This window comes from Muntiacus reevesi, chromosome 5 (assembly GCF_963930625.1).
Source record: "Muntiacus reevesi chromosome 5, mMunRee1.1, whole genome shotgun sequence".
Classification (NCBI taxonomy): Eukaryota; Metazoa; Chordata; class Mammalia; order Artiodactyla; family Cervidae; genus Muntiacus; species Muntiacus reevesi.
In genome coordinates, this window is record NC_089253.1 from 24794928 (window position 1) to 24847251 (window position 52324).

Genomic DNA, 52324 nt, shown 5'->3' on the forward strand with positions numbered 1-52324 from the left:
TCCAACTCTTTCATTCCTTCCAATGAATATTCAGCCGTGACACCTTGACTACAGCCTTATAAGAAAACCCATCTCAGCCATTTGCAGACTCTTGGCCCACAGAAACTTAAGAGAGAATAAATTCACACTGTTTGAAGACACTAAGTTTGCAGTGATATTGTCATGCAGCAGTAGATAACCAACACAGCTACATAATCCACTGATCTTCATAGATGTCTTTTTCCAGTTTATCTTATTATTGTTCACTGGTTTTATAGGCATTCATAGAAACAAACATCAGTGGGACACAGAAGCCCCAAAGGGTTTCATGGGAGAATCCCTCTCCATTTTTAAAGCTGGAAGCAACTTTAAAGATGCCAGATAGTAGAGTGGACAAAGTTACCTACCCAGCACGAAATTTCTTCCTCAAACTGCCTCCTGAATTTCCTCTTAAGGAATTACTAGGTGGAGCCCAGCGGACTGTAACTGGGGTTCCCAACCCATACCAAGTAAGAGGGGGCTTGTCATCCAGTCTAAACCAACCTCCCTAGGATTTGATATTCATTTCATCCTTGCAGTAGCATTCTTACTACTCTGTCCCCACCACAAGACTGTTGCTGGGGTTCCTGCTTCCCAGCCTCTGGAAAAGCCATGACACCTGCTGGAGTTCAAGCGTGATTTTCAGTCATCTGCTGATGGTGCACATCTTAGCTATCCTTCCAAGAAATGTCCTTTGCTGCAAGCTGCTGATCACACCTGTGACTGGCAAACAAAGGACCCTTACCAGATCACAGAGTGAAACTCAGAGCCAAGGTTTCCCAGCTCCCGGACCCTGTTCCCTGGGCCTGGTGAAATCCAGCCAAAGGCTGAATAGAAGAGACCTTAAGAAATGCTTGGCGACAAAAGGCCTGTAAAGTCAAAGATATGGTTTTTCCAGTAGTTGTGTACAGATGTGAGAATCAGGCTAGAAGTCTGAGCACTGAAGAATTTATGCTTTCGAATTGTGATGACTGGAGAAGACTGTTGAGAGTCCCTTGGACTGCAAGGAGATCAAACCAGTAAATGTTAAAGGAAATCAACCCTGAAGGTTCATCGGAAGGACTGATGCTGAAGCTCTAAAACTCTGGCCCATCTGATGCAAAGAGCTGACTTTGATCAGAAAAGACTCTGAGGCTGGGAAGGACTAAAGGCTAAAGGAGAAGGGGGCAACAGGATGAGATGGTTAGATAGCATCACTGACTCAGTGAACATGAATCTGAGCAAACTGGGAGATTGTGGAGGACAAAGGAGCCTGGCTTGCTACAGTCCCAGGGGTTGCAAAGAGTGAGACACAACTCAGTGACTAAACAACAGCAGTAGCTGATTCATGTTGTTGTACAACAGAAACTAGCATGATATTGTAAAGCAATTATCCTCCAATTAAAAATAAAAAAAAAATTAAAATTAAAAAAAAGAAAGAAAGAAAGAAATGCTTGGGCTTCCCTGGTGGCTCAGACGGTAAAGAATCTGCCTGCAATGCGTGAAACCCAGGTTCAATCTCTAGGTTGGGAAGATCCCCTGGAGAAGGTAATGACAACCCACTTCAGGATTCTTGCCTGGAGAATTCCATGGACAGAGGAGCCTGGCAGGCAACAGTCCATAGGGGCGCAAAGAGTGGACACAGCTGAGCAACTACACTTTCACTTTAAGAAATGCTTATCTCACCAGAAAACCTAAGCAGCTCACATATGCTCAAATGAATGCAACATGCTGTTCAAAATACCTAGAAGGGTAGTGATAGTATGAAGAAGAGATGCAAGTAACCCAGGGAACTAGAGCAACAGAATTTGCTGCAGAAAAAACAAAAATTGTTTAAACCCAGCTTTAAAACAAGTTTTCCTCAGCCTTGTCCTTTTCAAGCGATTAGTGTTTCTGCAGATAAAGGATAAAGAGATTTTCAGAATTTAAGCAGATAAGCCGCCTGAGCAATCCTATTAATTATACAGAAGAGTGTGGGTTGACTGCAGATTCTTTACTGTATTTACCACTGACTGGTAGTTTTTAAATCTTGAGAACCTAAAATAAGAGATAAGCTGGAAAGAAAATTATCATTATTCTAGGTTGAAAAAAAAGTATCAACCTTTTAATCAACTTATAGAGAGTGATTTTATATCTCAAAGTTCTGTTGAGGGCATTCAGGTCAATTACTTGCTCAGTGGGATCAGTAACTAAATTAGATTTATTGTGATTGTCAACAATTTGTAGAAAAGTAGGTAGGGAATATATTATCAGTGTCCTTCAACAGTCAGGTAATTGACTACATTTCTGAGAGATTTCAAGAGAATCTTCCATATTCCATGAGTTAAGTTCAGAGTCCAATCTGCCCTGCATAATCTGATTTCTATTTTAAAAGCATTATTCTAGTTCAACCTCAGGTTTCATTCCCCCCCCAAAAAAAGCATTTATTCAATTTTTACCATATGCTCAGTATTGTTATGCCAATTATCTTACTTTTAATAATAAAATATTATTATTTAATATTTTAATATTAATTAAAATATTATTAAATAATATTAATAATTAATTAAATAATATTAATTAATATTATATTTAATAATAAAATATCCTCTGTGACTCTTCTAAAATTTTATCCTGCATAAATTTTTCATTTTAGTTACTACTAATTAAAGTCTTTCTAAAATGATAATATAGCTTTCCAGATTCCTAAACAGAGTACTGTGAATATAACTAAAACTTTTCTTCATGTTTCAGAGGTTCATGAGCATTATTTTATTAAATTCAAATTCAACAAACAATTTTGGGCATCTATAATACAGTAATGTCCCCAAGGGCTATCAAGTATATAGGTCTGTATCCTCCTAAAATTAATGGCTACAGAATAATTATGCTTTTCAAGTTCTGTTCTTCTGCTTCTCTTTCTCCAACTTTGATATCAGCTTCAACTTGCCCCTTTCTTCTAACTTCATGATTAATGAATCTCTCTCCTAACCTAGGAAAATGGAAGGATTCCAGGAGAGCTGATGTCACCCCACTCACCTTTATAAACCAAGTCAATACAGAGGGATGGATAAAGATGTGGCACATATATACAGTGGAATATTACTCAGCCATCAAAAAGAATGAAATAATGCCATTGGTAGCAACATGGATGAACTGAGTGCCATACTGAGTGATGTAAGTCAGACAGAGATGGAGAAATATCATATGACATCCCTTGTATGTGGAATCTAAAAAGAAATAATACAAACAAACAAATTTACAAAACAGAAAGAGATTCACGGACTTAGAAAATGAACTTATGGTTGCCAGTGGGAAGGGATAGTTAGGGAGTTTGGAATGGTCATGTACACACTACTATATTTAAAACAGATAACCAACAAGCACCTATTATATAGCACATGGAACTCAGCTCAATGTTATGAGGCAGCCTGGATGGGAGAGGAGTTTGGGGCAGAATGGACACATGTATATGTATGGCTGAGTCCCTTTGTTGGTCACCTGAAACTATCACAACATTGTTAATTGGCTATACCCCAATACAAAATAAAAAGTTCAAAAATAAATAAGCCAAGTCAATAGATTCCTAACTACTGACAGAGCACTCTATTTCTCTCCTGTGGGGTCAAGTCCATGAGCTTCATCAGATGTTTCTCTTGCCAAATAGTGGTCCTTTCACTGTCGATACAAATCCAAAATTGTTGATACTAGGAATCTGGGACATGATGGAGTGCCAGGATTGCTGAATATAAATTATATATACCTAGATTCATGATCAAAATCCAATACTTAGACAATAAGAGCATTCCTACACGGAGATATTCTGAGAAATAGTACATGTCTTAGATGTACTAGGAGAAAGGGTGGAACTAGATAAATAAAAGGAATCATTTTTATTAGAGCAAAAAGTATACCTACTCCAAATCAGTATTATGGTCTGATTACAACTGGCCCCATTTACAAATGAGAAAGCAAATATGTAGCTTTTCAGAAAGAATAGCTCCAATTCCACAGTAAGTGTGCAAAGCCAGCATGCACGTGCAGATCAGCCTGGCGACAAAGCTATTCTGATGCCAGAATATCCCACGTCCCAGAGCTCCGTCACACTAAAGCTGTCACACGTTTTCAGAGTGTGGTGAAACAGGCTGATTCCAGATTGTTCATGACAAATGAGAACAGAGCCAGGAACATTACTCTCAAAGCATGACAGCTATTTCTATTTTAGGCTCCCTACCTATAGTGATTAATGTGGTATCAAGTTGCTTAAGCCAAAACACCATTTCACAAAAACCCCTTCGTGTAATGGCTGTGCTTCTGAGTTCACCAAAAGAGGAGTGCTTGGCTCCTTGGACTGACAGGTTGGTGCCAGCCCTGATTCTCCATTTCACCCTTTCAAGCCTTCACTCTCCCAGCTCCTCCTAAAATGGTGCAAGGTCTAATTCCTGTAAAAAAATATATATATATACATATATATATATATATATATATATATATATATATATATATAATATATCCCTTATCGAGGTTCTGCTTCTCTGATTTAACCCTGACTATTCGGGATGGGGAATACGTGTAACTCTATGGCTGATTCATGTCAATGTATGACAAAACCCACTGAAATGTTGTGAAGTGATTGGCCTCCAACTAATAAAATAATATTTAAAAAAAAAAAAAAAAAAACACTATGCAGCACATTTAAAAGGAAATGGGGTCAGGGGAGCTCCAGAGGTGACCAAGGGCTGTCTAGTGCCCCGTGTGCAGAGAATAGGATGTGCCAATATGTTGGCACTTTATAAGTTGTGGGTCATTTTGGTTGCCAAGATTTTCATAACTGCAAATCCAGGAGCTAAAGCATTTTTAGGTCAACGTGTCCTTTACAAATGCGCTGCATGTAACTTAGTCACTGCGCACCCACTGCAGCATCTGACCCGACTCAGTTACGACGCCAGGAGACTTTGCATCCGAAATCTCACCTGCCTCAGCTCAGTCAGACAGAAAATATGTGGCTTGGGAGCCAATGGCTGGCTTCTGGCCCCAGCTCTGACCCCCTAATTAAGACACATAACTGTGCAGGCCTGGTTTCCTCTTGTATCATTAGAGGTGTAAGCCCAAGGAAATGATTTCTGAGGTCCCTTAGAAATAAATTCTGAAAGCATGTTATGAAAAGCAAATTTAAAATCCATAATGATTCCTAGCACATAGCAGAAACTGCACTCAACCAAAAGAAGTTTGTCAAATATATGGGAAAGGGATAATCCTAGAGAGAAAAAGAGCCACTTAATGAAACCACTAATCCTCAGACCTGAAAATACATAGTCTCCCCTCCTGGCTAACACCACATAAAGCAGATTGAAAATTTGTCACTGCTGGTATTACAAGAAGTTCTCATTTCCAATGAAACTCATCTTATAGGTTGAAACTCTGTTCGTTTCCCTGTTGGTATTACTATTCGATTTTGCCTATCAGTTCTACGTATTTTTGGTCTGCTCTGTGGCATTATTTGAGACGACCTATGTGATCCAGAGCAACACTTACATATTTGAAGGAAATGGATAGACAGGCACCTCCCTTAACAAGCAGCTTTCTGAATGGAATAGTCTCAACATAGAGCCTGAGGATCTCATGGTTGAAAAGGACCTTAGAAATCATCTCATCCAGGGCTTCTCACACTTCCAGCTCGGATCTTAAGTCTGAATGCCCCGCCCCCAAAACTGGTGCCAGGTTGGCTATATCAGAAACCGAGAAACATCTTCTACAAATTCTTAGATTCCCATCTTCAAGAGATGAGTCTGAGATTTTTTTTTTTTCACTTTTATTGGAGTTAGTTTCTACTATACAGCAAAGTGAATCAGCTATACGTTTGCATATAGTCCCTCCTTTTTGGATTTCCTTTCCATTTAGGCCACCACAGAGCACAGTAGAGTTCCCTGTGCGGAACAGCAGGTTCTCATAAGTTATCAGTTTTATACATAGTAGCAATAGTATCAATCCCAATCTTCCGTTTCCCCCTTGGTATCCATACATTTGTTCTCTATGTCTGTGTCTCTGAAATTTTCTTTTTCTTAAGCTTGCCAGCTAATCAAATTTGTTGCTAGGTTTGAGAATAGCTCTCTGCAAGAACCATCATTCGGCATTTAAATTGTCATTACAGAACTTCTGGTGCTGATCAAGACAGAGCGAGCCCATTATAGCCTCTCTCTCCCATTGATTATAACTAAAGCCTCTGGAGAGAACACAATAGCAACTAGCTGAGGACTCTGAAAAAGGAACAGTAGCAAGTAGATTGAGAAAGGAAGTCAAAATCTGAAGAGCAACTGGTGTGGCAGTGAGATGACTTGGTTTTTCTTTCCTGTATCTCTTGGCTTTGATCCAAGGATGGGCTAAGGCCTGCAACTGTTCACCAAGTATAGACTGCAACAACAAATCAAAAAGAAACCCCCTTTTCTAACCGGAGGATCAGGAAAGTGGGCTTGCCAAGCAAAGAAGATGGGAGAGGATCCCTTTTTCTTTTTCTTTCCCTCCCAGACCTCAAGGCCAGCCAAAGTCCTAAAGCTTCACTGTCATGATGGTGGCCACAGAGGTGTGGGTACCTAAAGCTCAAACAACCATCTCTCAGTTTACACAAAATTGGGAAAGGAAGTCCCAATGGTCTGAAGAGTGTGGGAGGATTCCTGTTATCTTTCTCTCTTCTTTCTCTTCATGTTGCCTAGGAAGCACCACAGGTGATCAGAAAGTGCATGGGCTAAAATTCTGGGAGAAACAGTGGGTTTCTAGCCAGAAGACTGCCAAAAAGGACCCTTGAGAGCCAGAGAGAGTCAGGGAAAGTCCGAGGATGAGAAAGCTGGAGAAGGAAATCCATTAGTTCCGAATGCGAACTATTACCAGTCTCAGACTCACTCCTGGGTTACACACTGCACAACACAGATCCGGAGAATAATGGAGAAGGTTTTGGAAACTCAGTTATGATGTAAGTCACTGCCCAAGGAACAGATAAACACCTGAATGGTGCATGTGCTGGGCAGACACACAAGCACAGCAGAAGCTTTGAGAACTGAACTGACGTTGGAACCACCCCTCTCAGAAGCCAAGACACAGCTTGGGGTACGAGCCTAACCAGATACATTGCCTACTAAAATAAACAAACAAAAATTAATGATCTCCAGAAGATTTTAATACAACCCAGAGTCTCACAACCTAATATTCAAAATTCCAGAATACAATTCACAATTACTCGACTCGCAAAAAATGCAACAAAGAAAAGAGAAAATCTGCACAATTCTCAAAGGAAAAGAACATCATCAGATGCCAAACCCAAGACAATCCAGGTACTGGAATTATAAAAATTTTAAAGCGATGACTATAACCATGATCCATGAAGTTGGACACTCTTGAAATGAATGGAAATACAGCTGTTTTCACCAGAAAAAAAAAAGAAAAGAAATTGTAGAGAAGAACAAAGTGGAAATTTTAGACCCTTAAAATAGAACTTCTGAAACAGAAAATTCACTGGGTGGCTCAATAACACAAATAAAAGCTAACATTCTCCAGAGATTTTAGAGGTACCCAGAATCAACAGAGATCAGAAATAGACCCATACAAATATGATCAAATAACTCAATATAATTTTTTTTAAAGTGCAAAAAGTTTTAATGGAGAAAGAATAGTCATTTCAGCAAGTAGTGATGGAACAGTTAGACATCCATACCCACAAGAGTCAACCTCAACATACACTCTATGCCATATACAAAAATAAACTCATTATGGATAATATGCCCAAATATAAAGTATAAACCTATCAAACATCTTGAAGGAACCATTGGAGAAAATCTTTGTTATTTTGAGTCAGGAAAAGTTCTTAAATACAACCTCCAAAACATCCATAAGTAACAAAAGACATTATTATTAACCTGGACTCCATCGAAATGAAAAATACGGAGTCATAAAAGGCTTTCGAGACAAAAAAAAAGAAAAAAGTCTTTCCCCATGGCTCAGCAGTAAAGAATTCACCTGCAATGCAGGAGACGAGGGTTTGATCCATGGGTTAGGAAGATCCCCTGGAGGAGGAAATGGCAACCCACTCTAGTATTCTTGCCTGGACAGTCCCATGAACAGAGAAGCTACAGTCTATGGTGTCACAAAGAGCTGGACACGATTGAGTGAATGAGCACACACACACACATTCATAAAAGGCTTTAAAAATATTTTTAAAATGAAAAGAACATCACAGACTGGGCAAAAATATTTGAAACTCACATAACTGATAAAGAACTTGTATCCAGAATATATAAAGAACTCTCAAAACTCAACAACAAGAAAATAATCCAATTTTTTAAATAGGCAAAAGATTTGAACAGTTTACCAAAGAAAATATATGGATGGCACATGAAAAGATTTTCAACATCATTATTCACTGAGGAAATGCAAATTAAAGCCACTTATTAGAATAACTGATTAAAATACCATTATTAGAATGACTAAAATTTTAAAATCAAGAAACTGATCATACCAAATACTGGTAAGGGTATAGAATATGGAGTTCTCACTTACTGCTGATGGGAATGCAAAATCATACAGATTTTGGGAAACAATTGGGCAGTTTCTTATAAAATTAAATATGGACTTACTTTATGACCAGAAATTTTCCTTGGTTTATTTACTTCAAAAAATGAAGAGTTACGTTCACACAAAAACCCATATGCTGCTAATGTTTGTAGTATTAGTAGTTTATTCATTCTAAACTGGAAACAACCCAAATATTCTTGAAATTTATCCTAATTGGTGTTCTCTGAGATTCCTAGATCCATGGTTTGGTGTCTGGCATTAATTTTGGGAAATTCTCAGTTATTATCGCTTCAAATATATTTTTTCTGTTCCTTCCTCTCTTCTGGTACATTATACCTTTTGTAGTTATCCCACAGTTCTTGGGTATTCTGTTCCAGCTTTTTTCCATCTTTTTTCTCTTTGCTTTAGTTTTGGAAATTTCTGTTAGCATGTTCTCATGCTCACTGATTCGTTCCTCAGTTGTGTCCAGTCTAGTAATGAGCCCATTAAAGGCATTCTTCATTTCTATTTTGGCATTTTTGATTTCTAGCATTTCTTCTTGATTCTTTCTTGGGATTTCCATCTCTGGATTTCCACCTATCTGTTCTTGCATGTTGTCTACTTTTATCATTAAAACTTTTAGCATATTAATCATGTGTGCTCAGTCACTTTAGTCACACCCTAATATTTGCATCCCTATGGACTGTAACCCCACCAGGCTTCTCTGTCCATGGAGTTCTCCAGGCAGTAATACTGGAGTGGGTTGTCATGCTCTCCTCCACAGGGGATCTTCCCAACCCAGGGGTTGAACCTGCATCTCCTGTATTGCAGGCAGATTCTTTCTTGCTGAGCCACTGAGCCATAGTTGTCTTAAATTCCTGGACTGACAGTTCTAACATTCTTGCCATATCTAAGTTTGGCTCTGTCTCCTCAAACTCTGTTTGTTGCCTGTTGACATACCTTGTAATTTTTGTTGAAAGTGGGATATGTCGTACTGCGTAAAAGAAACCCAGTAATCATTCTCATGAAGGTCACTACTTGTAGGTTTCTGTTCCAATAAACTGTGCTTCTCTGTATCCCCCTATCTCTCTCTTCAATTTCAGAGGCAGTAGTCTTTCCTGTGATCTCAATTCTCTGATGAATATAAGAAAAGTTGTTGATTTTCAATTTGTTCAGCTTTTAAATTGTTGTTAGGATGGAGACATGACTTCCAAGCTCCTTACATGCCATACTAGAAACCAGAAGTCACTTAGATTTTCTTCAACTGGTGAATGGAGGGACAAAGTGGTATATCTGTACAATGGAGTACTACTCAGCAATAAAAAGGAACAAACCCTGGATGAGTCAACAATATGGATGAATCTCAAACATACTATGCTGAGTGAAAGAAACATGTTCCAAAAGGCTGGATAGTATATACATTCATTTACATGGCATTCTAGGAAAGTCCCAGGCTTCCCTGACAGCTCAGTTGGTAAAGAATCCAGCTGTAATACAGGAGACCCTGGTTCAATCCTTGCGTTGGGAAGATCCCTTGGAGAAGAGAAAGGCTACCCACTCCAGTATTCTGGCCTGCAGAATTCCATGGACTGTCTTGTCCATGGGGTCTCAAAGAGTTGGACACAATTGAGCAGCTTCCACTTTCACTTTCTCTCCACTTTCACCGGGAAAGTAAAAACTTGACGGTAGAGAACAGGTCAGTGGTTGCCAGTGCTAAGGGATGGGTGTTGATTTGACTACAATGGGGAAGTACAAAATAATTTGGGAGGATGGTGATGATTCTGTATCTTGATTGCTGTGGTAGTTGTAGGAGTCCATGCATTTGTCAGAATTCATAAAACAATACAATGAAAAGTTCACACATTTTAAAGAATTTTTTTAATTGCCATTACAGTGGCCCATCTAGATTGTTTCCAAACTCTGCCTGAAGGTTGCCTATGATAAGGAATTTACTTTTTTCAGAGACCACTGATCATATTATTAAAGAATTTCCCCATAAATGTGCTGTCAAGATATTAAACATGTCAAGGTTGTCAAGATATTAAACATCTCAGCCCTCAGGCAGGCAGGAGTCATTGAACCACTCTTTTCTACAATGAGCTGTACAAATTCTTTCTTTTTCTATAATTGCCATAAAGTTAAAAAGGATGCACTGTTAAAAGGATTTTTTATACATTGAAACAATATCAGCCTATCTATAATGTTTATTCTTATTGGTCCTAATTTTTCCTTGAAACAAATGTATTGTTTCCTTATATATATTGAAGCTCATCAGGTATTTGAAGATTTGCTATAGGTTTTCCATCACCAGTTCTTCTCTGGTTCCTTGGGCTGTTCCTCACATGGCATATTCTAAGATTCTTTATTACCTCCTGGAACATGATTTTTATTTTCAGTATTCCTTCCCAATCTCCAGAATATGGTATTCAATTTTCAGCTAGCATAGGATCTATAAGGAAAACATTTTTTACTGAAGTTGGTCCCCTGCTATCTACCTTCCCATATCCATCAGAAAATGAAAACTGCAATCTTTCTTTGCAGACTGAAAATACTACAGTGTCTCATGATGTTCGAGTTTTGTGGTTTAACTGTACTGGCTCTGTGGCCTCTACGAGTTCTTGGAGCACTTTCAAATTCTAGCATTTGGAGACAACTCACTAGAAAGAATTCATAGACTCAAAATATCACTAAGCAAGTCAACAATAACTACAGCACAACCACCAGCAGCATATCTCAGCATCTATAAAAGTACCCACATCTATAAAAAGATCCACAGTTGTCACACCATATACTTGGCCACCCTCCACCACCGTGGCATTCTGTAACTAGAGCTCCTTATTGCTCTGACCCCTTTCTTTCAAATACTCATGGGGCAAAGCTCTCCTCTCATCCAGGAAACAGACCTTTCTTGGGTTCCAGCTAATCCTCTTAGGAAACTGTTCCTCAGTCACATCAACTCACCATCTACTTAACCCACATTCCAGCTGACAGACATTGCCATAATATTATATATACGTAGTCAGAAATAAGTTTTATCTACTGTGGGTTTTTGGGACATTAGTTTAAATCCCTTTGTCTATGACCTCAGATATAGCAAAAATGAATTTAAGAAATTAACACACACCTATGGATACCAGATTATTTTTGACAAAGGGGGCAAGAATATACAATGGGAAAAAGACAGTCTCTTCAATAAGTGCTGCTGGGAGAACTGGACAACTAAGCATAAAAGAATGAAATTAGAACACTTCCTAACACCATACACAAAGATAAGCTCAAAATGGATTACAGACCTAAATGTAAGACCAGAAACTTTAAAATTCTTAGAAGAAAACACAAGCAGAACACTGTATGACATAAATCATAGCAAGATCCTTTATGACCCACCTCCTAGAATAATGGAAATAAAAACAAAAATAAACAAGTGGAACCTAATTAAACTTAAAAGCTTTTGCATAGCAAAGGAAACTATAAACAAGGTGAAAAGACAACTCTCAGAATGGGAGAAAATAATACCAAAGAAAACAACTGACAAAGGATTAATTTCCAAAATACACAAGCAGCTCATACAACTCATTACCAGAAAAATAAACAACCCAATCAAAAAGTGGGCAAGAGACCTAAACAGACATTTCTCCAAAGAAGACATACAGATGGCTAACAAATACATGAAAAGATGCTTAACATCACTCATTATTAGAGAAATGCAAGTCAAAACTACAATGAGATACCACCTCACACTGATCAGAATGGCCATCATCAAAAAATCCACAAACAACTAGTGCTGGAGAAGGTATGGAAAAAAGGGAACCCTCTTGCACTGCTGGTGAAAATGTAAATTGCTATAGCCACTATGGAAGACAGTATGGATATTCCTTTAAAAAATAGGAATAAAACCAACATATGACCCAGCAATACCACTTCTAGGCATATATTCTGAGGAAGCCAAAACTGAAAACGACACATGTACTCCAATGTTCATTGCAGCATTATTTACAATAGCCGGGACATGGAAGCAATCTAGCTGTCCATCGACAGATGAGTGGATAAAGAAGCTGTGGTACATATATACAATGGAATATTGCTCAGTCATAAAAAGGAACACATTTGAATAGGTTCTAATGAGGTGAATGAACCTAGAGCCTATTATACAGAGTGGAGTAAGTCAGAAAGAGAAAAACAAATATCACATATTAACACACATATATGGAATCTAGAAAGATGGCACTGATAAACCTATTCTCAGGGCAGCAGTGGAGATGCAGACATAGAGAACAGACTTATGGACAAGGGCGGGAGAGAGGAAGGAGAGGGTGAGATGAATGGAGGGAGTAGGGTGGAAGCATACACACTAACATGTGTAAAAGAGATAGTCAATGGAAATTTGCTATATGATTCAGGGAACTCAAACCAGGGCTCTGATGTTGAAGCTGAAACTCCAATACTTTGGCTTGACCACCTGATGCGAAGAGCTGACTCATTTGAAAAGACCCTGATGCTGGGAAAGATTGAGGGCAGGCAGAAAAGGGGACGACAGAGGATGAGATGGTTGGATGGCATCACTGACTCAATTGACATGAGTTTGGGTGGACCCCGGGAGTTGGTGATGGACAGGGAGGCCTGGTGCGCTGCAGTCCATGGAGTCGCAAAGAGTCAGACACGACTGAGCGACTAAACTGAACTGAACTGAAACCAGGACTCTGTAATAACCTAGAGATGCGAGAAAGTGTAGTAGGTGGGAGAGAGGGGATATAAATACATTTATTGCTAATTCATGTTAATGTCTGACAGAAATAAAACCAATATTACCTAGCAATCATCAATTAAAAATAAATAAATACAATCTTCTAGAAAAAGAAATTGGCTTGAAGTCTCCCAACCCCAAGTCATCCCCTCAATGGATCTTTGAAATACATCCTCCAAGTTATAACTCAAATTTGATGACAGATGATTTCCCCAACTTCTATTTATAACTCTTAAATCAAGGAAATACAAATGAAAATAGTCTATTTCTATAGGTTAGAAAGAAATTTCTGGATAAAAAGGATTTCTGCTCAACAATTTAAAAGTAGAATTTTGCTTGAAAGGATCTATTAAACATGAGACCTGATCCACAGAAATGGGTTTCTAGTCTTACCTCTGCCATGAACTGAGCTGTGTGCCCTTTGGCAAGTCAGTCCCCCTTTTGGATTTCTTTATTTACAAAATGTTCATGCTGGAAATTCATGCAGTGAAAACAGAATAAGGATGCAAGTCACAGATGGAAGAAAACATTTGCAAAAGACATATCTGATAAAGGACTGTTATCCAAAACATACAAAGAACTCTTAAAACTTAACAGTAAGAAAATGAACAACCTAAATAAAAGATGGGCAAAAGCCCTGAACAGACACCTCACCATAAAGACATGCAGATGGCAAATAAATAGATGAACAGATGCTCAATATCATATATCATTAGGGAACTGAAAATCAATACCTTTTAGAATGGCCAAAATCCAGAAAACTGACAACAGCAAATGCTGACAAGGATATAGAACAACAAGAACTCTCATTAATTGCTGGTGGGAATGTAAAATAATACAGCCATTTTGGAAGATGGTTTGGCAGTTTCTTATAAAATTAAACATATTTTTACCATATGCTTCAGCAATTGCACTCCTTAGTATGTACCCAAAAGAACTGAAGACATTAAAAACCTGCACATGGATGTTTATAGCGGTTTTATTCATAAGTGTCAAAACTTAGAAGCACTCAAGATGTCCTTCAGTGGAAGAATGGCTAATAAACTGTGGTACATCCAGACAATGGAATAATACTAAACACTAAAAAAAAAAAAAAAAAGCTATCAAGCCATGAAAAGACATGAAGGAAGCTTAAATGCATATTATGAAGTAAAAGAATCCAATCAGAAAAGGCTAAATACTATGTGATTTCAACCACATAACATTCCAGAAAAGGCAAAACCATGGAGGCAATAAAAAGTTCCAGAGGTTAGTGAGTGAAAGAGATTGAATAGACACAGCAGACAGAATTTATAGGACATCGAAACTATTCTGTATGAAAATATGACTGTGGGAACATGTCCTTACACATTTGTCAAAATGCATAGACTATAAAACACCAAGAGTGAACCCTAATGTAGAACTATGGAATTAGGATGATAATGATATGCATTGCAGGTCCATTGATTCAGTCAAATGTACCACTTCTGTGGAGGACATGTATCAGAAGAGGCTGTGCATGTATATGAAAATTCTCTGTACCTTCCACACGACATTACCATGAACCTAAAATTCCTCTAAGAAATAAAGCCTAGTTTTAAAAAATAGCATTTCAGAGTACTAGAAGACTTTCAAGTTTCCTGTACACAAAAGGAAATTGTTAGGTGCTGTGACATCACTTCACTCAACACCTTGAGGATTTCCAATTCTCTTTGCCCCTGTGACATACTGTAGACTGCCTTCCCCAAAGACTTGAGTTTAAAACCCCACCTCTAAGCATCTCATCCTTCTCCTCCAAACCATCTTCGTGTATCACCTGACCCTTTATTCTCTCCTCCATCTTTTTGAACCCATCAGATCAACTAATCTTTCTGAGGTCTTTTTCTTGGCCTTATGCATGATCTTTCAACTTTAAAGGACCAAAGCCCTAACATTTTGTCAGTAAGGAGCTTTCTTGTTAGTTAATTTTGCTTTTTTTTTTTTTTTTACCCTATATCAAGAACTATTGCCTCATAAAATATTTGGTACTATCTCTAATACATTTTATGTAATAGGGCCACAGTAGGAGAACGGTGTTTCTATGACAATATAGAATGCCTGCTCTTTTTGCTAAGGGATCATCACACACAAAAGAAAATAGAGACTTACTTTCCCTAACTAGAAAATAAGAATATTCACATTTTAGAACTAGAAGACACCTTAAAGTCATTTCGTCCAGCATGAACTTTAGGCTGTGCTGTGCAACTTTCAGGATCCTAGCGTCCCGACCAGGGATTGAACACTCGCCCTCGATAGTGAAAGCATGGAGACCCAACCACTGAATTGCCAGGGAATTCCCAGCATGAACATTTTGTAAATAAGGAAATTAGAAAGGGAGACTGACTTGCCAAAGGGCACACAGCTCAGTTCATGGCAGAGGTAAGACTAGAAACCCATTTCTGTCCATTCCAACCTGGTGCTATTTCAGGCTGTATGGAGTGGTTACATGCTTAAATAAGGAACTTCTTCTGGCTGATTTTGTGCTGTCTCCTTTGCTGTTTATCTAAGATCTGGAAGGAATTTACCCCTTTCAAGACTTCTCAAAACCACTCAGTTAGATGAATAAATTCAACCAAAACTTTTCAAATGCCTGCAGGTGCCAACACAGAGGACACAAAGATAAATATGATGCCCTCTGTTCCCCTAAGGAGTTCACTATCTCATGAGCAAAAATGACATATGACAAACCAGCCAAAATTCCTTGAAGGAGGCATGTGAAAGGAGTGTTTGGGGGCCAGCACACAGAGTGGCATATCCCACCTGGAAAGGGGCAGGTGTGGAGGCCCGCACTGAAGAGGTGGCATTTGAACTGCTCATGGCAGGCCAAGGAAGATTCCACCCGAGGGGGGTAGGTAAGGAGGGGAGGACATTCCAGGCAGAGGATGGAGTGTGAGCAGAGCAGAGAGGCATGATAGAGGGCTGGCTATTTTTAGAGAATAGTGATTAGCTTGGAGAGGCTGGAAGATAGGATAAAGGAAAGTAGGGTGGTGGGAGAAAAGGTTGGAATGTTAATCTGCAGCGAGAAGAAGAAACGAAAAGGTATGTCAAAGTTTTTAATATGACTGCATACTAATGGGGTGTTAATGGGGGCAGGGGTCTTTAAGTTGGAAGCTGCCATCCTCAGATCTGTGTTTCCAAAGGCAGACATTCTTGTAGCAGCGTGAGAGATGGAAGAGAGGTGGGGAAAACTGAGCAGGAAGCTTCTCCAAAAAATCTAGGCAAGACTTCTGAGCTAAGGTAGTAAGAGAAGCAGGGATAAAAAGAAAGACTGGATTCAAAAGCATTTCTATAGTTGATATGAGGGCTTCGCTGCTGGCTCAGTGGTAAAGAATCTGCCTACAGTGCTAGAGATAGATGCAGGTTTGATCCCTGGGTCGGGAAGATCCCCTGGAGAAGGAAATGGTAACCCACTCCAGTATTCTTGCCTGGAGAATTCCATGGACAGAGGAGCCTGGGTGGGTTACAGTCCATAGGGTCGCAAAAGTGTCAGACACGACTTAGCGACACAACAGCAACAACAAATTGTTGATATATGTGAGCAGTGATAGATGCCACTCAAGCCATAGCAATCACTCCTAAAATGATCCCACTGATCCTCTTTGGAACCTCCTTGTGTTAATCTGCATCTGTCAATTTGCTGGTCCTGTGAGACCCACCTAAGGGTTTGCACTGCTTCGGGCTCCTCCTAGAGGCTTTACCCTGGCTGAACAGTGAATACAAATCAGCCTCTCCTGAACCCCGGGGACCACTGATGCAAATTAGACCCTGCTAACCTCTCAGGGCTAGATGCAGCTGAGTTGCTGCTCTGACGGCAGGGTTGCTCTGACCTGCAGGGTCCTGCCCCTGCACTGTCCTCTCTCCCAACTACACAGAGCGATCAGATCAGCTGCAACTTCCCTCAGGGCATAGGCTCTGAGGCAGAGAACCTGGAGCAGGTTCTCACTTTACCATTTACTGGCTATACGACCTCACCGCTCAAATCAAGTTCTTCACCTGTTTAAAAAAAAAAAAAAAAAAAAAGGGAATAATACGGACTTCTCTGGTAATCCAGTGGTTAAGAGTCTTCACTCCCAATGCAGGGGCCCAGGTTCAATCCCTGGTCACGGAATTAGATTCCACATGAAGCAACTAAGACTTTGCATGCCGCCACAAAAATAAAAAATCCCGCATGCCGCAACTAAGACACAGCACAAATAATAAATAAAAATAAATATTTTTAAAAAGAGAAAGGGGAATAATAACACCTGTCTATACCCTCCCATTGCTTGAGAAACAGAGAGAAACAGACAGAGAGAGGAGAATCACATCTGAGAGAGAATCAAACACTCGATGATGCCTTTAAAATAAAGGCATTATATAAGGAACCCTATCATCACTACAATCAGCACGGGTATATGGTCCCATAAGAACAAGGAGGCCAGTAAAAAAAAAAAAATCTGAATGATGCAAGTACATCAATTATTTGTTTCTCCAAGTCTCATTTCATTGCAGTGAGGATGACTATATATATATACATCTTGGGAAAAAGGAACCATTTTGGTGCTCTTGTTGCTTTGCCCATTTCTCTGCCTTTCATGAAAGAACCACATGGCCAGGGGCAACCTTTGAATGGTAGTTTTAAATTAACTCTCTCTTGGAAATAAGAGCCAATGACAAATGTCAGACCACTGGTGCAGGAGAAATAGTGAAAAGCCCTATTTACTCTAAGAATGCAGCTGACGTTGAATACATTATAGTCCAATTATGTTTCTTTTCAGAGTGGTTTGGAGGAGCGGATGGAAGCTAAGATTCCAGGGCTTGTAAGTTGCACATTTTCCCACTGCACATTTTCTCTGTGTGTGATATGGTTTAGAACAGTGGTTTCCAAAGTGGAAGGGAGGCCAGCATCCTAGAGAGCATGTGAAAGACTAGAGCATGAGAAAAAGAATTAAAACATTTATTTTTATGTTTTTTAGTGCATGGTATGGAGTGTGTTTTATAGTATATATGACAGTAATATGTTGGGGCTTCCCCCGTGGCTCAGAAGGTAAAGAATCTGCCTGCAAGGTAAGAGACTTGGGTTTGATCCCTGGATCAGGAAGACCAGGAATGGCCACCCACTCCAGCATTCTTGCCTGATGAATTCCATGAACAGAAGAGCCTGGTGGGCCAAAGTTCATGGGGTCTCAAAGAGTAGGATGTTACTGCCTGATTAACACTTTTTCATGGAGTGTGCTTTATATTGTATATTATAGTAATACATCTATAATTTACATATATATGTGTGTGTAAGGATATAAACAAAAATGTTTACTGAGGGGTCAATGATTCAATGAATCTGGGAACCAATGTTGTAGAAGGGATTTGAAATTCTATCTGGGTTTGAATTTCCTGTCTCCTTAAGAGATCTGTGTTTCCCAATGACTTCTCAATTTTTGGTTATCCTAGGTGAACGGAAGGGAGGAAACAGTGATTCTAGTCCTGATATTGCTACTGACTCACTGTTGACTCTGCTGTATGGCCTTGAGGGAGTTACCTAGCTTTCAAGAGCTGTATTTATTTCATTCCTCACTCATGGGTATAGTAATGGGTACAGAAATATCTTCTTTACAAAGTCCTTGAGAGAATTAAATAAAACACAGCTTATTCTGATCTGGGTATAAAGACTCTTTTCAGGCATGTATTTAAAATCATCATCCCATCTCACCCTCTTGCCTGATCTTATTTGTGTACTATGTTTCACAAGTGACTCATTTGTGACTATTCTGGGGGAACAATGGGGCGGGAACAGTAGGTTCTGATCCTAGTATTACTATTTACTCACTGTTGAGTCAACACTCAGCTAGCATTGATTAGACACCCTGCCATGTGTCCAACGCATGCTTAATATTATCTAGTCCTTGTAGAATCCAAAAGGCATTTGCTTCATTTTTCAGAAGAAGAAACTCTAGAGCAGTGTTAGTTAGTAGAACTTCTGCACTGATGAAAACACGCTACAGCTGCACTGTCCAAGGTGTTGGCAGGAGCCACACGTGGGCAGTAAGCACTTGGACTATGGCTACTCTGACTGCGGAACTGAATTTTTCATTTTGTTTAATTTTAAATAATTTCAATTCAGCTGCAGGTGACTATTGGCTACTGTATTGGACAGTACAACTCTGGAGACTGCTGAGCTAGCATTCAGGTACAGGCAAAATTGACCCTGTTATGGGCTGAATTGTTCCTCCCAAATTTCTGTCGAAGACCTAACCCCTGGAACCTCAGAATGAGACTGTATTTGAAGATAAGGCCTTTAAAAGTAAAATGAGGTCCAATGACTGGGCCCTAAATCCAACATGACTGGTATCCTTTTAAAAAGAGAAGATTAGAACATAGACACACAAGGGGAAAGGCCATCTGCAAACATGTGAGAAAGATGGCCATCAACAAGCCAAGCAGAAAGGCCTCAGAAGAAACCAACCCTACTGACACCTTGATCTTGGACTTCTAGCTCCAGAATTGTGAGAAAATTAATTTCTGTTGTTTAAGCCACCCAGTGTATGTCTGTTACAGCAGTTCTAGCAAAGTAATACAGAGACCTTTTCAATTATGTGTAAAACCCAAAATACTGTCATGGGTTAACTCTGGGAAAGAGAGTAGGATTGTGGGAGGGCACATTCTTGGCTTTTGTCCCACAAATACAGTTTGAGGGATCTTAGTTCCTGGACCAGAGATAGAATCTGTGCCCCCTGCAGTGGAAGCACAGGGTTTGAATCACTGGAGCACCAGAGAAGTTCTGGGAGAGCACTTTTATGATTTATCCCAAGTACATCTTTACCATTTAGTCTTTCACAATAAAAATATATTCTTGTGTTACTTGTGTCATTAGAAGACACTTTTATTTTAAGATCAGAAACATTAGAGTCAAACCTAGATTTTCTGGCTCCAGAAATTACTCTGCTGTACACATTGCATTTCCCCTTGAGCAAATTAAATCTCTTCTTTAGGCCTTAATATTTGGACTGATAAAATGAAAGTTGTGGGCTACATTTGTGACTTTCAAATTTTGTCTCAAAGAGATATTTTAGAAGCTACTTTAGAGGTTCAGAGAAAGGCTATATAAGTAGATCACCTATGTTTTTCAAGCAGTGAAGTTCCTATTTTATTTGATTTATATATTTATGTCCCAATGAGGCTTCTCTGATAGCTTAGTTGGTAAAAAAAAAATCTGCCTGCAGTACAGGAGACCCTGGTTCGATCCCTGGGTTGGGAAGATCTCCTGGAGAAGGAATAGGCTACCCACTCCAGTATTCTTGGGCTTCGCTTGTGGCTCAGCTGGTAAAGAATCTGCCTGCAATGTGGGAGACCTGGGTTCAATCCTGGGTTAGGAAGATCCCCTGGAGAAGGGAAAGGCTACCCAGTCCAGTATTCTGGCCTAGAGAATTCCATGATCTATACGGTCTATGGAGTTGCAAAGAGTCAGATACAACTGAGCAACTTTCACTCACTCACTCACTATATTTTTGTCCCATTTAACACTATTTATAGAAAATAGTATTATAATTCTAAAAAAGACACTCCAAAGTCTGGAAGCTGCTTTCCCTAGATGACTTCTAAGTTCCTTCTAACTTGAACATCCTAGAGTACTTACCATTTCAATAACAAACACATTTTTGTATGAAAACACAGACCAGGGAAATCTCATATTGGGTTTTGCTGTATTCATATTTGTGAAACTATTGCAAGCTTCTTTACAGTGAAGTATTCCATCAGTTAATCAACAGCTTTGGGTCATGTGATTAACAGGCTAATGCGACTGATTTGGAGGGCTGGATTTCATACAACTCTTGGTTGGGTATTACCCACACCTAATCTCAACATCCAGATCAACACTAGTGGAAAGTACCTTTCCCTAAGAAACAAATAACTTGAATTTTGATCTAGGACCTGCCAAGTCCTAGATACACAGAAGAACTGTACAAAAAAAATCTTCACGACCCAGATAATCACGATGGTGTGATCACTCACCTAGAGCCAGACATCCTGGCATGTGAAGTCAAGTGGGCTTTACAAACCATCACTACGAACAAAGCTAATGGAGGTGATGGAATTCCAGTTGAGCTACTTCAAGTCCTAAAAGATGATGCATGAAAGTGCTGCACTCAATATGCCAGCAAATTTGGAAAACTCAGCAGTGGCCACAGGACTGGAAAAGGTCAGTTTTCATTCCAATCCCAAAGAATGCCAAAGAATGCCAAAACTACCACACAACTGTACTCATCTCACATGCTAATAAAGTAATGCTCAAAATTCTCCAAGCCAGGCTTCAACAATATGTGAACTGTGAACTTCCAGACGTTCAAGCTGGTTTTAGAAAAGGCAGAGGAACCAGAGATCTAATTGCCAACATCCACTGGATCATTGAAAAAACAAGAGAGTTCCAGAAAAACATCTCCCTCTGCTTTATTGACCATGCCAAAGCCTTTAACAACACAGTCACAGTAAACTGTGGAAAATTCTGAAAGAGATGGGAATACCAGACCTGCCTCTTGAGAAATCTGTATGCGGGTCAGGAAGCAACAGTTAGAACTGGACATGAAACAACAGACTGGTTCCAGATTGAGAAAGAAGCATGTCAAGGTTGTATATTGTCACCCTGCTTATTTAACTTATAAGCAGAGTACATCAGAAGAAATGCTGGGCTGGAAGAAGCACAGCTGGAATCAAGACTGCCGGGAGAAATATCAATAACCTCAGATATGCAGATGGCACCACTCTTATGGCAGAAAGTGAAGAAGAACTAAAGAGCCTTTTGATGAAAGTGAAAAAGTTGGCTTAAAGTTTACCATTCAGAAAACTAAGATCATGGCATCCGGTCCCATCACTTTATGGCAAATAGATGAGGAAACAGTGGAAACAGTGGCAGACTTTATTTTGGGGGGCTCTAAAATCACTGCAAATGGTGACTGCAGCCATGAAATTAAAAGACGCTTATTCCTTGGAAGGAAAGTTATGACCAACCTAGACAGCATAATAAAGAAGCAGAGACATTACTTTGCCAACAAAGGTTCGTCTAGTCAAGGCTATGGTTTTTCCACTAGTCATGTATGGATGTGAGAGTTGGACTATAAAGAAAGCTGAGCACCGAAGAATTGATGCTTTTGAATTGTGGTGTTGGAGAAGACTCTTGAGAGATCCTTGGACTGAAAGGAGATCCAACCAGTCCATCCTAAAGGAAATCAGTCCTGAATATTCATTGAAAGGACTGATGCTGAAGTTGAAACTCCAATACTTTCGCCATTTGGGGAAGAGCTGACTCATTTGAAAAGACCCTGATGCTGGGAAAGATTGAAGGCAGGAGGAGAAGGGGACGATAGAGGATGAGATGGTTGGATGGCATCAACAACTCAATGGGCATGAGTTTGAGTAAACTCTGGGAGTTGGTGATTGACAGGGAGGCCTGGCGTGCTGTAGTCCACGGGGTCTCAAAGAGTCGGACACAACTGAGCTGAACTCAAGTCCTAGATCTGGCCTTGACCTCATGGTCTGGCCTTGAACAAGTTAGGCACCTGTTTCTTTAGCCATAACATAAAGACTTGGTCTATTGGGACTTCCTTGGTGGTCAAATTGGCTAACACTCTGTGCTCCCAATGCAGGGGACCCAGATTCAATCCCTGGACAAGGAACAAGATACCATATGCTGCAACTAAGAAAGACCTGGTACAGCCAAATAAATAAAAGTATATTATATATATATATATATATATATATATATATATATATATATATAATTTGTAAAAAAGAAAGCAATTTGTCTATTAAACCTCTGAACTTCTTGTCAGCTATCAAATTCTATAATTCAATAAGTCTTTGATGCTTGATCAAAACACATTTGCACTTCAGGCAGCGAGAAATTAGACCTCAAAAAAAAAATGTGGGTTTACAGAGATTTGTCAAGACTTACTTTAATAGGATGCACAGCCATGTTAAATTCTTAAATCGAAAAAGATAACAAAGTAACTGAAAACTTTGGAGAGAAAACTTTTCCTCATAGGATAGCGAGCCATGAAGTGACAGGACTTTAATGATTAGCTGACCTTATTTTCCCAAGCTGCTTTGAAGAGATTATCTAAGTATCATTCCAGACACCCATCACTCTTATTTTTAGCTCTGAGTTTCCTTCACAAGAACAGTGACCTGTGTCTTAGAGTTCCAGAGGGCGCCCAGATATGGTTCATGATTAATGTGCAGGTACTTTGCATTGATTTCCAGGAAGGTCAGGGGAGTGGGAGCCTGGAAAAATGATTTTAGGTGTACTATCCTTCCTTGGTTTTATTCCTGTTCCCCCCGCTTGATCAGAAATGCAACTCCACAAATTGATCCCTGCATGCCAAAGGCGATTGGCAAATACAACAAAACACAGGCGATACGGTTCTCCAAGGGCCTCGCAGCTGGTGTGGGGGGAACAACACTCAGGGCTTTGGTCACAAGCTATTTTCAGCCTCTGATAGCAGTTGTGTTACTCATGCCTCATTCACCCCCTCCCCTCAGCCTCCCTCCCCTTCCCTGAACCTCAGGCCAAGGCTGGTGACACCCCCCCGTATTTAAAGAGGACGTGAGCCCCCTTATGCAGCTGAGCCGACAGAGATCACAGACAGGTGAGTGGAGCGAAGGGCATCAGGCCTGGAGGTGGGCTGGCCTGGGGGCCCGTTGGGACTAGGAGGGGTCCTGTAGAGTAAGGGTGTGTTTCACAGAGTAAGCGTGTATTTCTTTCAAGTGCTACCAGCCACTCTGGTTCTGTGTGAGGAGGCTCAAGTTATGCTCGACTCTGGGGTGGACCCAGTTGTCTAGAACACTCCTAAAAGGGTGATTAGCATTTGAGGGTGCAAGGAAAGTTCACAGAGAATGAGTCTGGGATCATTTTTGGTCTAAAACTATTTTGATGGAATAATGTTTCTTATTGTCTCAGTCAAAAGACGTGCATTCTAGTCCTAGGATCACATAAAGAGTGACGTGTGACTTTGAGAAAGTTCCTGCCCTCAGGGTCTTGGTCCCCCCTGCCAGGATCAATATAGATGTGCTGACATTTTCCTAAACTGTGAAGCACTGCACAAGGTGGTTACAATTGACACGATACAGCAGAAACCACCTTTCCAATGCTTAAAATACAAGGATTTGTTCTTTTTCAAAAGGTGTGAGTGAGTGACTCGGATTTCTACAGTTCACCTTATCCTGTTTTGTACTTCAGTAAAACTCAAGAGCCATTGATTTTAAAACTGATTTTATATCCCAAGGATGTTCAGCAACAGACTTGCTCTTAGTCATTTGAAACTAATCGAAACAACCCCCCAAAAAAGACATGGCTCTGTTGAAAATCCATTAAAATTTCTGTTTCCCGAGAAGATAATTCCCAACTGGGGCTTGAGGGGTGATTCCCATTGTTTCCTCTAGATTTCAGTACAGGATTTTGCTATTGCTGTTGTTGCTACATCCCAGTGAATGACAGGCATGAGTGTGGCTGAGAATGAGAAATGAGTGAAAATGCTGCCAAAGGATCAGAGCCTCTAATTCCTTCTCCCTTCACTAAGCCAAGGTGATGGTGAACAGGTCTGAGGACCCCTGTCTCTGCAGTACAATTTACAATTCATTGCCATCGATGAGCTTGTACTGACTGTCTCCTGAATGCAAGGAAGGGTGGGCATCAATACAAAAAGGGCAAGAAAATGGGGAAAACCTCTGTCCTCAGTTTATAATATTTTGGGGACTGAACTGCAGCGCTGGGTACATTCAATTCATCACAATGTATGTAAAACTTCTTTATGACCCAGAAAATATCAGAGATTCTTCTGGCTTGACTTCGGTTCCATTCTGAACAACTCAGTCCTTAAAACAAGCCTTGCCTGTTGGTAGGGGCACAGGGGACCCCCAGGCTCAGCACCCTCTCAAATGGGCAGACAGCAGCTCCGCAGCCCCCCACACAAGTCATCCACTGGAGGTGGAGGAGGTAGGGGGTTGGGGGACAGAGAAAGAGAAGGAAAGAGTGAGCAGGATCTTTCAACAGACAAATTGCTACCGCCCTCTTGCAAGAAGTGGAGACAGACTCTTGGGAGAATACAAATTCAGAAATCCTGGGGGGCTTCCTTGGTGGTCCAGTAGTTAAGAATCCACTTTCCAATGCAGGGAATGTGGGTTTGAGCCCTGGTTGGGCTTCCCTGATCTCTCAGTTGGTAAAGAACCTGCCTGCAATGCTGAAGACCCTGCTTTAATTCCTGGGTCGGCAAGAGCCCCTGGAGAAGGGATAGGCTACCCACTCCAGTATTCTTGGGCTTCCCTTGTGGCTTAGCTGGTAAAGAACCTGCCTGCCATGCGGGAGACCTGGGTTTGATCCCTGGGTGGGCAAGATCCCCTGGAGAAGGGATAGGCTACCCACTCCAGTATTCTGGCCTGGAGAATTCCATGGACTGTAGAGTCTATGGGGTTGCAGAGAGTCAGACACGACTGAGCAACTTTCACTTTCTTTCACTGGGGATCTAAGATCCCACATGCCATAGGGCAACTAGGACTTTGTGCCAGCCTGCACACTGCAAAGAAGACCCAGTGCAGCTAAAAAAAAAAAAAAAAAGTTCACGCTTAATAAAAAAAGAAAGATTCTGGGAAGGAAATAGAAACAAATGAAGAGCCTCAGCCATAGAGGCAGTTCAAATTCTAGCTTTGAATGTCACTTCTCTGAGTTTCCATTTCTGAACAGTAAAAATTAAAGCTAGGACACCTATCCCAAGGGCATTTGTTAGAAACAAATGGAATAAAGTATGAGAAACTAGTCTGTAAGCTTAGTAAAACTGGACAAATAGTCAAGGCCTCAGAGAAAAGGCAAAATTGAACCCGGGTCTCCTGCATGTGCAGGCAGATTCTTTACCATCTGAGCCACTACAAGTGTGATGATAGAAGTCGAAGCAAATAACAAGCTGACCAAGAGTTAGATGATTAACCTGTTTTACAAGAGGAAGGACATAGACAAGGAATATAATACACAGGAAACAGAACTCCTGAGGCAGGCAGACTTCCAATTAGAAGTGTGCCGCTCAGATTTTTGGGAGTACTATATCCAAGAGCAGGACTTCACAGCCAAAGAGAAATGAGATGCCTTCAACTGTGAAGAATCACAGTTATTCATCGCAATGAAGGAAAGCAGGAGAAGAGACAATCATTGTCTTATTATTGGGGCCAAAAAAGACAGAAGCTTCCCTGAGCCTGACCAGGGACCTGACCATGGGAAAGGGGGGGATCATGAACTGTTGGTTGTTTACTGCCCTGTGAACAAAGTGAGCCTATTTAAGTGTCACCAAAAGTTCTGCAAGACATCATTCTTCAGAGGAAGTAACGAAAGTTCAAAGAAGCAAAGTAATCACTCAGGGACACACGGCTAGGAAGTGGCTGAATCAGCATGCAAACTAGAGTGCAACATGGTCTTTAAAAACAAATTATAAAGGCCAAGAGAGAACCAAGTGAGTTTCTGTGAGTAACAGTCGGCCACATCTCAGAGACGATTTCAGAAAAGATAGAATATGACCCGTGTGCTACAGCCTTGGTTTGAGGGGCAGGTGTGTCTACTCTGTCTGAATTTTAAAAGAGCTGGGTTTATTTTTGTACTGGGATTAAGTGACCTATGCTCCCCGGGCTTTGAGAAAGGGCCTCTGGAAGGGGGACTTCATGTATTTCTTCAGAAGCTTAGCAGGAAGCTGCTGACCTTGAATGTCCTACCCAGGGGGAGCCCCGGTCTCCCTGGGCCACAGGGACGCTGTTTGGGTTCACTGCTTCCCTTCCAAGTCCAGAGCACCAGCAAGGTCAGCGGGTATTAGGCACCAGAACTGCCAAAGTGAGGAAGTGGGTGACCCGGGGCACAGACTCAGGACCCGCCAATGTGCTGTCCCTGGTGCCAGGCATCCTGACCCCCATCCCCCTGCCCCCCAAGGAGGCTTCATCTGTTCTTGGGTACAGCACACTCTGAAGACTGAAAAACAGAGTGGGTTCACAGTCTGAACAGAAGAGCCATGGAGAAGGAGTGGGAAAGATTTATTTAAGAAAATGGATTTTAGGGACTTTCCTGGTGGCTCAGTGGCTAAGACTCTGTGCTCCCAACGCAGGGGGCCCAGGTTCAACCCCTGATTGAGGAACTAGATCCCACATGCCATAACTAAAGATTTTGCATGCTGCAACAAAGATCGAAGATCTGGCTCAGCCTAGTAAATACATTTTTAAAAAAGAAAATAAAATGGATTTTAAAACTGGAGATTAAAAACACTAACAGTAATAATGAAAGCAACTAAAATTATTAAACACCTGCTATGTGTAAGCATTTATATATAGTATCTTCGCTATTACTGCTGTCTTATTTAACCAAAAACAACCTTCTAAGAAAAGCCTTCTCATCCTCTCTTTATGTACATGATGACACTGAGCTCAAAGATTTTGAGTAATTTGCCCACAGTTGAGTAGATAGTGTTTCTTGAACCCTGGTTTGTTTCTTTCCAAAGCCCTTGCTTTCCCACATTATCTGTTTTACCTGGATGAAGAAACTAAAGAGGCAGTATTTAAGAACAAACACCTCTGGGCAGCTTCTCTGCCAGGTGAGGCTCCAGTCACCAGTCAGACCCCTAAGTCTGTATCAGGGCTTGAAGTACCCTTGAAAGGGCTTCACTACATTGCAGCCACTTGGCCATCCATCCCAAGCTAAGTCAAGAGGGAGAAAGAACTCTCCAGTCCTAAAGGAGCTCTTTCCATGTGTGAGGAGCACTGACTCTTAAGAAAGCCCTTTATTTTACTGAATTGAATTCTGCTGCTCCATTACTCCCACCAGTGAGTACTCTCTCTGCCCCATGGAGAGATGACAGGTCAGTAAGACCCCAGTTCCTGCCACCTGTGAAGGTTGGTTAAAGGAGTTGCCGACCCTGGACCCCTCTCCAGGGACGTGGGACACAGAACCAGCTTAACTGGGGTTTGCATTATGTTTCTGCTGCTTACTGGCTACGGGACCTCAGACTTTAACTTTAGCTTTCTGTGCCTCGGTTTTCTCATCTACAAAATGGGAATCACAACATTTGCTCTACAGGGCTGTTGTATTAAAAGTAGCAATATATAAAGCAACTGACACTCAGTAAACAATAAATAGTAGCTAAGCTTAACAGAAGAACACAGCTTTGGACTTAGAGCCACCTAAGTCCCACCCTAGCCATGGGACACAAACTAGCCAAGTATGGCAGAACCACTAGCCACCTGAGCAGTGTAATTTCCCTCAGATTCCTTGCTTCTGTCTCTAAAGTGAATGTTGTAAGCACCTATCTTGAAACGTGGCTGTGAAGATTAAATGAGATTTGCCACAGGGCCTGGTCCAAGGGCCAGGCTCCAGACAATTTGACTCAATAACATGACTATATTAGTACTGATTATCACTTAGATTCCAGATATGTGTTTCTATGACCCAAAGTCTTTGCTTCAGTCAGTGTAGACAATTTAACTCACTATGTGGAATCAGGCCTGTAACAGAACAACCAACACTGAGATGAAAAGAGCATTGTCACTGGCAGTGTCTGCTCAAAGCCCATGGCCTAAGGATTCCCTCCCTGGTTCTTTAATGGACCCCTAATAAAGAAAAAGCAGAATCACTGAGCACCCATGTTATCTACCTCACCCACTTTTGCCCTAAGGTATCACCTTTCAGCTCTATAGTTGGTAGTTTAAAAAAGAAAAAGCAAGTATTGAATTAGGAAGAATGTGTACAAAATACACAGTACAAGTAATATTTTTTGAAATTAAGACAGATGTGTGACAACTTAGAGTTATTGCAGGACTCATCAGCTTTTACATTTTATAATACCCTGCAATTTCACTCACTCAAACAACTACCATCCTCCCCAAAATACTGAAATAGATGAGATTCTTATGCCTATTTTAGAGAGAGAGACTGAAGTTCAGAGAGCCTGCATGGTTTTCCCAGATCACACAGCTTCGAAAAGGCCAGGCAGAACTAGAACTCTGGCCTCCTACATCTCGTTTACTGTCTTCTCCAGTCCCCACAATAGCGCATTCCCAGTATAATCTCTTCCACAGCATTATTCATTAAGAAATCCACCCAGGTAGCTCTCACTGGGAACTGGGTATTCAGCAGTCTGGAGTCCACCCTCTCCCTAGTTGACACGGCAGGGTCTGGCATTCTCTTTCATCCTCCTAAATCCCAGACTGTCCCCTGTTTTAATCCTGACTCACAGACAAGACCATCTCTGGGCCTGGCCCAGGGAGTAGCGCCAGGTGATGTGATGGAGACTCTGATCCAGGTGACAAATGGGGCTGAGTGACGGGCAAGGCTATATTTGGTGTTCCACCTTTAATGACCCTTGCCTGTGCCAGGCAACGCTGATAAACAAGTGGGCCATCCCTTGGACCTTGCCAGAGTAAAGTTGCACACCAGGCCTGGCTCGGGGAATGTTGAGACACAGGGATTCCAAAGCCACACGAGAGGCTGAGAAGGTTAGGTATGCAAGCCAAGACCTAAAGGTTCTTTCAAATCATAGGGACTTAATTAGCAGATGGGTTCTATTTGAATAACCTGAAATAAAGTGAGATAACAATGACTTACCATTGAACAGCTTCTCAATGCTGCTTTAAATTCCATCATCTTTCCACGACCTTCACAAGGATCCTGTGAGGAAAGTGCAGGACACAACCTTGTCATTTTTCAACCACTTTCAAGGCCGCAAGGTCAAGATAAGATTAAAACCTGTGTCTTCCCATTCAGGGTGCTTTACAACACACTCTGCCTTTTGGCCGTTGAGCATCCAAAGAAGAAATCAGAGACGTCTCTTGCATTGAGCCCCCATAGCTATGCTTCCATCTTTAGAAGTGGAACAGAGCACCTGTTTAATTGAATGCTTATGGATTTCTATTTTGTGTCCTGATGTCTTGATAAATGTATGTCAGATATTTATGATCACTTAAAAACAACCTGTGCAGGCTCCATTACCTTGTGAATAGCTATTATCTGTAATCTTATACTCACTTTGAAAAGTACCACGTGTAGACAACTGCTGAACACACACGCACAATCCCCCTCAGAGGCATCTCTGTCTCCCATTAAATTGCAAGACATGCCAATGAAATCGCCATTGAAGATGTGAAATGAGAAATTTGACCTGGGGTTGTTTTCATTGAAAATTTTCATGTCATTAATTTCACAAGTCACATTTCTAGATATGTGTTACATTTCTTCTCTATTTTATATTATGTTGAAACTCAGGATCAAAATGAGCACGAGCAAAATTACATGATTCTACCCTTTTCCAAAAATGTATCATCTTTAGTCAGAGAAGGATGGATCTTCGAAAAAAAAAGTTGGCTAAAATATTACCCCCAAATGTCTACTTTTTATGCCTCATCTTGTGTGTACATGAGGTCACAATATTAAAAATCTATTCTGCTCCTGAAAGTAAATATAAACAATTTGAGCTCTCTTCGGGTGTTTTAAGATCACCAAGCCTTTCTATGTGCTCTTCTCTGTGCCTGAAATGTCCTTTTTCCTTTTCTCTGTCTGGTAAACTCTTATTCACCTTCCAATCCCCATTTAGATGTGATGTTTTCTGTGATCCTCTAACAACTCACTGCTTTCTTCCCCAATCTAAATGTAGGTAAGTGGGTAAGTCATTTCCTCCTCTAAATTTGCATAGCACATCCCCAAAGACTCTTCTCTGGTACAGAGTATTCTGGTTCTTGCCTATCTTCCTAGATATCTTCCTAAAATGTAGGCTTCTCAAGGCTAGGGGATGGGACACAAAGTATCCATCTTTATAAGCTTTCTCCTCCTCGATTCTCTCACCAAGAAATTAGAGTAGTGTCTGACACATGACAGAACGTGAAAGGTAAAAGTGAAGTCGCTCATTCGTGTCTGACTCTTTGTGACCCCATGGTCTGACTCTTTTCGACCCCATGGACTATACAGCCCTTGGAATTCTCCAGGCCAGAGTAATGGAGTGGGTAGCCTTTCCCTTCTCCAACGGATCATCCCAACCCAGGGATTAAACCCGGGTCTCCTGCATTGCGGGCAGATTCTTTAGCAGCTGAGCCACAAGGGAAGCCCAAGAATACTGGAGAGGGTAGCCTATCCCTTTCTCCAGAGGATCTTCCCGACCCAGGAATTGAACCAGGTCTCCTGCATTGCAGGTGGATTCTTTACCAACTGAGTTATTAGGGAAGCCCAATACATGACACATGATAGGTGACCCTAAATGCATGGTGATTAAATGAATGAATGAATGAATGCAGACTTGACCCCAAGCCTTTCAATTAAAAATCCATTACTCTTGCCACTCTATTAAACAACCTGAACTATAGAAATAGCACTAAAGCTTTCCTTTTTAAAAAAACATTTTGGGGAATTTCCTGGAAGAGTGGTTAGGGGGCTTCCCAGGTGGCTCAGTGGGTCAAGAATCCACCTGCAATGCAGGAGACAAAGGAGACGTGGGTTCAGTCCCCAGGTTGGGAAGATCCCTTAGAGGAGGGCAAGGCAACCCACTCCAGTATTCTTGCCTGGAGGATCCCACAGAGAGAGGAGCCTGGCAGGGCTACCAGTCCGTGGGGTCACAAAGAGTCAGGCACGACTAAAGCAACTGAACACGCATGCATGCCAGTGGTTAGGACTTGGCGCTTTCATTGCTAAGGGCTCAGGGTTCATTCCTTGGTTGGGGAACTCAGATCCCACAAGCCTCATGGTGTGGTTATATTTTCTAAGATTTTACTGGATAAAAAGAAGAGCCTGTTTCTCTGAGAGGAAGGGTAGGATGTTTATAGCTAACCTAACCCATTTTTGGAAGCAAGGAAAGCTCCTTGTAAAGCATTTAGATGGAGAGTTTCCCTTTTGTCCTAGTGTTGGGTTCCATGATCTGTTTGCTGTTTACCTTCTGTTTCTTAGCAAAATCTGTCTCAGTTATGAGGCTGGAAGACACAGTCCATACCAGGTGACCCAGGAGGCTTACTGTTAATCGCCAACTATTATAAGAAGGTGACTGGCTTCCTGGAAGGGAAGGACAAAGTCGAAGCAGCCACTTGGAATGGTCTGATAGCATTTGGTGCCAATGACAAGATGACACACCAGGCTTCTTAAAAACCAAAGGATCCCAGAGAAAACGCAGCCCCCTGGGAGTGACAGGATTTCAGAGATTTCACTGAGCATTGATAGCTTATTTTAGTGCTCCTCTGGGGAAACGGAAAACTGGATTCATTCTAATACACAGACACAGAAGGAAAGAGGAAAAAAAATTCCTGATGCCTCTACTAGCCTGGTATCTCTTAAACACAGTTCTCTAGTGAGGGGACAAGGGTGGCCTGGGGCTGGCTGTCAGCAGCTCCTGGCAACAGAAGGTGCTTAAATGATGTGGGCAGACTCACAGGAACATCATCTGGCTCCTGGAGTCACACTGTCCCTGAGAGCAGTGATAAGTACCTTCCTGCACATCCTCTAAACAACTCTGTGAAGCAGCAAAGAAAAGAAGGACTCTCTTCATAGCACAGGTGGGAAAACAGATGTAAAGAGACACTATGAAGTTCATTTCCATGCACACGGCAAGTTGCCGGTAGCCCTAAAGGCAGGAGGTAGGTTTCCAAACCACTGATCTAGTGTGCTGCCAACATAGCTCATTGCCTGGGCAATGATATTTCTTAAAAAGGAATTAATGGGTAGATGAAATGAATGTGAAGAGAGTTTTAAAATATTACATATTTATTTTTATCAGGGCTTCCCAGGTGGCACTAGTGGTAAAGAACCTGCCTACCAGTGCAGGAGACCTAAGAGATGTGGGTTCAGTCCCTGGGTGGGGAAGATCCCCTGGAGGAGGGCAACCCACTCCAGTCTTCTTGCCTGGAGAATCCCGTGGAGAGAGAAGCCTGGCAGGCTACAGTCCATGGGATCGCACAAAGTCGAATACGACTGAAGTGACTCAGCACACACGCAAGATTGGCGAAGGCTTTGCTAACCAAAGGATGGTTCACTCCTGCAGCATCAGCCCATCCTGGAGTCTGAGACATGCAGAACTTCCTCCCCTCCTCAGATCAACCAAAGCAGAATCTGCATCTTAGCAAGATCCAAGGGGACTCAAGAAACACTTAGCTAGAAAAGAATACCATCATCATAGGTTATTTCCACTTCTGAAGCAACAGTTTTACAAACACCTACATGGAGGAAAATAACAATACCGAATATTTGCATACAATTTCAGATACATTTCAGATACACAAAACCAGTTTATCCATTCTTTCTGAGAACCCTGTGAGGTACACAGGAGCAGTGACTAGCAATTTTTAACAAAAGAGGAGACTGAGACCCACAGTAGCAAGGTGACTGGCTCAGAGCTTGCTCTGAGTGTCTGAGCTTATCCGTTGACTTACGCACAGTAACCATTTGCTGAATGAGTGAATGAACCACCAACAAACTGGGGCTTGACCCTGGTCTGCAGACCATCACACTACCAAGGGTTGGTTCATTTTTTTTTTTTAATTGAAGTATAGTTGATTTACAATGCTGTGTTACTTTCATCTGCACAGAAAAATGAATCCATGATAAATATATCCACTCTTTTTAAGATTCTTTTCCCATACAGGTCATTGCAGAGTATCGAGTGGTGTTCCCTGTGTTATTCAGTAGGTCCTTAGTGGTTATCTATTTTATATGTAGTACTGTGTATATGTCGACCATGATTGGCTCACTCTGGAGGCCACCTAAATTGAGGGTATTTGCTTTATATCCTGCTAGACTTGACCTTGATCAGAGCGTCTTCAAGATGCCTAACTGGGGTGGAGGAGCGAAATGCGGAGCCTGTGAGAAGACTGTCTACCACGCGGAGGAAATCCAGTGCAACGGGAGGAGTTTCCACAAGACCTGCTTCCACTGCAGTGAGTTGGATGTGAACACCATGACAGTCCCTGAGCGTACCAAGGGCACGCCAAAGCTCACCCTTAGCCACAGATACTGTGATCAGCTGTTCTCAGCAGATGGCCCCGGGACCCACGGCATCAGCATCCCCTGGGGCCTTGTTAGGACTCCCACGCTGGGGCACCGCCTAAAGAAGGGACGGTGCTCTCCTGAGCACCCCCTCTGCCACCACGTGCCCAGCTCAAAGGCAGTTTCCCTGCAGCTCAGAATCAGAACAAGCTCCCAGTGGTGAAAACCTTGACCCCGTGGCGACATTTACAAAGTGTGACTTGGCAGAGAAAGGAAGCCATCACTTATCTGCAGCCAGGGTGGACTTGGCTCAATGGGTTGTTCCCACAGGCCAGCGATTGCTGAAGCCAGCTACAATGGGCCTTTCCTAAGAAAAAGCCGGTGACAGGCGAGGGGACAGCAGGGGCCGATTCTGGAAGGGTCAGAAAGGCAAGAGTTTGGGGCACCATCAACTTGACAAGGGGAATCTTTACTGTCCCCTGCTGGACACAGTTTCACAAATCTCAAAACTAGGGGGATATTTAAGACCCTGTGGTCCACCGGGGAGTCAGGCTCTGCCCAACTCATGTGACTCTGGACAAGTCATTTCTCATCTCTAAGCCTGGGTCACAGGCATCTGCAACAGAGCCAGGAGCAGAGTCTGTACCTTCAGACTCCCAGTCTAGTCTCCTCAACCCGACTGCCTTCTAGTCTCCTAGCAGCGTATTCCTATTTTAGCAGAGCAGTTCTGTTTTGGGCACTTACCTTCTTTGCTTCCCTCCAGTAGGTCTGGCTTAAGGGTTAGTCTTACTGGACATTTGGCAGACGCTCTCCCTGCCTAGTGCTCCATCCACCCTCATGTCTTACCCAGCAGCCACAAGGCATCACGCTGCCTCAAACTGTTTCAAACAGAACTGCAAGGGTCTGGCTCCATCTGTTAGGGCATGGAGACCCTTCATCCTCTGGTAACAGTAATGTTTAATCTGCTGCAGAAGTTACCATTATCCTGTTTCCAGGATACCTCCCACAACAAACATAATTCTCACCGAGGAACAGGGGAAAATGCTGCTGTGAGTGATTGGATTGGTGAATTTACAAACACTTTAGGTTTTAATGATGGGTAATTAATTTTAAGTCATCATACACCCATCAGATTCAGCATTATCACCACAATTATCCAGAAGTTGTTGCTCAAAAGGATTTATTCCATAACCCTCTGACTTCTGTCCAAAAATAGCGAGTGTTCTTTTAAAAGAGTAGGGATAAGAAATACTGGAAAGAACATTGGAATTGGAGTAAAAATGACTAGGGTTTGAGTTTGAACCCTGCCATGCACTATAACTGTGTGACCGTGTAAGTCATTTCACCATGGTGAGCCTCAATTTCCCCATTTATAAAACAGAGATGGTTATACCTGCCACACTAGTTGTTATAAGAAGAAAGCTGGGGTTCTTTGCCTGAAGTCCAGTTCTCTAGGCCTTTATTTTCCTTTCATCAACTTGGATATCTGAGTGGGAGCAGGCAATGATAGCAATGCTTTCCATGGTGAGGGGTGTCTCGTCTTTCCCAGGAAGCAGGAAGATGCCCTATTTAATGGACCATGTAGAAAGGATGTGAGCATTTACATCCCTTTCAACTCTTGGATATTCTCCTTAGAGAATGGTGGGATGGGGGTCTGAGCAGGTTTCAGCAGTGGTGGACAGAAGGATTCTGGAGCAGAGCATGCTTTCCTATAGTTCCATCACAAGACCGATCTGTCCACAGGTCACCCTGCAATTGCTGGAAATAGGGGCAGAATACCTTAGTTTGTCTCTTGGCCAGTGTCCTCCAAACTTCTAGACAAATCTTAATCCTCCCAGCGCTGTCCAAAAAAAATATAATGCAAGCCACATACAGAAAAATTTTCCAGTAACTCTATTTTTAAAAACATAAAAAGAAACAGGTGAAAATTTTAAACATTCAGCACAACATATAAAAAATAATAATTTCAACGTGTCACCAATACACACATTATTACCTCATGTGGTGGGCAAGTGGCTACGGTATACAGCACATCTCTGCTGCGCCTGGGTGTGAAAGTTGGTCAGAAGTCAGGGAGTGGCTACAGAATTGTTTAGGACAAGACAGGGCCCAGGAAGTCCCGGAGCGATGGGAATGAGCACTGGACTAGGGTCAAAGGGATCTGAGGCTGGCTCTGCGATTCACGGCTGTATAATCACGGACAAGTCACTGATATTCATGCATGCGCCAATTCACTCACTCATTCACTCAACAAATGTTTACAGAGGACTAACTTTGGACTAGGCTCTGTGCTGTGTTCTGGGGATATTAACACAGTTTTCCCCTCAAAGAACTCAGTCTATAACATCAATAAATATTCAACAAGTTGTTCTGGAGATTAGGAATGACAGTGACAAGAAGGGCAGAGACAGAGATAGGTATATACTTAATACGCTGAAATATACTTAATATGCTGAAATATAAGGCACCCCCCCCAAATTATTCCTCACAAAAAGGGTTCACCTTGGCTTCAGAGCCTTATAAAGTCTCTCATGCTACAGGATGGTCTCTCAGTTTATTTAAACTTTTTTAATCAGAAAATTTAACACACATAATATTGACATGACTGTTTAATGAACTCCCATATGCCTGTTTCTCCAGCCACATAAACACCAACCTCTGGCCAACCCCACCTCTTCTACAACCTTATCTTCTCTCTCTCTTGTATTCAATTACTTACTTTTTGAAAAAAATAAATTACCATTTGAGAAAGGCATATTAGTTTGAAACAATGTCATTAAATGTTGGATTGCTTATAGAAGTCACTTAATGGAACTGGTTTTCTAAAATGGAGGCAAACAAATTGAATGCACACGTATTATTATTCCTGGGAATATGACCTCACTATTATAAGCACTGCTTATCACCATAAACAGCCTTTAAGGCTCATCATTACAATGTGATACAGCAAGGTATTAAGCTGTGGAAATCCTACATACTTTTAAAGCTGCCCTAATATTATTGTTATTAGGTACTTTTCGTTGAGACACAGATTTCAAGGTGACAGCCTCCTGCTCAAGGAGACAGGGTTGCCTCTCAGATACAGAGAGACGTGGGGATGAGCTGCTCTGGGGAGCTGGGTCAGCTGCCTCAGGAAGACACTTGAGAAGGGAGATGTTGACGTTGAAAACGCAGAGAAATAATTTGGATGCAATTTGTTTCCTGAATTTGTGTTAGATTAGAAAAAAGGTAATGTCTCCAAAGCAATATATTTTTTATTTATATTATTAAATATTATAAGTGGGTATTTGACACCTTCATTTATATCCTTAAACATTTATTTATTCAAGTTGGCAAAAATTTTTTTCTATCAATTGAAAAATTTTAATTAATAGATTTTCTATGAAACTTCTTTTTGGAAAAATAGTCTTACGTACTATGTATAATAACTATATAATAATATAATTATATAATAAATATATAATAATATAATATAATATAATCTATATAATAACTATACTAATGTCTAGTATCACCCACACTTTACATTAGGTGATATACAGTGACTTGAGTCAATGGAAGCCTAAGAGCAGGTCTACCCTTTCATTACTTCCTCTGCTTCCAGAACTGGATCAAAAGTAGTCTCAGCAGTAATTATCTCCCTGGATAATCACAGAGCTCTTCAAAGTCCATTTTAAATAGAGAAACTGCTCAATGCTGATTCTGATGTGATTAAAAAAATAATAAGTTCCTCCCCTGCCTCACCCCCTGCCTACCCCCACACATATACACTCACAGTTTCCGAAGTCATTTGGGGTGAGACACTCGGAAATGCAGGTTGTCCACGCTCAAGGACAGCTATTCTTCGCTGGTCTGAGACCACACGCTGGGTTCCAGTCCTGGTTGCACCTCTTTCCAGCTGGGCACCGCTGAAACACTACTTCCCTTCTCTGTGCCCCCATTTCCTCATCTGTGAAACAGGACTGTCTCGGCAATCTGTCTCAGGACAGATGCACAGGTCAGGAATCCAAGCTGTGTGCTTGGCTTGGGGGGCCCTTGTGCTGGGCCCCTTGGTCCTTGGCAAGGGGGCCCTTGCACTAGCTGTGCAGGAGGGAGGGAAGAGCCGCAGCCCTAACTCCCTGACCCTCCCTTCCCCGGCAGTGGCCTGCAGGAAGGCGCTGGACAGCACCACGGTGGCAGCTCACGAGTCAGAGATCTACTGTAAGGTCTGCTACGGGCGCAGGTACGGCCCCAAGGGGATCGGGTACGGACAAGGCGCTGGCTGCCTCAGCACGGACACAGGCGAACACCTGGGCCTCCAGTTCCAACAGTGAGTTACTGCCCCGCTTGCCCTGCCAGGAAAGCCCCAGCTCTCAGGGTAGTTCATTCTGTTCCCATGGCAACGTCTTCTGGAGATGGGAGAATAGACCCCATTGTTGACTTGCCAACAACAGGAATACTCAGTCTGACCAAGTTCTAACAATGTGTCATCTCTCCAAAGACTCTCTTTAAATTATCTGCCTTTCTAAAGGGCAATTACTTTTACACCATGGCTCTTGGTTTGCATGTCAAGAGAAAACCCAGAATGTACAGATGTCCTATTGTTTGACCTTTGCAAAACTACATGTAGTCTCTTTCCTTCCCCTTTGAGCATTTCTGTGTAAATTACATATAGACGGCAGGGACGCAATGGCCCTTCTCTGTGTGTGTGTCACTGGAAGATCTCTCCCCTTGGGTTGTAAGATGACTAATGTCTGCATTGTAGTGGGGAGTGGGTCCAGGGGGATGGACTGTGCTGAGTAAACAATAAATTTTGACAGTTCTGCGGGTCTCCTGGCTGCCCTGTCTGTTACCAGGACAGTGTTAAGGTTTCCCTAGCATTATCCTAGGGAAGCAGGGATTTCACACTGTGCCACCTCCATCTACCAGTCTGTTCTACTTGATGATCGCGCTGACCTTCAGCCCAAAACGGAGCATATAGACTGACAGTCACTGGCCTGCAGCTGCTGTCAGGCCAGCTGGTACCCGGGCTCAGCTCTGCAGTGGGACTGGCAGAAAGGCCCAACCCAATGGAGGGAGCATCCCCCAGAGATCAATGAGAGCATCTGAAGAGTCATCTGGTCCCTTTCAAAGAGCACAGCCCATGGTAGAGCCTGTAAAAGTGCAGGGATGTGTGATTTGTCATTTAAATTTTTCTCATCACTCAACTCCAACTGGAGATGTTATTTAAAAAAGAAAGATGCTACCAGCTGCAATCTCTGCTTCACATTACCCAAAGCTCACTGTTCTATACTAGGGCTTTTCTGGGGTGCTGCACAGACAGAAAGAGAGTCTGGAGGCCTGGCTTTCATCCCAGCTCCACCAGTTATGAGCTGCTGACTCCTTGGGCAGTTACCCCTCTGGCCCTTACTCTCCAGCTACTCCTACCTACTTTAGAGGGTTATGATGAGACTCAAATGATAAATGTACAAGGAAACACCAAAAGATAAGGAAATGCAGGGTTATTACTGTGCCTCTATCTTAGACATGGCTCTCAAGAGGGCACGTGACCTTTGGATGCAGGGTGACAATCTGAATTGTGACAAGGCATGCATCAGCTCATTGGACTATGGTTTGTTTAGTATCAACTGTCAAGATGCCATCTTGCCTTGTAATATTTTCACTCATTTTGGAAAGCAGACCTGTGGGTTTCCAGATGGTACAGATAACCCTAAATGTGCAATCAGGATAATAACACAACAGCAATAATACAAGCTACATACATGGAACACTTGCTAAGTGCTTTACAACAGAAAGGAAAGATGTAAATGAATTCCTGCTAACATTCATTAGCCCTTACAGCATGCCAGGCAGGTGCTGCTCCAAGTGCTCTAGTTACCTGGCCTCATTTAACCTTCTCAACAGTGAGGAAGGTTACAGCCGGGAAGGCACTGTAAATATTCCCACTCTCAGATGAGGAGTCTAAGGCACAGGGAAGTTTAGTGACTTGCTCAAGGTCACACAGCTAGTACTATTTGCCAAGGGAAGTCTCTAGGTTTCATTCGTTTGTCTATTTTGACCAGGTCCCCAAAGCAGGCACGTTCAGCCACCACCAGCAGCAACCCTTCCAAGTTCGCGAAGTTTGGAGAATCAGAGAAGTGCCCTCGATGCGGAAAGTCAGTCTATGCTGCTGAGAAGGTGATGGGAGGTGGTAAGGTAAGGACTTCCACAGGAGCCAGATGGGGACATGTCCACCTCCACCCCTTGGGTTGGGAGGAATGAGAGAAGGAGGCAGACCCTCCTTAGGTCCCAGGAGCCACTCATCCTCACCTGCCTTCCTGGACTGTGACGGTCACCCTGCAGTGCCCTAGGAAACTGGAACTAGTGGAATTTGATGCAATGTGCATTAACTCACTAGAGGGAAGGCACCTAGCTAGGAACTCTGGAGATACAAAGATACACAAGCTCCCTTGTCTTCAGTGTCCACAATCCTTCCAGAAAGTGTCAGTTCTGGAAGCTGAGGCCACTGCATAACTCAGCCTGTGCACCACACTGCACACAGCAAACACCCCGCAGCAGCCAGAAGTATCCTCACTCAGAAACGCTGTGGCAACAGGGAAGAGTCCTCGACATGAGACAGTAACGCACACCTGTCCACAAGCTCCAGTTTCAGTCCTGAAGCCAGGGATTCGCCCAAGGATTTGCGCCTGAAGACAGACAAAGATCCTGTTTATACTAAACAGGGGGAGGAAGGCCACAGAGAGTGTCTTACTCCAAATATAGGGACTGTCTCCACCCCAGGACGAGCCATTTAAATACAGGTGAGGACCCTGGGCTGTGCATTGGGGACATGCAGATACCCAGAAGGCAGGCAATCTTCTGGATCATCTTAAGCCACAAAACTTTCTTCCATCAGAAATACAAGGAGAGTACCAAAAAGACTACAAATAACAAATGCTAGAGGGGGTGTGGCGAGAAGGGAACCCTCCCAAACACTGTTGGTGGGAATGTAAATTGGTACAGCCACTAAGGGAAACAGTAGGGAAGTTCCTTTAAAAACTAAAAATAGAGTTATCATATGACCCCACAATCCCACTCCTGGGCATATGTCAGAAAAGATGAAAACTCTTAATTTGAAAAGATACATCCGCCCCAAAGTTTATTGCAGCACTATTTATAAGAGCTAAGACACAGAAGCAACATAAATGTCTACCAACACACGAATGGATAACAAATGTACACACACACACAATGGAATATTACTCAGACATCTAATGAAATGATGCCATTTGCAGTAACAGGGATAGACCTAGAGATTATCATACTAAGTCAGAAAGGGACAGGCAAGTATCACAGGATATCACTTACATGTGGAATCTAAAACAATGTTACAAACGAACTTATTTACAAAACAGAAATAGACTCACAGACACAGAAAACGAACTTCTGGTTACCAAAGGGGAAGGGTGGGGAGGGATAAATTAGGAGTTTGTGGTTAACAGACACGCACTATTATGTATAAAATAGATAAATAACAAGGACCTACCTGTATAAACAACAAGGGAACTATATTCCATATCTCATAACTTATAACGGAAAAGAATCTGAAAAAGAATACACACACACACACATACATGTATCACTTTGCTGCATATGTGTACCCAACACTGTAAATCAACTTGCTTCAGTAAAACAAAGAGATACAGAGAGTTTAAAATGAGCCTGAATTCCCTAGATGATGGCCTGTTTCTTCACCTTTCTTTCTTTTTTCATTTTATATTCAACATGTTACCCACTGCCTCAAGTCCAAGTTCCTCTCTCTCCAGTTAATTTCTTGATCTTCTAGAAAGAAGAATCCTTCTTCTATTTAGTCTGTTCTGAAGGGATATATATGGAAATCACTTTGATAAATCCAGCTTCAGGGGTCCTAAGAATTGCTGGTCAAGCCATTTTCCTCAAACCCCTGGTAACAAGGAAGCAAAGGTTCTGCCTCCCCTATTAAATATCCAACTGCTCTGCTCTCCTGTGCTCCACAGCCTTGGCACAAGACCTGTTTTCGCTGCGCCATCTGTGGGAAGAGTCTAGAGTCCACAAACGTCACTGACAAAGATGGGGAACTTTATTGCAAAGGTGAGTGGTTCCAGAGACTCTCCTGATATGTTTTCCCAGGGAGGGTCTTTGGGAGGGAAAGCTGTGTCCCTGCTGAGAGGCCTGTGCCTGCCTAGAGGCATAGTTTCTCAGCCTGACCCGGGTTTGGGCTCCGAGGATGCAGGGCAAAGCCAGCCACCGAAAGGAAAGTAACCTCCTGCTTGACCCACTTCTGGCCCCGTCCATAGCAGCACGTGGGGGGACCTGATACTTAATAGATGCTCAGGGAAGTTCAGGGCAGCTGGGCACCTGGCGGGAGGGAGGCCAAGGAGGCAGCAGAGTACTGAGTGGCCTTGGAAGGGGCCTCCGGTCTGGGCAAAAACATCACAGTCCCTTCCAAAATCCTGAATGCTCTGTGTACGTGACTGGCAGATAGGGGTGATGCGAGGTTGGGGAGGATGAACTCCGTTTGGCCTCTGATGAATTTATCAAGACACACCTGTCTCCTCCCTCCCTCCTTCCTTCCTGACATGTCCAGTTCTGAAGTTGCACGTCACTTAGTGATCACACAGAACTGACAAACTGGTTTGCCTTCTGGTTGGTCCTCACAGGTCTGCCCCAAACTGCCTCCATCATCCCTCTGTCTTGCGGAGAGGAAGAGAGGCTTAGTTCCTTCCTGACACCAAGAAGAAGGGATGCTTTAGGGCCATGGCACTGTGTCTGATCCTCAGAGCCTCTCCCAGCCCTATTCTGTTTCTCCGCAGGGTCCTCCCACCCTTTCCACTCAGTGATGGTGTCTTAGGATCTCCGAACGTGTGTGCTAGAGCCAGGGAGGAGTGAGAGGGAGGATATTACTAACCAAGACTGCAGGTGGCCCAGCTTCTCCCAGGCTGGGACCAGGTGAAGCTGACACAGTATCTGACAGGGACTGCCTGCTCCGGGTAGGAGAGGATACAGAGGGTCCTCAGCATTCATGGGCCAGAAGATTCTAGGCTGCTGCGGCAGCTGGTAGGGAGATCAACCTGCAGGGAAGTATTAATAACTGCATTCCCAAGTGCTGCAAGCTCTAGTAGAGGATGCCACACAATGCAGGGCATGGAAGGGAGAAAGTGATTCAGGAAAGCTTTCTTAGAAGAGAAGCTTCCTCTGGCTTTGGGAGGGGGTGTCCCAGGAACAGGGGTCAGTGAGTGCCAAGGCACCAAAGTTGGGACACTGTGGCTCATTTTAAGCACTGCAAGTAGCTGTGTGTACATGGAGGGCAGGGAGGGAGGCAGGAAGCAGGAAGGGATGGGGCTGGGCAAGCAACTGGCAGCCAGATTATGGTGACTCAGAGAAAACGTCTCTGAACACACTTAGGAGGGTGCAAAGAAGCCTAAACAGTTTTATAGGCAGATATAAGCTACAGTTCAAATTAAAAGGTAACTTATAAACACATTTATCAAAAGGATGCCTGAAAAAAAAAAAAGGATGCTTGACCCAGGTAAAATAACTGTGCTCAGATGGAGGGAACTGAGATAATGGCGCTGACCAACCCATCCTCTCCCCCATTCTCTTCTCTCTCATCCACAGTGTGCTATGCCAAAAACTTTGGCCCTACAGGTATTGGGTTTGGGGGCCTCACACACCAAGTGGAAAAGAAAGATTGAAACGAGCACCGTGTCTCAGGTCTCTCACCAGCCTAAAGCATTTCCCAAGTAATCCTGCCCAGATGGAAACCCCTCCCCAACCTCCTCTCATTGGGAGCTGAACAGTATCTCTCCTCAGAAGCGATTACAGTCTTTACCCAAAGTTAGAAGAGCTCTTTGGAAGAAAATTATTAACAGTCAAGTCCAAAACAAAATGCTTTATTATTTATGATACCTGGGGTGGGAGAGACCAGAAATAAAATTTAAGTGACACCTTGTATGTCTCTGGATCTTTTCTTTTGAATAGGGGGACATTAAAAATAAAAAAAAGTTTTTTAACAAGTTGTGCAGAGCACGTAATGGATTTCGGTGTCAGCTGAGGTGAGGAGGGGGAGGAGGCAACAGGCAGAGGGAAGCAGTCTTCTAGAATCTGTCGGCTAAGCTTCTTTCTATTTAGCACACATGGAGAAGAAAGCAGGGGGTCTCCGAGGAAACAGACAACGTGGCAGCAAATTCTAAAAGGAATATCAAACTAATCAAACTGCTGAAGACCTCACCCTTTTCTCCTTACCATGGGCTTTGCAATATTACACATTTCGTGAAGACTCAGACATGGCAACAAAATGTGAAGTCTGCTTCTGTGGTAAACACAACATAAGCATGATTTTCCTTCATTCTGGGGCAATTCCCTAAGGTTTAGCAATTTTCTTAAAACTTCTCTGTCAAACTGCCAGCCTCACAAATGAAAATGCAGCTGAGGAGGTCTGCCTCCTCAGCAAGACCTCGGCGACTCAAGAGGGTGTGTTTTCTCACCTCTGCTTCTAACAATCATAGCATTTCTCCCACTACCACGCAATTCTCAATTCTTTGCAGCAAATGAAAATCTATTGACAAAAATTATGAAACACGAGACTAAACCGTGGAGCTTTCTTTGCTCCAAGACCCAAGGAGATGTTTTTAAAACGAGCATTTGTCCGGGGCTGCGTACTTGCTGTCACAGACAAGGCCCTGCCCCGAGTTCGTTCAGGTCAGTTCAGTCGCTCAGTTGTGTCCGACTCTTTGCGACCCCATGGACTGCAGCACGTCCATCACCAACTCCCAGAGCTCGCTCAAACTCATGTCCTTCGAGTCGGTGATGCCATCCAACCATCTCATCCTCTGTCGTCCCCTTCTCCTCCTGCCTTCAATCTTTCCCAGCATCAGGGTCTTTTCAAATGAGTCAGTTCTTCACATCAGGTGGTCAAAGTATTGGAGTTTCAGCTTCAGCATCAGTCCTTCCAATAAATATTCAGGACTGATCTCCTTTAGGATTGCCTGGTTGGATCTCCTTGCAGTCCAAGGGACTCTCAAGAGTCTTCTTCAACACCACAGTTCAAAAGCATCAATTCTTTGGCGCTCAGCTTTCTTTATAGGCCAACTCTCACATCCATAGATGACTACTGGAAAAACCATAGCTTTGACTAGATGGACCTTTGTTGGCAAAGTAATGTCTCTGCTTCTTTATTAGGCTGTCTAGGCTGGTCATAGCTTTTCTTCCAAGGAGTAGGCATCTTTTAATTTCATGGCTGAAGTCACCATCTGCAGTGATTTTGCAGTCCAAAAAATAAAGTTTGTCACTATTTCCATTGTTTCCCCATCTATGAAGTGATGGGACTGGGTGCCATGATCTTAAGTTTTTTGAATACTGAATTTTAAGCCAGTTTTCATAATACTGACTTCACTATTTACCTATTTATCTATTTTCTGATGTTCAAAATGCAAATACATTTAACCATTTTGTTTGATTGGCATAAAAAGATTGGTTCAGGAAAAAAAGAAAAACAGCTAGCGGGGATTGTGTCCCATTACATTTTCAAACAAGTAATATACAAGTATGCTTCACTCACCCAGAGATTCTTGCTGGGGTGATTCAACCACTGAGTTCCTCTCAAATAGCCTGAGGATAGAAATATTGTACATTCCAAACTCTCTGGGAAAGAAGCCCAGGACAGTGTATTTTTGATTTGTAAACTTTTTTCCAGAGCTCAGTCAGAGTTCCCATCATTGTCAATCAAACAATAATGCCAGTAATGAACTGAATTAATTCAACCAAGTTCTCTTTAATCTGAAGTGACTTTAAAAGCTATACACTACCTTGGCCCTTCACTAGGAGGTCCCCCATACCAGGGACTTCCAGGTTTGCTGAGGGGTGACACACATATGAAATGATTACCAGACAATGAATGCAACCTTCTCCTCCACTTCAGTGTAGCTACCAGCGTCACTATCCATCCACCTGGGAGACTGAGAGCTAAAAACTTCGGTCATCCTTAGCTCTGCCCTCTCAGACATCCCTCCTTGCCTCATTCCCCAAGCCTCCCTGATTCTACTTCAAAATGTCCCTAGAATATACCCCCTCTATCCCCATTCTTTGATATGTGTATCAGTCGGCTGGGGCTACAGTAGCAAAGTACCATGGAATAGATGGCTTAAGCCACAGAAATTGTTTTTCGCAGTTCCAGAGCCTAGAAGTCTGAGATTAAGGTGTCAGCGCTGTTGCTGTCTTCTGAAGCCTCTCTCCCTGGCTTGTAGATGGTGTCTCTCCCTGTGTCTTCACATGGCCTTCCCTTTGTGTGTGTGTGTTTTGTAATTATCATAACTACCTCTTCTTATAAGGACACAAGTCATTTCGAATTAGGGACCACCTGAATGATCTTATTTAAATTTATTTCTGTAAGATCCCAATTCCAAATACATCACATTCTGAGATACGAGGGTTAGAACCTGAACACAGGATTTGGGGGGAAGGGTGGAGAGCACAGTTGTGTTTGTAACAGTATGTCATAGAAAGGACACAAACTGCCTCTGACTTAACTCATTCAACTTAGCTTTAGACCATCTCTTCCATGTGAGCCCAGCTACACTCAAAGATGCAAAGCTTTCTGAATACACCAATTCCCCCACCTCATCATGCTTTTGCAAGTGTTATTCTGGAATGCCAAGAACATGGAACCCAGTCCCAACTCCTTAGCCTGCTGAACTCCTAGAAATCAAACCACAGATCCAATGCCAATTAATCTACCTTTGTGTTCCCACAGTCGGTATATAATGAACATAGCATTTGTCTCACTGCATTGAATTTTTAAACTTTGATCTGCCTCCTTGTTAGAATGTAACACACTTGCATTCACAGTGCTTAAAAAATAGCAGGCATTTAATAAATATGTGTGGAGTGAGTGATGCGTGAGAGATTGTAGGCTGAACTAAAAGTGAATTCTGCTAAAATTTAGAAGAAGGTGTTATTATACATGGGAGCAAAGGAGCTTGGAAATGAAAAAAAAAAGCAAGAACTTTTATTGTGGTTAGGCAGGGTTTGTGTTTCTCCTCTGCTTCCTGGGCACATGGTTCTACTGAATTTCCCAGGCTCCCAGTCAGCGACTAGGACACATGACAGAGTTGGCCAATGGAGGCCCAGCCCCCAAGCCCCCAGGGAAGTCTCCACTCTCCCTTCGCACATCTGTGGATACAGAAAGTCTGGTGGACACTGAGGCCCTAGGAAATGGTGGCGCCATTAGCTGGGAAGCAGCGTGGGTCCCAGCATACAACACCTGCTAGTTCTAAATACTGTGACAAGAGGGAGACACAAACCTGGTGTTGTGTGAGGCCGCTGAGATTTGGGGATATTTATTATAATGGTAACTCCCTTGACTAATATGTACCTAAAATACCACATGTGCTGCATCGAAGACATTCACTGTCAAGTGTCCATCTAATCCATTTAGGTCACAGGGAGCATCATCAGGATATTGCCTAACATTTGTGAAAATGATTCAGATGTGTCATCTCCAATGTGACTATACAGGCATTTGGGAAAAGGAATGAAGTTATGGGAAGATAGCATAAGACTCGCATGATTGGGCTTGCTTTGGTGTTAAAACCAAACAAAAACAAAGCCTTGCTATTCACCCACCGCCTTTTCCTCTTTTTCAGAGCCAAACCATTGAGACTAAGACTCATTTATTCCTTAGCATCTCCGTATTTGGTTTCCGATACCCGCCTCAGCACTGATCACAAACTCTCTGGTCTTGCCTCAATTGTTCTTCTCAGCCTCGCCTTAGCTCCTGACAACTGCTCTCTCTTTGAAGGTAGTTCCCCGCCTTGGATGCTATGACTGTCTCCTGATTACCCTCCTACCCAACCTTCTCTCAGCCCATCCCCTTCTTCTCCAGCTCCCTAGATCCATATTCCCTAAGGTCAAGGTCCTGCCCTTCTCCTCTCTCTTTTCTTTTTGTTTTCATTGGTTTTCATCTTTGCTCCATTTTTAGAGCTGACCTTCCCATTTTGGGAGGGCAACTCTCTTTTTATTTTCCTCTCATTTTTCTACCTCTCCTGTGACAATCTCACTCATCTGCACAGGTGACTCACATGCATGCCCTGGCCTCGTTTCAGCTGTCTTTTACTTCTTCCAGTGGATAGTTTGCAAGTACCTCAAACAGACCCAACTACCAAACTCACTCCCCAGTCTCTCCACACTGTTTTCCTTACTTCTCAAAATTACACCCCCACCCCCACCCCCACCCCCCATTCACCGGATTCAACACTGCAAAGCCATCTTTGGCTCCTCCTCTTCTACCCACATTTAATCAGTAATGGAGCTGGCCAGATCTCTCCTGCTCCTTTATTATTTGTTGCCGAGACCACAACTAAAAGTTTCTCTCTAAAAATTTTTATCTGTCCGGGTCCAGTCAGAAAAACAAACCACACTATTTTTTTAAAAAGAGAGAAAATAATAGCAGAAATCGGCTAAACGGGTGCTAAAACTCTTGAAAAATTAACAAGGCACACACTGACTTAACACAGAGATACAGGACACAGCTCCACCAACCCTGGGGCTGGGAAACAAAGAGAAGAGATGGTGGTATCCTCATCTACACGCCTCAAGGACAGCTCTCCCAGGGGCCTGGAGTCAGATCTCTGAGGAGAGCGCTCGGTCTGCAGACGGTTGTTGCTTCCAGGGGGCTCCATGGAGCTCAAGTTAGACACTGCCTCCAGCTGTCATCATTGGGGTGAAGGGCCATTGTTTGAACAACACTGAGGGGTACAGCTGGTGAGCAGAATGGAGTCAGTCCCTTCTCCCCCCTCCTTCCAGCCTACTGGCAGAACTTAACACAAAGTCGGCTGGCAGAGAGATGATCATTTTCAGAGTCCTAACGTGGATGCACAATGTAGAGGAGGGAGGTAGACTGGGCACATTTCCCTACCAATAGCTGCTCTCCTTACAAGGATTTCTGAATAGCGAGCATTGATTGAGCCCTTACTATGTGTCAATGACAATTCTAAGCACTTTATATGATCAGCTCTGCTAATCCTCATCATAACACTTGGAGGTATGCACTGTACTATTAACTAATCAGAATACAAACAAGGAAACTGAGGCACTAGGAACACATGGGCCCAAAGAGGCGAAAGTAACTTACAACTGACATACTCGGGATACAAACCCAGGGCGCCCAGTATAAAACAGATGCCCAAGCTTTTTTGTAACTTTCACACCCATGTATACCTGAGGGAGACGTCAAAATAGAATAATGGATGTAAGATTCCTTAAGCAAATGATTCTCAAACTGTAGCATGTCTATGTGAGAATCGCCTGGGGAACCTGACAAATTTTCAGATTTCAGGACACTCTCTCAGAGACTGACTTAAAAGGTCTGAGATGGGAAATCTGAATTTTCAACACACTATCCCTGGACGCCAACCCTTCCTCCCACCCCAGCCCCTTATTCTGATGTGAACACAGTCTGTGGACCACCATTTGAGAACACGAACTTGGCAGGGGTTGGTGAGTGAAGCAGAGAGGATATAACTTGAAAAAGTCCACCTGCCCCCAAACTGAAAATCAGTCCTCAAACACAACTCGGATGATATCATGTTCTGCTCAAAATCCCTTCAATTCCATTCAACAGATTCATTCAAATACTTACTGAATATATACTACGTGCTAGACAGCATTCTAGGTGCTTAGGATACATCAGTGAACAGAACAAAGAGCCCTCATGGACCTTATATTCTAATGGGGTGGAGAGGGAGGCAGTATGCGGTAGACACAATGAATAAATAACATGGTATGTTTGAAGGCGGTAAGTGCTAGGGGGAAAAAAATGTAGTGTGGGGCAAAGAGGAGGAAAGGGGCAAGAAAAGGATGTTACAACTTTCAAAAAGTGGATGAAGGCAGGCCTCATTGAGAAGTGGACATTTCAAAGAAAGCTGGGAGGAAAGGCGCTGTGGATTTCTGGGGTTAACAGCAGTCTTGGCAGAGAACAGGCGGGGAAAGGCCTGAGGCAGAAGTGTGCAGGGTGTGTGGGATGATCAAGGGGGAAGCAGGGCAAGTGGCCAGCCCGATCCCGCAGGCCAGTCAGGGCTTCGCCTCTTCCCCTGGTGACATGTTGAGACACTGGAGGACTCCTGAGACCAGGAGTGCTGTGATTCAATCTGCCTTACTCCACTGTGTGTAACTGGGTGAGGGTGGAAAACAGGAGAGTGAATAAGAGGACTGTAGTAATGTAGGCAAGAAGTGATGTAACTCGGGGGCCACGAGTCACTTCTGGATATATTCTGAAGATAAAGCCAGTAGGATTTCTCAAAGGAATGAATATGTAGTATTATGGGAAAAAGTGATCAAGAAAAAATTCTGAAGTTTTGGCCTCAGTAATGGAAAGGATTAAATTTCTGATCAACGGGTACAAAGAACACTGAGGGTAGGGAATAAGGTTGCTTACTTTTTATTCACTTATTTTAAAATATATTCTATGTTTTATTTTTATCTACTTTTTAAAATCTATGTTGTGCAGGTGGAGCTAGGATAGAAATCAGAAGTTGAGTTTCAATTTGGACAAGTAAATTTTCATATGTCTGCTATTAGATGTTGAAGTGGATACGTCAGGTACACAGTTTGGAGTCTGAGAAGGAAGTCTGAACTGGAGTTAATAACCTGGGGTGTATGTCACCACGAAATCAGATGAGATTATCAAGGAGGAGGAAGTGAGTTTAGATAAAGAGCAAGGAGATCAAGGACTCGCCTCTGGGACATTCCAGCATGAAATGGTAGGGGCAGAAAAACAGCAAGGAGATGTTAGGCTCTCAAGAGCAACCAGTGAGATGAGGAGGAAACTCAGGAGTGCTCACTTCTGGAGGCTGGGTGAGGAACTGTCAGATGCTGCTGTAGGATCTGTACAACGAACTTGGAGCTAACGCTGAATTAACACGGAGTACTTGACAAGAGCAGCTTCCATGAAGTACTGGAGGTCAAAGCCTGACTGCAGATGGGTTAGGAGGAGGATGGGAGAGAGAACCTGGAGATACCGACAAGGTTTTCAAGAACTTTTACTGACATGAGAGTAAAGAAATAGCTCCTTGGGACTTCCCTAGTGGTTCAGTGTCTAAAACTCCAAGCTCCCAATGCAGCGGGCCTGTGTTTGATACCTAGTCAGGGAACTAGATTCCCGATGCTGCAACTAAACATCCTGCATGTCACAACTAAGACCTGTGCAGACAAATATGTGTGTGTGTGTGTGTGTGTGTGTGTGTGTAAAGAAATAGCTCTTTATTGCTCACTTTAACCTTATAACTCCTTAAATTAACATTCAAGACCCCTGGTGATCTACTAATAGCTCCCGTACACCTTTCCAGCTTATTAACCAAGCTCCCCACTTCCAGTACTCTATGGGCCCAGGGTGTCATCATTCTGATTAGAGAGTTTTCTGTTGTCTTTACTCAAAGTTCTCTCCATGAGAATGCCTTTCAATTCCAACTATCTACTTTCAAACTCAGTATCACAGAAGACTGTGATACCTTCTAATGCCCTGTCATCTATAAACACTTCCCTGATCACACCACTGAGGCTCTCCCCAACCTCTAAACTCTAACAATATTTTATTTGTATCCCTCTTATGGCTTTTAGTAGTTTCTACATTATACTATAGTTTCATTTATCTTAGCTTCCCCTCTAGACTGTAAATGCCAAGATTAGTATGCTCAACTAAATGTTTTCTGGCCTATAATACCTAACATGGTGCTCCATAAATATTTGTGGGGTAATTTTTATTTTATTTTTATGTGTGTGTGATGAATAAAATGAATAAAATTCATTTTATTTTAAAATGAATGAAATGTGCTTTCCATGTTACATATCAATTAGATGTGCTAGACTACAGTGGCTCTGGGAATCCGAATTATAAACAAGTGAGCTCCAGGTCCCTGCCCTATCCCTGTGGTTCTGATCTAAATGGTCTATGGATCATAATTTGAGAATATTTACTTGGCAGGAGTTGATAGGAAAGGAATGGAGAGAGGATATAGCCTGAAAAACGTCGTTCTGCCTCTCAAATGAGAATCAGCCTTCAAGCACAATTCTGGTCACATCACTTCTTGCTTTAAAACCACACATTTAACAAG

The 52324-nt window shown here is 42.4% G+C and overlaps 1 protein-coding gene across 2 annotated transcripts; it reads left to right on the forward strand.

Moving 5' to 3' along the window:
• The first annotated feature begins 23775 nt into the window (after window positions 1–23775).
• Window positions 23776–44171, forward strand: CSRP3 (cysteine and glycine rich protein 3). 2 transcript variants are annotated; one of them, XM_065937248.1, is made up of 6 exons: window positions 23776–23895; window positions 34032–34171; window positions 38361–38529; window positions 40262–40394; window positions 42215–42308; window positions 43836–44171. In XM_065937248.1, the coding sequence occupies exons 2-6, from the start codon at window positions 34060–34062 to the stop codon at window positions 43910–43912; spliced, it is 585 nt and encodes a 194-aa protein (XP_065793320.1). In that variant the 5' UTR covers window positions 23776–23895; window positions 34032–34059; the 3' UTR covers window positions 43913–44171. The 2 variants fall into 2 exon arrangements, with proteins under 2 accessions (XP_065793320.1, XP_065793321.1); XM_065937249.1 differs by lacking the exon at window positions 23776–23895 and adding an exon at window positions 30894–30915.
• Window positions 44172–52324: the final 8153 nt, after the last annotated feature.

Bases quoted from the DNA above. Each gene is read 5' to 3' on its own strand.
- CSRP3 (XM_065937248.1), top strand. From the start codon at position 34,060: ATGCCTAACTGGGGTGGAGGAGCGAAATGCGGAGCCTGTGAGAAGACT. The intron at 38,530-40,261 runs GTGAGTTACTGC...TATTTTGACCAG, and splicing joins CTGGGCCTCCAGTTCCAACA to GTCCCCAAAGCAGGCACGTT. The intron at 40,395-42,214 runs GTAAGGACTTCC...TGTGCTCCACAG, and splicing joins AGGTGATGGGAGGTGGTAAG to CCTTGGCACAAGACCTGTTT.